Source organism: Chiloscyllium punctatum, chromosome 31, assembly GCF_047496795.1.
Source record: "Chiloscyllium punctatum isolate Juve2018m chromosome 31, sChiPun1.3, whole genome shotgun sequence".
NCBI lineage: Eukaryota > Metazoa > Chordata > Chondrichthyes > Orectolobiformes > Hemiscylliidae > Chiloscyllium > Chiloscyllium punctatum.
In genome coordinates, this window is record NC_092769.1 from 66,200,901 (window position 1) to 66,262,357 (window position 61,457).

Sequence of the window (61,457 nt, forward strand, 5' to 3'; positions counted from 1 at the left end):
ACAGGGACAAAATTGGTCCACAGGTTCAAGTTTTAAATTGGGACAAGGCGAATTTTGATGGAATCAGACAGGAGCTTGAAGGGGGTTGATTGGAGTAGGCCGTTTGCAGGCAAAGGGATCGCTGGCAAGTGGGGGGCCTTTAAAAGTGGGAGAGCTGGGGCCCAAGGTCTATATGTTCCTGTGAGGGTGAAGGGCAGGGTTGGCAGGAATAGGGAATCCTGGATGACAAGAGGTATTGAGGTTCTGACCGAAAAAAAAGGAGGCAGTGTGGCTTCAGTAGAGTCTGCTGGGAATCTGTGGAGGTATACAGGGATCCAGGAGCTTACCGAAGGAAGGAAATCAGGAGGGTGAAAAGGGGGAACGAGGTAGCCTTGGCTTGAGAAGATTAGGGTCAATCCAAAGAGGTCCTTTTGAGTATAGTAAAGGGAAAAGAATAAGTAGAGAGAGAATAGGACCCCTCAAGGACGTGAAGTGGATGTGTATGTGTGGAACCGCAAGAAATGGGCGAGGTCCTCAATGAATATTTCTCCACGTGTTTAACGTGCAGAAAGACATGAAAACTTGGGACCTTGGGGAAGCTAGTGGTCACATCTTGGGGACAGTCCGTATCACAGTGGAGGTGGTGTTGAATGTACTAGAATGTATGAAGGTGGATAAATCTCCTGGTCCTGACCAGATATATCCAAGGACATTGAAAAAGGCTAGAGAAAAAATTAGGTGGGGGGGGGCGCTGGAAGATAATTTTGCCTCGTCTTTAGCCACGGGTGAGGTCCCGGAAGACTGGAGGGTAGTGAATGTTGGGCCCTTACTCAAGAAGGGCTGCAAAGAGAAACCTGGGAATTATAGACCGGTCAGCTTAACATCGGTGGTGGGTAAGTTACTTGAGAAGGTTCTGAGGGATAAGATATACATGCGTTTGGAAAGACAGGTTTGATTAGGAACAGTCAGCGTGGCTTTGTGAGTGGGAGACCATGTGTCATAAATCTGTTCGAGTTCTTTGATGAAGTGACCAGGAAGGTTGACGAGGGGAGGGAGGTAGACGTAGTCTATATGGATCTCAGTAAGGCCTTTGATAAGGTTCCACATGGTCGGCTACTCCGTAAGGTTAGATCACGTGGAATCCAGGGGGAGCTGGCAAATTGGATACATGATTGGCTTGATGGTAGGAAGCAGAGGGTGATAGTAGAAGGATATTTGTTGGACTGGAGGCCTGTGACTAGTGGAGTGCCCCAGGGGTCGGTGCTGGGCCCATTGCTGTTTGTTATCGATATCAATGATTTGGATGAGAATGTACAAGGAATGATTAGTAAGTTTGCAGACGACACTAAAACAGGCGGGATCGTGGGCAGTGAGGAAGGTTCTCAGAAATTGCTGCAGGACCTTGATCAGCCGGGGAAGTGGGCCGAGAAACGGCAAATGGAGTTTAATATAGATAAATATGTGGTCTTGCATTTGGAAAGTCAAATCAAGGCAGGAGTTTCCTGGTGAACGGTAGGGCCTTAAGGAGTGTAGTGGGACAGAGGGACCTTGGAGTTCAGCTGCACTGTTCTCTGGAAGTGGAGTCCCAGGTAGACAGGGCAGTGAGGAAGGCTTTTGGTACACTGGCCTTCATCAGTCAGGGCCTTGAGGACTGAAGTTGGGAAGGTATGTTGCAGTTGGACAGGAGGTTGGTGAGGCCGCACTTGGAGTATTGTGTTCAGTTTTGGTCCCCGTGTGATAGGAAGGATGTTATTAAACTGGAAAGAGTGTGGAAGGAATTTACAAGGATGTTGGCAGGACCCGAGGGACTGAGTTATAGGGAGAGGTTGGACAAGCGAGGACTGTTTCCATCAGAGCGTAGGAGACTGAGGGGGGGGATCTTATAGAGGTGTATAAGATCATGAGAGGCATGGACAGGGTGAATACACTCAGTCTTTTCCCCAGGGTTGGGGAATCGAGGACTAGAGGGCATCAGTTTAAGGTGAGGGGGGGAAAGAATAAAAGGGAACCTGAGGGGCAACATTTTTACCCAGAGGGGGGTACGCAGATGGAATGAGCTGCCAGAGGAAGTGGTTGAGGCAGGTACATTAACTACATTGAAAAGGCATCGGGACAAATCCATGGATAGGAAAGGGTTAGAAGGATATGGGCCAAGTGCAGGGAAATGGGGTTAGAGTGGACGGCCATTTTGGTCAGCATGGACCAGTTTGGGCTGAAGGGCCTGTCTCTATGCTGCAGGACTCTATGACTCTTTGACACACACACACAGTGGGGAATGGGTGTACCAGTCTAACGCACACAGAGTGCCACACTGTCGGAGGGTCAGTACTGAGGGAGTGCCACACTGTCGGAGGGTCAGTACTGAGGGAGCGCCGCACTGTCGGAGGGTCAGTACTGAGGGAGCGCCGCACTGTCAGACGGTCAGTACTGAGGGAGCGCCGCACTGTCGGTGGGTCAGTACTGAGGGAGTGCCGCACTGTCGGAGGGTCAGTACTGAGGGAGTGCTGCACTGTCGGAGGGTCAGTACTGAGGGAGTGCCGCACTGTCAGAGGGTCAGTACTGAGGGAGTTCAGCACCATCGGAGGGTCAGTACTGAGGGAGTGCCGCACTGTCGGAGGGTCAGTACTGAGGGAGTGCCGCACTGTCGGAGGGTCAGTACTGAGGGAGTGCCGCACTGTCGGAGGGTCAATACTGAGGGAGTGCCGCACTGTCGGAGGGTCAGTACTGAGGGAGTGCCGCACTGTCGGAGGGTCAGTACTGAGGGAGTTCAGCACCGTCAGAGGGACAGTACTGTGGGAGTGCCGCACTGTCGGAGGGTCAGTGCTGAGGGAGTGCCGCACTGTCAGAGGGTCAGTACTGAGGAAGTTCAGCACCGTCAGAGGGTCAGTACTGAGGGGGTTCAGCACCGTTGGAGGGTCAGTACTGAGGGAGTGCCGCACTGTGGGAGGGTCAGTACTGAGGGAGTGCCGCACTGTCGGAGGGTCAGTACTGAGGGAGTGCCGCACTGTTGGAGGGTCAGTGCTGAGGGAGTGCCGCACTGTCAGAGGGTCAGTACTGAGGGAGTGCCGCACTGTCGGAGGGTCAGTACTGAGGGAGTGCCGCACTGTCGGAGGGTCAGTACTGAGGGAGTGCCGCACTGTCAGATGGTCAGTACTGAGGGAGCACCGCACTGTCAGAGGGTCAGTACTGAGGGAGTGCCGCACTGTCAGAGGGTCAGTGCTGAGGGAGTGCCGCACTGTCAGAGGGTCAGTACTGAGGGAGAGCCGCACTGTCGGAGGGTCAGTACTGAGGGAGTGCCGTACTGTCGGAGGGTCAGTACTGAGGGAGTGCCGCACTGTCAGAGGGTCAGTACTGAGGAAGTTCAGCACCGTCAGAGGGTCAGTACTGAGGGGGTTCAGCACCGTTGGAGGGTCAGTACTGAGGGGGTTCAGCACCGTTGGAGGGTCAGTACTGAGGGGGTTCAGCAGTGTTAGAGAGTCATGATCGGTATCTTTGGTCCTGTCACCGAGTTAATAATTTGGATGAATGTTGGAAACTGTTAGATTCCAAGCTCTGTATCTGAGGGTGTTAGTCCCCGATTCTTTTTGCTGTAGTTTGTCATCAATCCACATGGTGTCACACTTCTGCCACTGTGTGGGTCTGCTCAAACTGAGCAACATCGATTTTGGACATCTGATATCCTCCAAGTCAGGAACTATCCTGCAGAAGGGAAATATCTATGTCCCAGCATATTACAGAGAGACAGAGAGAGGGAAAGACGGAGAGAGAGATTGGTACACCTCGTTGTTTGTGCGTTTGTATGTGTGCGGTTAGCACTGCTGCCTCACCGCGCCAGGGACCTGAGTTCGATTCTAGCCTCAGGGAACGGTTAGGGTGGATTGGCCGTGCTAAATTGTCCCATAGTGCCCAGGGATGTGCAGGTTAGGGTGGATTGGCCGTGCTAAATTGTCCCATAGTGCCCGGGGGTGTGCAGGTTAGGGTGGATTGGCCGTGCTAAATTGTCCCATAGTGCCCAGGGATGTACAGGTTAGGGTGGATTGGCCGTGCTAAATTGTCCCATAGTGCCCAGGGACGTGCAGGTTAGGGTGGATTGGCCGTGCTAAATTGTCCCATAGTGCCCAGGGATGTGCAGGTTAGGGTGGATTGGCCGTGCTAAATTGTCCCATAGTGCCCAGGGATGTGCAGGTTAGGGTGGATTGGCCGTGCTAAATTGTCCCATAGTGCCCAGGGATGTGCAGGTTAGGGTGGATTGGCCGTGCTAAATTGTCCCATAGTGCCCAGGGATGTGCAGGTTAGGGTGGATTGGCCGTGCTAAATTGTCCCATAGTGCCCAGGGATGTGCAGGTTAGGGTGGATTGGCCGTGCTAAATTGTCCCATAGTGCCCAGGGATGTGCTACACCAATTATCAATTCTCGGTGTGTGTTAGACTGGAACATGCATTCCCCAATCTGTGTGCGTTAGGGAATAGGTGTACGAGTCTAATACACACACACTGAGGAATGCATGTTCCAGTCCAACACACACCGAGAATTGATAATTGGTGTAGCACATCCCTGGGCACTATGGGACAATTTAGCACGGCCAATCCACCCTAACCTGCACATCCCTGGGCACTATGGGACAATTTAGCACGGCCAATCCACCCTAACCTGCACATCCCTGGACACTATGGGACAATTTAGCACGGCCAATCCACCCTAACCGTTCCCTGAGGCTAGAATCGAACTCAGGTCCCTGGCGCGGTGAGGCAGCAGTGCTAACCGCACACATACAAACGCACAAACAACGAGGTGTACCAATCTCTCTCTCCGTCTTTCCCTCTCTCTGTCTCTCTGTAATATGCTGGGACATAGATATTTCCCTTCTGCAGGATAGTTCCTGACTTGGAGGATATCAGATGTCCAAAATCGATGTTGCTCAGTTTGAGCAGACCCACACAGTGGCAGAAGTGTGACACCATGTGGATTGATGACAAACTACAGCAAAAAGAATCGGGGACTAACACCCTCAGATACAGAGCTTGGAATCTAACAGTTTCCAACATTCATCCAAATTATTAACTCGGTGACAGGACCAAAGATACCGATCATGACTCTCTAACACTGCTGAACCCCCTCAGTACTGACCCTCCAACGGTGCTGAACCCCCTCAGTACTGACCCTCCAACGGTGCTGAACCCCCTCAGTACTGACCCTCTGACGGTGCTGAACTTCCTCAGTACTGACCCTCTGACAGTGCGGCGCTCCCTCAGTACTGACCCTCCGACAGTGCGGCACTCCCTCAGTACTGACCCTCCGACAGTGCGGCACTCCCTCAGTACTGACCCTCCATCAGTGCGGCACTCCCTCAGTACTGACCCTCCGACAGTGCGGCACGCCCTCAGCACTGACCCTCTGACAGTGCGGCACTCCCACAGTACTGACCCTCTGACAGTGCGGCACTCCCTCAGTACTGACCCTCTGACAGTGTGGCACTCCCTCAGTACTGACCCTCCGACAGTGCGGCACTCCCTCAGTACTGACCCTCTGACAGTGTGGCACTCCCTCAGTACTGATCCTCCGACAGTGTGGCACTCCCTCAGCACTGACCCCCCGACAGTGTGGCACTCCCTCAGTACTGACCCTCTGACAGTGTGGCACTCCCTCAGTACTGACCCTCCGACAGTGCGGCACTCCCTCAGCACTGACCCTCTGACAGTGCGACACTCCCTCAGCACTGACCCTCCCACACTGCGGCACTCCCTCAGTACTGATCCTCCGACAGTGCAGCACTTCCTCAGTACTGACCCTCCGACAGTGCGGCACTCCCTCAGTACTGACCCCCCGACAGTGCGGCTCTCCCTCAGTACTGACCCTCTGACAGTGCGGCACTCCCTCAGTACTGATCCTCCGACAGTGCAGCACTCCCTCAGTACTGACCCTCCAACAGTGCAGCACTCCCTCAGTACTGACCCTCTGACAGTGCAGCACTTCCTCAGTACTGACCCTCCAACAGTGCAGCACTCCCTCAGTACTGACCCTCTGACAGTGCAGCACTCCCTCAGTACTGACCCTCCAACAGTGCAGCACTCCCTCAGCACTAACCCTCCAACAGTGCGGTGTTCCCTCAGCACTGACCCTCTGTCAGTGCAGCACTCCCTCAGCACTGACCCTCCGACAGTGCGGCACTCCCTCAGTACTGACCCTCCACAGTGCGGTGCGCCCTCAGCACTGACCCTCTGTCAGTGCAGCACTCCCTCAGTACTGACCCTCCGACAGTGCGGCACTCCCTCAGCACTGACCCTCCGACAGTGCAGCACTCCTTCAGTACTGACCCTCCGATAGTGCGGCACTCCCTCAGTACTGACCCTCTGACAGTGCGGCGCTCCCTCAGCACTGACCCTCCGACAGTGCGGCACTCCCTCAGTACTGACCCTCCGACAGTGCGGCACTCCCTCAGTACTGACCCTCCCACAGTGCGGCACTCCCTCAGCACTGACCCTCCGTCAGTGCGGCACTCCCTCAGCACTGACCCTCCAACAGTGCGGCACTCCCTCAGTACTGACCCTCCGACAGTGCGGCACTCCCTCAGTACTGACCCTCTGACAGTGCGGCACTCCCTCAGCACTGACTATCTGACAGTGCGGCACTCCCTCAGCACTGACCCTCTGACAGTGCGGCACTCCCTCAGCACTGACCCTCTGACAGTGCGGCACTCACTCAGTACTGACCCTCTGACAGTGCAGCACTCCCTCAGCACTGACCCTCCGACAGTGCGGCACTCACTCAGTACTGACCCTCTGACAGTGCGGTGCTCCCTCAGTATTGACCCTTCGATAGTGCGGCACTCCCTCAGTACTGACCCTCCGACAGTGCGGCACTCTCTCAGTACTGACCCTCCGACAGCGCGGCACTCCCTCAGTACTGACCCTCCGACAGTGCGGCACTCCCTCAGTACTGACCCTCCGACAGTGCGGCACTCCCTCAGTACTGACCCTCCCACAGTGCGGGGCTCCCTCAGTACTGACCCTCCGTCAGTGCGGCACTCACTCAGTACTGACCCTCTGACAGTGCGGTGCTCCCTCAGTATTGACCCTTCGATAGTGCGGCACTCCCTCAGTACTGACCCTCCGACAGTGCGGCACTCTCTCAGTACTGACCCTCCGACAGCGCGGCACTCCCTCAGTACTGACCCTCCGACAGTACGGCACTCCCTCAGTACTGACCCTCTGACAGTGCGGCACTCCCTCAGTACTGACCCTCCGACAGTGCGGCACTCCCTCAGTACTGACCCTCCGACAGTGCGGCACTCCCTCAGTACTGACCCTCCCACAGTGCGGGGCTCCCTCAGTACTGACCCTCCGTCAGTGCGGCTCTCCCTCAGCACTGAACCTCCGACAGTGCGGCACTCCCTCAGTACTGACTGGGCGAGGATAGCTGATTTCCTCCCTCCCAGTTCATTGGGTAACAGACGGGCTGTTGCAATGTTTGGTCATAATTGATATCATCACCATCTCCAAGACCATTTTTCAATTCGGAGTTATCACTTGAAATTAAATTGACCGTGAAGTCAAAGTTGGATTTGAATCTGAATCCCCCAGTGCATCTGCTGAGGCCATTGTGCTATTCATCCCACACTAATCACCAAGGCCATCAGTGGGCCCGTTGATCCGATAGAGCCTGCTGCACCACTCAGTATTTTGTGGTTGATTGGCCACGGACTGAGCTCCACTTTCCTGTCTGACATCCATGTCTTCATTCCCTTGTCTTTCCAAAAAGCTCTCCAACTCAGCCTTGAATGAACAAGAAGACTCGCAATTTTTGAGAAGATTTGTAGCTCAGGTTGGTGATAAGTCTGTAAGCTCGCTCGCTGAGCTGGAAGGTTTGTTTTCAGACGTTTCGTCACCATGACTAGGTGACACCATCAGTGAGAGTCTCTGGTGAAGCGCTGGTGGTATGTCCCACCTCTCTGTTTATAGGGCTTGGTGTCTTAAGGTGGGTGATGTCATTTCCAGTTTTTATTCAAGGGAAGGTAGATGGGATCTAAATCGAGATGTTTATTGGTGGAGTTCTGGTTAGAATGCCATGCCTCGAAGGATACTCGTGTGTGTCTTTGTTTCGGCTGTCCTAGGATGTGTGTGTTGTCCCAGTCAAAGTGGTGTCCTTCCTTGTCTGTATGTATAGAAACTAGTGAGAGTAGGTCGTGTCTTTTGGTGGCCAGTTGGTGTTCACGTATCCTGGTGACAATTCCCTGCTAGTTTGTCCCCTGTCGTGATTTTTACAGTTCTTGCACAGTATCTCGAAAATGACGTTAGTTTTGCTGGTGGTATCTAATGGATCCTTTAGGCTCATTAGCTGCTGTTTTAGTGTGTTGGCAGGTTTGTGGGCTACCATGACGCCAAGGGGTCTGAGTAGTCTGGAAGCAATTTCTGATATTGTCTTTGATGTAAGGTGACGTGGCTATAGTTTTTGGTCGTGTTGTATCTGCGTGTTTGGGTTTGTTTCTGAGGAATTGATGGATTATGTTTATTGGGTACCCGTTTTTCTTGAAAACATTGTATGGATATTTTCCTCCTGCTTTTAGTAGTTCTTGGGTGCTGCAGTGTGATGTAGCTCACTGAAATAATGTCTTGATGTCGCTCCGTGTGTGAGTGTGGGGGTGATTGCTTCTGAAGTCAAGTATTTGGTCCGTGTTTGTTATTTTGCTGTAGGCGCTGGTTTGAAGCTCTCCGTCAACTGTCACATCGAGGAATGGGACTCTGATGTCTTTCGCCTCCTCTTTTGTGAATTCGATGCCTGTCAGGATATTGTTGATGGTGTTGTACGCTTCCTCTACCTTGTTCCGTTTTGCGATGACAAGGGTGTCATCTACATCGCGGACCCAAAGTTCGGGTTGGATAGATGAGAGGGCAGCTTGTTCAAGTCCCTGCATTACTGCTTCTGCTCCGAGCCCTGAGACTGGTGATCCCGTGGGCGTTCCGTTGACTCGTTTGTGGATATCGTTACTGAATGTTGTCTTTGCTGATGAGGTTGGTGCTGTCTGGTGTTTGTGGTCCGAGTTTTCCTCATGGTGATGCCAGTGTTTCGTTGGCCAGGTCGATGTTCATCAATGGGAAAACATCAAAGGAGACCATTATTTCATCCTCTTCTATCTTGGCGTCTTTGACGGTGCTCAGGAATTCTTGGGTGGAGTGAACGGAGTGGGGTCAATCTTCAATTCGGTGTCTTGGCTTTCGGTGAAGTTCTTTGGCTAATCTGTGGTGTACCAGGCAGGGAGACTATGGGTTTGGGTTGAGGGGGGGGGGGCACATTTTGGTAATCCATAGAAGCGTGGTGTGTTGGATCCATCTGTTTTCATGTTTTTGAAGTCTGTCCTGTTTAATTCTCCTGATTTGTTAAGTGCTGTGAGAAAGACTTTTTAAATACAGATACAGAGGCCTTAAACAGTTTCATTTACATAGCTGCAGGGTCTGGCCCTATCAATCGCCTCACTCTTCCATTCCTACCTTCTGTCCCCTTCCCGCCAATGTCTGACAATTGTTTCCCAAGTTGCCTTCCTGCTGTCCTTTCCCTTTTACTTCACTGTAGCTTCCCTCTCCACACAAACCCCTTCACGATTTTCATTCAAGCCCTCGCTATTGCACCTCGTTACACTGGTCCCAGAGTTGAAGTTCAAACTGTCCCACAACCTACAGCTCACAGTTAACACCACAGCCCCGGGAATCTTCCAGCCCTCTCCTTGAACGTGTATTCGATTTGCGGTCCTGGGATTATTAGCCGCCAAGGTACTGTTCGTCACCAGGATATTCCAGTTTCCGACATAACTCTGCACTCTCATTGTGAAGGGGTTCCCACAACACAGCCACTGCTTTGCTCTGTTCAGGCTGCAAACCCTTCAGATGTTTGGGGTGGCACGGTGGTTCAGTGGTTAGCACCATTGCCTCACGGTGCCCCCGGGTTCAATTCCAGCCTCGGGAATGTGTGGAGTTTGTACGTTCTTCCCCGAGTCTGCGTGGGTTTCCTCCGGGTGCTCCGGTTTCCCTCCCACAGTCCAAAGATGTGCGGGTTACGTGGGAAAACGCAGGGTTACTTGGGGTATGGTAAGAGGGGTAGGTCTTGGTGGGATGGCCTTTACAGGATCGGTGTGGACGTGATGGGCCGAATGGCCTGCTTCCACACAGTAGGGATTTGCTGAGGGGGCGAGACTCTTCTGGCTCCCAGGCCTTACCTTGCCTCACTTGCTCTACCCCTAATAAGCATGACTGCCTACTGGAATAAAATGGTGAACCAAACCCCTCCCACCCACTCCAACACATCACGGTGTCTGCAGCCTGGCCTTGAGCTTTTCTAGGGATAGACTGGCCACCTATATCCACTACAAACTCACCAACACCCCCCCCCCCCCAACACAATTACCTCGACATCTTCACACCCTGCTTGCTGGACTCTATTCCACTCTCCCAGTTCCAACGTTTCCCTCGCATCTGTTCAAATGATGCCAACTTCAAGCAGAGAACCCCCCCCCCCAAAATGTCCACCTTGTTCCCCAACCGAGGATTCCCCAGCACCGGAGTTGACAGGGCCCTCAGGCTGGGTCTGCCTCATTCCCTGCACCTCCCCCTGCCTCTCCTCCCTCCCAAATAGCGATAGGGTCCCCCTTGTCCTCACCTACCGTCCCACCAGCAACCACATCTAGAGGATCATGAAGCTGCTATTTCCGCCCCCTTCCAGCAAGAAGCCAGCACCAGACACATACAATCATACAGTAATACAGCACGGAAACAGGCCCTTCGGCCCAAACTGGTCCATGCTGACCATGGTACCCACTCAGCTTGTTCCAATTGCCCACATTTGATCCATATCCCTCTAAACCCTTCCCATCCTATCTAAATGTTTTTTACATGTTGCAATTGTACCTGTCTCGACCATTTTCCCTGGAAACCCATTCCCAATACGCACCACTCTCTGCGGGAAGCTGTAACCCCTTCTTAAAATCTTTCCCCTCCCACCTTAAACTCATGCCCTCTAGTCTTCAATTCCCCATCCCTGGGACCCATTCATCCCAGCTACGCCCCTCGTGATCTTACACCCCTCAGTTGCGAAGTTGGTTCATGAAAATGGTAAAATTGTAAAATGCTGGGAGAGGGGGGAGCATTAGTTGAAAAAAGTGGTGCTGGAAAAACGCAGCAGGTCAGGCAGCATCCGAGGGGCAGGAGAATCGACGTCTCGGGCATAAGCCCTTCTTCAGGAATGAGGCTGGTGTGCCAAGCGGGCTGAGATAAAGGGTAGGGGGGAGGGAATTTGGGGGAGGGGCATTGGGAACGCGATAGGTGGAAGGAGGTTAAGGTGAGGGTGATAGGCCAGAGAGGGTGTGGGGGCGGAGAGGTCAGGAAGAGGATTGCAGGTCAAGAGGGCGGTGCTGAATCCAGGGGTTGGGACTGAGACAAGGTGGGGGGGAGGGGAAATGAGGAAACTGGAGAAATCTGCGTTCATCCCTTGTGGTTGGAGGGTTCCTAGGCGGAAGATGAGGCGCTCTTCCTCCAACCGTCGTGTTGCTATGGTCTGGCGATGGGAGAGTCCAAGGATCTGCATGTCCTTGGTGGAGTCGGAGGGGGAGTTGAAGTGTTGAGCCACGGGGTGGTTGGGTTGGTTGGTCCAGCTGTCCCAGAGGTGTTCTCTGAAACGTTCTGCAAGTAGGCGGCCTGTCTCCCCAATATAGAGGAGGCCACATCGGGTGCAGCGGATGCAGTAAATGATGTGTGTGGAGGTGCAGGTGAATTTGTGGTGGATTGTGAGGGGGGGAAGCATTGTCCTGTCTCTTTAAAAGCCGGTGTTATTTTCAGATTTGAAAATGAATGTCTCTGGGGTAAGCAATGTGAAGGTGCTTGAACTGACATAATGTATGAAAAAGTCGATCAGTTAGCAGGCCCCCAGCAGCACCTTGACCCAGACAACTGTTTAAATTCAGCCAATTAATTTAAAAGGTACTTGAAGGCGACGGACCAATTCAATTTAAATCTGATGGTGCTGCCTCATTCCCTGCACCTCCCCCCGCCTCTCCTCCCTCCCAAACAGCGATAGGGTCCCCCTTGTCCTCACCTACCGTCCCACCGGCAACCACATACAGAGGATCATGAAGCTGCTATTTCCGCCCCCTTCCAGCAAGAAGCCAGCACCAGACACATAACAATCATACAGTAATACAGCACGGAAACAGGCCCTTCGGCCCAAACTGGTCCATGCTGACCAGGGCAGTTGAACAAATTAACATGTTCGCACGGACATAGAGAGAGGGGGCAACTGGACAGAGACAGGAGAGACAAGTGCCATCTAAAGACATAAGAAGTGACCAGCTCTCAGAAGAAAACTAACCCGTCTATTCGTAAACGTTACCAGCACTCTGAGGTAATCTTCCTGACACCAGAACTCAGCAGAGGGGGGCGTTCAGGACAGAAGAAATTACAGCGGAAACATCCCTGACATCAGGAGAAAGACTTGGGAGAGACAGCTGAGTGTTTCGGAAGACGCATTCTGTGTGAACTTTGAGAGGATCAGTTTTAATTTATTGCTTTGCTCCGTCAGTGTTTATGCAAACAGCATACTATTAGAACCACATTTTATTCCAGAATAGGTAGTTAGAGAGCGTTTGCTCAGTTTGTTAGTAATTCTGTTAATTTGTTCACAGCTGGAGTTAGATAAATAAATTGTTACTTGTTAATTATAGAGTGGGTGAAAGGATTCCATTTCATTTAACCACTCCTTTACAACAGATTGGGGGTAAGAGGTAGTTTGCTTATCAGATTACGAGGCGTGGTTATCTTCTCTGCGTGTTTCAGTTTTAATTATCAGAGGGGTGTCAACCTCTGCTCCATAACGCCTCGATAAGGTCGCCCCTCGTTCTCCTACGTTCCAAGGAATGAAGTCCTATCTTGGCCAATCTCTCCCTCTAACTCAGGCCAACTGGCAACATCCTCGTAAATCTTCTCTGGGCTCTTTCCAGTTTAACTAAGCCTTTCCTGTAACAGTATGACCAAAAACATACACAGTACTCCAAGTGCAGCCTCACCAACCTCTTGTATGACTGTAACATAGCATCCCAACTCCTATACTCAGTGCCTTGATCGATGAAGGCCCGTGTGCTAAATGCCACCTTCATCACCCTGTCTACCTGTGACGCTGCTTTCAATGAACTATGTACTTGTACCCCTCGGTCCCTCTGTTCCACATTCCCATTTACTGTATAAGTCCTACCTTGGATTGACTTTCCAAAGTGTAACACCTCACACTGATCTGTATTGAATTGCATTTGCCAATCCTCAGCCCACTTCCCCACCTGATCAAGATCCCTCTGTAATTTTTGATAACCTTCCTTGCTATCAACAATACCACCAAATTTTGTATCATCCGCAAACTTATTAATCACGCCTCATACATTTACGTAAATAACAGATATCAAAGGTCCCAGCACTGACCCCTGCGGCACACCACTAGTCACAGGCCTCCAGCCTGAGAAACAACCTTCACCCATCATCCTCTGCTTCCTACCAACGAGCTAATTTCGAATCCAACTAGCTCGCTCTCCCTGGATCCCATGTGACTTAACCTTCATGACCAGCCTGCTGTGTGGGGCCTTGTCAAAGACCTGACTAATGTCCATAGAGACAACATCCACCGCCCTACCCTCATCTATCCTCTTGGTTACCTCTTCAAAAAGCTCAAAGATTTGTCAGACAAGACTTCCTGTGCACAATTCCACACTATCCCTAATCAGACCTTAACTATCCAAATGTTGGTTAATCCTGATCCTCTTCAACAACTTGCCTACCTCTGATGTCAGGCTCACAGGCCTGGCGTTCCCCAGCTTGTCTTAAACAACTTTAGCCACCCTCCAGTCTTCCAGAACGTCACCAGTGACTAAAGATGAAGGAAACATTTCTGCAAGGGACTCTAAAATCTCTTCCCGAGTCTCCCACAACATCTGAGGACAGTCTTGATCAGGCCCCGGGGGATTTATCCATCTTAATGTGCTTTAAAGTTGCAAACACTTCCTCTCTGGTAATAGGCATGTGGTCCAAAACACCCCCACCTGTTTCCCTCATTTTCTTAGCATCAACGAATCTGTCCTCAGTAAAGACTGAGGAGAAATATTCATTAAAAAATCTGCCCCCTCTCCTGTGGCTCCACACATGGACGGCCAGGCTGACCTTCAAGGGGACCTATTCTCTCCCTGGTCACCCTTTTAAGATAGCAACAGAAGCTCTTGGGATTCTACTTAACCTTGTCTTACGGGCTGAGGGACGCGCTGAAGCTTGGGGCAGCTGCCGCCAAGGCGCGGTGGGGAAAGACCACCGTGTAACATCTGCCTGTCTAAGAAGAACAGGGGGCCCGCGCAGTCTTTTGGGCTCCACTGACACCTCAGCAGAAGTGCTGGATAGTAAATGCACAGACTTGTATATAGGAAAAATAAATTTCGATATCTGTACTTAAAGCAATGCAATGTGTGCACAAGAATGGTATGACCAATCGTAAGGAGACCCAAATAATTTTATGAATAAAGTTTATTTTTGAATTTTAAAAAATCTCATACCCTCTTTCTGGTTTCTCTCTTACACTTTTTATCGTCAGCTCGAGACCGATGGCTTAACTCCAATGGATACCTTCTTTTTCCCGACCAGAGCCTCAATATTCCTCATCAGCCAGGCATCCCCAAACCTGTCAGCTTTTCCCTTCACCCCAGCAGGGACAGACTGGCTCTGGACTCTTGCTCCCATACGTTTACGTATGCCCTTCCCCGGCCTTGTCAGCTTTCTGTAAGGGACTGTTCCCTCCGTGACACCCTGGGCCACTCCTCCTCCACTCCAGGCAGGCCCCCCCCCACCCCCCACAGCCCGACGACACCTTCCCCCTGCCATCGCCGTAAGGTGCAACACCAGCCCATTTCCCTCCTCAGTATCCAAGGTCCCAGCTACACCTTCTTCACCTGCACTTCTGACCATCTTGCCTACCGCGTTCTCTGCTCACAATGCGGTCCCCTCTACATTGAGGAGGCCAAGTGCAGACTGGGTGACTGCTTCACGGAACACCTACGTTCCTCCTACAAAAAAAAAAGACCCTGAGATTCCAGTCGCCTGCCACCTTGACACCACCCCCACCCCCGTTCCCTTGGCCAACATCTGTGCCTCAGGCTTGCTGCAGTGCACCAGCAGTTTCTCCCATGTCCTTGGCCCAACACTCCCCCCGCACCAGGCCTTGTCATCACACGGTCTGCTATCACACACAACCCGACGTCAGCCACTCACAGTCTCCATTCCTTGGCCCCAGGCTGACCTTTACCTGCTCCTTGGGTCAACCCAACTGTTTTTGTCTCTACCCGGGCTCCCCCTCCGGCCTAACCCATGTCCTCACCTTCTTCTAGCTACAGTCGGTTCTGAAGAAGGGTCGTTGGACCCGAAATGTTAACTCTGCTTTCTCCCCCGCAGATCCTGCCCGAGTTTCTCCAGCCAATTTCTGATTTCGTTTCAGACAGTGCGGCGGGTGACGTGTTCGGGGTTTGGTGAGCAAGAAGGTTAAGCTGAAGGGCTAACCCTCTTTAAAATTAAACACTTCATCCGAGACACTTGGAAGTGTCTTCCAGACTCAGACAGGGATGAGGAAGCCCAGTGGCTGCAGGTCAAAGCAGCTCGTTAAAGAGACAGTTGGCAGTCGGCTATCCAAGACCAAACCCACTTCTGAGGCATCTTTTCACATCACCATAGAAGGCCGCACTGCACAGAGAGTGACACACGGGATTTGGTGAGTGAGGGAGGTCTGAGCAGAGGGGAAAGGAGGAGCCCACTTCCTTTCTCGAACATGGCCAGGCTGCAGGAGTGAAGGGGTGGAGAAGCTGCACAGGAGGAGGCAGAGAGACACTCGACGGGAATGAAATAGGTAAGTGATCGTCTGGTGAGTATTTTGCTCTCACCTTTTAAAACCCAGGAAATCAATTAGTAATTGGAAAGATCTGTTCACTAGCCATAATGTTGGTGGCCAAACTGGCCATAAACAGGTCCAGGCAGCGGGCCGTGGAGGGGGTCGTTAGGGCCGACTGCCTGCCCCTCTTCCGCGGTTACGTTAGAGCCCGGGTGTCCTTGGAGAAGGAGCACGCGGTGTCCACCAACACCCTGGAGTTGTTCAGGGAGAGGTGGGCGCCGCAGGGAGTGGAGTGTATTATTTCCCCATCCAACTCTATTTTGATTTAGTCCCTACCCTCCCCTTCACTGTTTTGATCACACAGCATTGCCCTTTGATGTGAAGGGCAGTGCTTGTCACTAGCCACTCGGGTGTTTTTCCTATCTTCCTGGTGGTGGCAATTGAATAAAGATTCGTGCACTCTGTGTCTTTCACTGTGTCTCACACCTGCACACACACACACCATGGGTGCTGGGGAATAAAATAAGCACTACCGCACTTAGACGGTAGTGTGGGAAAAAAAAAATAAACAGGAGTGTGAGCACTACCGCAGTTAGGCGGTAGTGTGGGGGGGAAAAAAAAAGTCATCTGACTACGTTAGAGCCCAGGTAAAAGAAAAAATAACCAGGACGTTCGCCCTCCAACTCTATATTGATTGAGCCCCTACCCTCCCCTTCACTGTTTTGATCACACAGCATTGCCCTGTGGTTTGAAGGGCAGTGCTTGTCACTGGCCACTCGGGTGTTTCTCCCCATTGTGTGGAGATATCAGATCAGTATAGGACTGTGACTCTCTGTGTGTGCGCACACATGCAAGGACTCTCCCCTGGTGCTGCTTGGGGCCTGCCTCACTGCTGCTGCCTGGGGCTTGCCTTGGGGCCCCTCCCCAGGACCTCCACCGAAAAAAAAATAAAGTCATGTTGGTGGCCAAATTGACCATAAACAGGCCCAGGCAGCGGGCCGTGGAAGGGGTCGTTAGGGCCGACTGCCTGCCCCTCTTCCGGGGTTACGTTAGAGCCCGGGTGTCCTTGGAGAAGGAGCACGCGGTGTCCACCAACACCCTGGAGTTGTTCAGGGAGAGGTGGGCGCCGCAGGGAGTGGAGTGTATTATTTCCCCGTCCAACTCTATTTTGATTTAGTCCCTACCCTCCCCTCCACTGTTTTGCTCACACAGCATTGCCCTTTGATGTGAAGGGCAGTGCTTGTCTCTGGCCACTTGGGTGTTTTTCATATCTTCCTTGTGGTGGCAATTGAATAAAGATTTGTGTACTTTGTGTCTTTCACTGTGTCTCACACCTGCACACACACACCATGGGTGCTGGGGAAAAATAAGCACTACCGCCTAACTATGGGGGTAGAAAAAAAAGAAAAGAAAAAAAAGAAAAAAATATATAAAACAGGAGATCTGCAAAGAAATAAAATGGGGGAGTTTTTCCACCAACATCCTGGAGTTGTGACTGGCCACAAAAAAAAAATAGACTGCTGCTGCACACCGTCCACCTCTTCTCCCTCATCCACCACCCGGACACGCCTTGGCGTGCCCATTTGCCACCGGGCGGTGGGGATCCCCAGTGGAGGGCTCTCCACGTGGGAGTCCTCCCCCTTTCTCTCGGGGATCTGGGGTGGAGGGTGCTGCACGCAGCAGTCCCCTGCAACCGCAGATTGCGGTGGTTCACGGACTCCCAGCCCAACTGCTTGTTCTGTGGCGCTGTGGAGTCCGTGGACCATGTATATATTGGGTGTGGGTGTTTGCACTCCCTTTAAAAAAAAATATAAAGTCATGTTGGTGGCCAAACTGGCCATCAACAGGTCCAGGCAGCGGGCCGTGGAGGGGGTCGTTAGGGCCGACTGTCTGCCCCTCTTCCGGGGTTACGTTAGGGCCCGGGTGTCCTTGGAGAAGGAGCACGCGGTGTCCACCAACACCCTGGAGTCGTTCAGGGAGAGGTGGGCGCCGCAGGGAGTGGAGTGCATCATTTCTCCCTCCAACTCTATTTTGATTTAGTCCCTACCCTCCCCTTCACTGTTTTGCTCACACAGCATTGCCCTTTGATGTGAAGGGCAGTGCTTGTCACTGGCCACTTGGGTGTTTTTCATATCTTCCTGGTGGTGGAAATTGAATAAAAGATTCGTGCACCTTGTGTCTCTCACCTGCACACACACACCATGGGTGCTGGGGAAAAGAAAAAATATATAACCGGGAGATTAAAATCTCCTCAGTTCAGATGCCAGACTCTGAGCTGGCTAGCTGCAGCCAGTGTACTGTGAGGAGGAAGAAAGAGAGCTCTCTGAGTTCGGAGACATTTGACTTCCCGCTTTTTTTTCTTGTTTTGTGTTTAAAAAAAATAAATGAAGTCACATTGGCTGGGCTGCCTTTGAGTGGCCGGAGGTTGGGAGGGAAGGGTGGTTTGCTGGGATGTCTGTGTTACATGCACTGTTTTAATGGTCGGTTTGTACGTGAGTTATTGGAGGACATCCCTACTTCTGATCTTATGATGGAGGGATGGGTCATCGATGAAGCAGCTGAAGGTGGTTGGGCCTAGGACATTACCCTGACGATCTCCTGTCGCAATGTCCTGTTGCTGAGATGACTGACCTCCAACGTGCACATCTTCCAATGTGCCAGGTATGCCTCCAACCAGTAGAGAGTTTCCTCCCCCTGATTCCCAATTAATTTCCAGCTTTGCTGGGGCTCCACTTGGATCAATGTAGCACTGGCGTCATGGGCTGCTGCTCTCACCCAACCTTCACTGGAAATCGATCATGGTTCCTTCACAATTGCTGGGTCAAAGTCCTGGAAATGCCTCCCTCAGGGGCATTGTGTGCCAACCTCCTGCACTTAAACTAGACTAGATCAAGAAGGCAGCACACCACCATTTTCTCACGGACAACAATAACGCTGACCCAGCCAGCAACATCCACATCCCACCAGGGAACGCAAATAAAACGCATTCTCGTTCTTAGGTGCTCTGGGATGGAGACATCTTTTCAGATATATCTTACATTACCTTCAAAAAGTCGCTCACCCGTACACTTTCAGGAAGCACGTCAACATTTTGATAATGGTGAAGCAGCGTGGGAATTTAACACCAGATGGTTTAGTGCTTGGCACTGTGCTGTTCTATCTAAACCCAGGACTTTTCTGGAGAGATCATTCGGATATCACAGTGGTTAGCACTGCTGCCTCACAGCAATAGGGTCCCAGGTTCAATTCCAGCCTTGGATGACTGTGCAAACGCCACACAGACATTCTCCCTGTGTCTGCGTGGGTTTCCTCAGGGTGCTCTAGTTTCCTCCCACATTCCGAAAGATGTGCAGGTGAGGGTGGATTGGCTATGCTAAGTTAGGTGCAATAGTCAGAGGAGGGTGGGTTACTCTTCGGAGGGTCAGTGTGGACTAGTTGGGCCAAAGGGCCTGTTTCCACACTGTAGGGGAATCTAATCTAAACTTAAGCTCAGAATAAATTTACAAGGATGTTGCCAGGAGTGGAGGGTTTGAGTTTTGAGATGGGGGGGCTGGGTCTTTTTGAGTAGAATGTAGCAGGTTGAGAGGTGACCTGATAGAGTCTTAACAGATGCTTAAATGGGATTGACAAGGTAGACTGAGGGAGGATGTTTTCTCATGTGGGAACAATCTAGAACAGGAGTTCATCGTTTCAGGATAAGGGGGCCACGCAGATGAGGAACAATGACTTCTCTCAAAGGGGGAAGGAGTCAAATCTGTGGAATTCACTCCCACCCACCAGTGTGGTGTGTGTGGGGGTGGGGGGTGGGGTGGTGTGGTGTGGGGGGGTGGTGTGGTGGGGGGTGGTGTGGTGGGGGGTGGGGGGTGGGGGAGGAGGAGTGGTGCTGAAGGGGCCTATTCCTTTGTCGTACGGATTCCAGACCAAAGTCTTGTTGATGTTTATAAGCAATATTTATTGTCAGACATGTTGTGACACAGCTCTGGACCCGGGGGAGGGCAGGGATCGTCCCTTCTGGCCCAGAGGTGGGAACGCTACAACCCCCCCCACCCTTCACATCCTTGGCGCGTCCCAAGTCAGGGTTTGGAACCGGGCAGGGGCGCAGCCTGAAGTCGGCAGCACAGGCCGGTTACTCAGACACCCCAGCCACCTTTCCCCCCCACCCCAGCTCAGACGACAGCCCGGGGGTCCCAGCAGTAGTGGCTGTCAGAGTGCAGGCCGGTCAGCAGCTCGGCGTCCTCCGGGGCCAGGCAGAAGTCGAAGAGCCGGGCGTTGGCGGCAACGCGCTCGGCATTGGCCGACTTGGGGATGACCCCGACGCCCTGCTGCACGGCCCAGCGCAGCAGCACCTGGGCGGGGCTGCGGCCGTAGGCAGAGGCCAGGGCCTGTACCTGAGGCTCCTCCAGCAGGCACCCTGTGCCCAGGGAGGAGTAGGCCTGCAGGTGGAGGCCGTGCTCGGCGCAGAAGGCCAACAGGCCGCTCTGCACCAGGTGCGGGTGATACTCCACCTGCAGCACGGCTGGCGGCACCCGGCAATGGGCCAGCAGTTCCCGGAGGTGGCCCTCTGTGTAGTTGGACACTCCGAGGGCCCGGAAGAGGCCTCTCTTGTAGAGGCCCTCCAGCGCCTCCCAGCTGCGGCGCCTGCAGCCCGGGTTACGGGGGTCCTCGCTCTTCCAGCCCTGACGGCCGGGCCAGTGGATGAGATAGAGGTCCAGGTAGCTGCAGCCCAAGGTCTCCACGCTCCGTAAGGCGCCCTCTTCGGCCCGCTCCCCCTGATCCGCTGGCGAGAGCTTGCTGGTGATGAAGACATCGGCCCGGGAGAGGCCGTGCCTGGGCAGCAGCTCTGCCAGCGCCCTGCCGATGTCCGCCTCGTTGCCGTACACGCTGGCCGTGTCGACCGAGCGGTAACCGTGCCCGAGCGCGGCATCCAGCGCCCGGTACACGGCCTCATACCCTCGCAACCTGTGGGTGCCGAGGCCTAGCAGAGGCATCTCCACCCCATTGTTGAGCTGCACACTGTCCATCCTCCCTGTTCGGACCGCTGGGAAACGGAGGACACAATGGGGAAGCAACAAGGACCCTGGGCGCTGGGGATCTGAAACAACAAAAACAAAACACACACACAGCTGGAGAAACTCAGCAGGTCTGGGGCGAGACAGAAAGCACAAGTTAACATTCCTAGTTCGGTGACTCTTCACCAGAATAACCAAACGGACTAGGGAGATATAATGAGTCTTACAGACACTTTAGTTTAGGTTATCTGGTTGGGAGAGACCAATCTAGTCTCGATTTGGAGATGCCGGTGTTGGACTGGGGTGGACAAAAATCACACAGCACCAGGTTAGAGTCCAACAGGTTTATTTGGAAGCACTAGCTTTCGGAGCGACGCTCCTTCATCAGGTGGGTGTCCGAAAGTTAGTGCTTCCAACCAAAACGTGTCGGACTATACCCTGGTTTTGTGTGATTTTTAACTTAATCTAGTCCCACTTGCCAGCACTTGGCCCATATCCCTCTAAACCCTTCCCATTCATAGAGTCATACAACACAGAAACATACCCTTTGGTCCAACTCGTCCATGCCAACCAAACTAAACTAGTCCCATTTGCCAGCATTTGGCCCGTCTCCCTCCGAACCCTTCCTATTCATGTACCCATCCAGAAGCCTTTTAAATGTTGTCATTCTACCAGCCTCTCTCAATACACTTCAAAGATATCCAGGTTTCAGTGGACGGGCTGTGGTAAATTACCGTACAGTGTCCAGGGATGTGCAGGCGAGTTGGGCTAGCCATGGGAAGGCAGGGTTGGGGGATAGGGTGGGATGCTGTTCAGAGAGCCAGTGCAAATTCAATGGGCCGAATGGCCTCTTTCGGTACTGTAGGGATTCTATGATATGAACAACTTGGATGAGGAAAGTGAATATATTATCCCCGAATCTCTGGACAGTATAAACGTACATGGAAAGGCAAGTGGTAAGGATGACTCTCGGAATTTGCTTAGGGATACAGGCAGGTTAAATGAGTGTATTCCATCTGCCAAATCTTTGCACAATGTGGGGAAATGTGAACAGAGCCAAAGATTCTTTAAAAAGAATGCTATGGAATAGAAGGAGTTGGGAGCTCTCATCCATGAATCGCAAAAAGCTAGCACCCAACTGATCATAGAATCCCTCCAGTGTGGAAACAGGCCCGTCAGCCCAACAAGTCCACACTGACCCTTCAAAGAGTAACCCACCCAGTACGTTTACCCCTGACTAATGCACCGAACCTGCAAATCCCTATCGACAATTTAACATGGCCAATCCACCCTAACCTGCACATCCCTGGGCACTATGGGGCAATTTAGCACAGCCAATCCACCCTAACCTGCACACCCCTGGGCACTATGGGGCAATTTAGCACAGCCAATCCACCCTAACCTGCACACCCCTGGGCACTATGGGGCAATTTAGCACGGCCAATCCACCCTAACCTGCACATCCCTGGGCACTATGGGACAATTTAGCACAGCCAATCCACCCTAACCTGCACACCCCTGGGCACTATGGGCAATTTAGCACGGCCAATCCACCCTAACCTGCACACCCCTGGGCACTATGGGACAATTTAGCACGGCCAATCCACCCTAACCTGCACATCCCTGGACACAATGGGCAATTTAGCACGGCCAATCCACCCTAACCTGCACACCCCTGGGCACTATGGGACAATTTAGCACGGCCAATCCACCCTAACCTGCACACCCCTGGGCACTATGGGACAATTTAGCACGGCCAATCCACCCTAACCTGCACACCCCCGGGCACTATGGGACAATTTAGCACAGCCAATCCACCCTAACCTGCACACCCCTGGGCACTATGGGACAATTTAGCTCGGCCAACCCACCCTAACCTGCACATCCCTGGGCACTATGGGACAATTTAGCTCGGCCAACCCACCCTAACCTGCACATCCCTGGGACACTATGGGACAATTTAGCACGGCCAATCCACCCTAACCTGCACATCCCTGGATACTATGGGACAATTTAGCACGGCCAATCCACCCTAACCTGCACACCCCCGGGCACTATGGGACAATTTAACATGGCCAATCCACCCTAACCTGCACATCCCTGGGCACTATGGGACAATTTAGCACGGCCAATCCACCCTAACCTGCACATCCCTGGGCACTATGGGACAATTTAGCACGGCCAATCCACCCTAACCTGCACATCCCTGGGCACTATGGGACAATTTAGCACGGCCAATCCACCCTAACCTGCACATCCCTGGGCACTATGGGACAATTTAGCATGGCCAATCCACCCTAACCTGCACATCCCTGAACATCATGGGGCAATTTAGCACGGCCAATCCACCCTAACCTGCACATCCCTGAACATCATGGGGCAATTTAGCACGGCCAATCCTGCACATCTCTGGAATTATGGGAGGAAACCCACGCAGACACGGGGAGAACATGCAAACTCCACACGGACAGTCGCCCGAGGCTGGAATCGAACCTGGCGTTGTGTAGGCAGCAGTGCTAACCACTGAGCCACTGTGCTGCCCCGCACAGTGGTTAGTATGGAAGGTAAATGTAATATTGGCCTAAATTGCAAAGGGAACAGTTCTGGGTCCCTTACCTAAAGGAAGTTATATTGGCATCGGAGGGAGTCCAGAGAAGGTCCACTGGGCTGCACTAGGTCTGCAGGGATCCTCTTATGAGGAGAGGTGGAGTAGATTGGGCCAGTACTCATTGGAATTTTGAGCCATAAGAGGCGACCTCCTCGAAGCATATAAACGTCTTCCAGAGTCGATGCAGAGAGGCAGTCTCCCCTTGCGGCAGAGTCTCAGACCGGAGGCCATAATCTCAGAGTAAGGGGGTCACATGATTAAGACTGAGATGATTTGCAATTTCTTCTCTCAGAGGGGAGTGAATCTGTGGAATTCTTCACCACAGAGGGCTGCCGAGGCTGGGTCAGTAAGTATATTGAAGGCTGAGATAGGTAGAGTTCTAAACCAGGGAGGGAGTCAAAGATTATGGGGAATAGGCAGGAGAGTAGAGTTGACGATGACCAGATCAACCATGATCCAAAAGAGTCATAGAGATGTACAACACAGAAACAGACCCTTCGGTCCAACCCGTCCATGCCGACCAGATATCCCAACCCAATCTAGTCCCACCTGCCAGTGCCTGGCCCATATCCCTCCATGTTGCAGGAGGAGCAGGTTTGATGGGCTGAGTGGCCTATTTCTGCTGCTACTACTTCTGCTCAGGCCTCACCTGGTCCCGTGGAGCTTTACAGAAGCATTCAGTTCAGAACTTGGCCATTCAGCCCAGGCAGCCTGTGCCAGCCCAATGATAAGAGTTATCCAATTGAAAGCTGGTGTGGTTGAAAAGGCAGCAATGCTGCCTCAGACGCTCACCTCCCACAACAGGCAGAAAAATGACAATTTAAGAATTAGTTGGAAACATACAGGCGAGCCCATAACGGGATTTGATGAGATGAGATTCCCTACAGTGTGGAAACAGGCCCTTCGGCCCAACAAGTCCACACCGACCCTCCGAAGAGCAACCCGCCCATTCTCCTACATTTACCCCTTCACCTAACACTACAGGCAATTTAGCATGGCCAATTCACCTGACCCGCACATCTTTGGACTGTGGGAGGAAACCGGAGCACCCGGAGGAAACCGGAGCACCCGGAGGAATCCCACTCAGACACGGGGAGAATGTGCAAACTCCACACAGACAGTCGCCTGAGGCGGGAATTGAACCCAAATCCCTGGCGCTGTGAGGCAGCAGTGCTAACCACCATGTCACCCCGTGCTGCGGATGACTTAACGCTCGTTTGAAGCAACATATGCACAGACACATCCTTTGCAAACAAAAGGAATATGCTCAAGCGTTTGGGAGATTACCAGGGAGCTTGAGATACCTGGTGCTTTCTCCACGGCAACCAACCAGAGTCACCAATCAATCCTTCCTCCTGTGGAAAAATTGTGGTGACCATTTGAGATCGGGTATTCTTGCATTTTGCCCTGGAGAATGCAGGACGCACAATGTTGGCAGAATGCCTCTCTTTCCAGCCATGACCCACGTTATCCGATTAATCCCAACCCTTCCCCAGCGCTCTGGTAAATTTGCAAGAGTTCTGAGGACTTAAGGCAAAGATATTTTGACCGCTGCGGTCGAAATTATTTGCTGCACCTTTCGAGAGACCACATAAGAACTCACTGCACAAACATCGCATCAAACATGTCGTATCTCGTACCTGGCTACTCCCTGTTGACTCACGTTGGTAGAATTTCAGCTATCTTAACCCCCACCCTACATCGACCACACCCCGTTTCCTACTTGCTGTCTCTGTCAAGACTGCACTCGCTGTCCAAATGCTACCCAAAAACATAGGAAGACCTGCATTTCTGTAGCGCCAGTCACGTACTCAGGAAGCCCGAGCATTTTACTGACAGTGACAAGCCTTCAGCTTGGAGCTAACTTGCTCAGGGCTGGGTCCCACTCCCAGCGATGGGGTTAATGAGCAGATCATGTTTCAGTGAGGGTGGGGACGACTTAAATGTTGGTCAATGCCCCAATGAGGCCACCCATTTGCCTCGCCCTTTCTCAACAGCAGTCACGGGATCCTTTAGCTTCACTCAAGGGGCAGCTGGGACATCGACTAAAACAGAAACTCCACCAATGTGGCACTCTCCCATAGGACTATCCTTCTAGGGGCAGAGATTGACATGGATGATTCCGGGGATGAGGAACGTTAGCTCTCAAGACTCGGGAAGTTGGGAATGTCAGTGAAGAGAAAGCTGGCAAGAAATCCAACAGGAGGTGTCCAAACTTCTGAGGGGCTTGGACAGAAAATGGGGAGGAACCATTCACGCAGGGTTGAGAACAGGAGGGTACTGAAAACAAGTAAAAAGGATTTCAGGGAAAATTTCACACAGCGAGGGGTTAGGGTCTAGAATGTACTGTCTGACAGTGTGGGGGAGGGGGAGGTTCACTCGAGGAGTTAGGGTCTGGATTGTACTGTCTCACAGTGGAGGGGGGGAGAGGAGGTTGACTCAAGGGGTTAGGGTCTGGAGTGTACTGTCTCACAGTGGGGGGGGGGGGGGGGGGGAGGTTGACTCAAGGGGTTAGGGTCTGGAATGTATTGTCTGACAGTGTGGGAAAGGGGGGAGGTTCGCTCAAGGGGTTAGGGTCTGAAACATACTGTCTGAGTGTGTGTGGGGGTGAGGGGGAGGTTCACTCGAGGGGTTAGGGTCTGAAACATACTGAGTGTGTGGGGGTGAGGGGGAAGATCGCTCGAGGGGTTAGGGTCTGGAATGTAGTACCTGAGAGTGTGGGGGAAGGGGGAGGTTTGCTTGAGGGTTTCGGGTCTGGAATGTGCTGTCTCGTGGTCTTGCGGGGAGACAGGTTCAATCCAGGCCTTTAACAGGGAATCAGGATTATTATCCGAACAGGGAGAATGGGCAGGAGTGCAGGAGAGTGTTGCTGGGGGAAAGCACTCCCTGGGAAAGCCCAGCCTGAATGCGACAGGCCGAATGGCTCTGTCTGCACCAAAAAAGACTTTTTATTGAGGGTGTTCCAAATGCCCGGAAGTCAGTAATCCCAATACTTTCTGGTCAACTCTAGTACAAGCAGCAAGTTCAGTTCTACGTTATACTGGTTTCCAACAGGTTTCTTTTATCCCTCATTTTCCTGGGAACACGATAAGATTTGGCACATTGGAACCCAAAGATAAAGAATGTCAGTGATATTTGGAAACGAACGGACTCATATCAGATCAGCCATGATCCTATTGATTGGTGGAGGAGGCTGCAAGGATCTAGTGTTCCTCGGTCAAATGTTTGCCACAGTATGGTCACATTTCAAGGAGCTCAATTTTGAATGATACGTGATACGTCATCATAGTAATTGTTCAGATGCAAGCTTTAGAATTTCTTTCTTTTGAATTCACTTCTCTTTAGGTACATCTGGCATCTGACAAAATGGAGGGAAAGATCTGGCTGTAGAATGCGGGATTATTACAGTCATAGAATGAATCATAGAACCCCTACAGTGTGGAAACAGGCCTCTCGGCCCAACAAGTCCACACCGACCTTCCGAAGGGTAACCCACCCAGACCCATTCCCCTACATTTAACCCCTGACTAATGCACCCAACCTACACCCCCTTGAACACTGTGGGCAGCAAGGAGGCTCAGTGGTTAACACAGCCGCCTCACATTAGCAGGGACCCAGGTTTGATTCCACCCTTGAGCCAATCCAGTGAAGGATGGATGCAATCACCTACCCTCACTAGAATCATAAAATCCCTGCTGTGTGGAAGCAGGCCATTCAACCCATCAAGTCAAAACCAAAACATCCAAAGACCCACCCGCCACCCTATCCCTGTAACCCTGCATTCCCCATGGCCAATCCACCCTAACCTGCACATCCCTGGGCACTATGGGACAATTTAGCACGGCCAATCCACCCTAACCTGCACATCCCTGGGCACTATGGGACAATTTAGCACGGCCAATCCACCCTAACCTGCACATCCCTGGACACTATGGGACAATTTAGCACGGCCAATCCACCCTAACCTGCACATCCCTGGACACTATGGGACAATTTAGCACGGCCAATCCACCCTAACCTGCACATCCCTGGGCACTATGGGACAATTTAGCACGGCCAATCCACCCTAACCTGCACATCTTTGGACTGTGGAAGGAAACCGGAGCAGCCGGAGGAAACCCCAGGCAGACATAAGCAGAATGTGCAAAGTCCACACAGTCGCCTGAGGGTGTGATCGAACCCGGGTCCCTGGCACTGTGAGGCAGCAGTGCTAACCAATGGGCCACCGTGCTGCCGTAAGTGGCTAACATCTTTTTATATTTCACTTACACAAAAATCACATTTTTGTTTTTTTTACACAAAATTGATGTGGTGCAGTATGAGGCCATTCGGCCCACTGTGATGCACTGACTCAGTCATCTCATCTGGCACTACTCCCCAGTGCCAGTCTCTTGCCTTATCCCTGCGCACCATTAACATCCAAACCAAAATAATTTCTTTACAGGCAAGAAAAATAAAACAAAGTTATCGATTCTCCCCTGGATTTTTATTCCAATGGACGGAGACTGGGTTACCTGAGATTGAGATAAAGAGGTGATCGTCGAGGGACATGGCTCTGACCCCCGGTGGCCATGAAATTAGATCCCACATCGCGTGTCATTTATTTTTACACTTTTGATGTACTGGGTACCTGAGTGTGCACCCCCATGATGCTGAGAAGCAACGGTGGTGGTGGTGGTGGTGATGTGGGGGTGAGGGTGGGGGTGGGGGTGGGGGTGGGGGTGGGGTGGGCAGGGAGGAACAGGGGAAGTATTTGACTTTTTAATGGTGGGGAATCAGGCATCCCAATGTGGGAGTGGGGGTCAGTTCAGCTCTGTCAGCCAGAAGATTGGTTGGCGGCACATTGTGGCACCACGTTCGAAACCCAGCACCGACTGAGGTTACCACGAAGTGATCTCCTCAGTCTCAGTCTCTCTTCTCTCCCCCCCCCACCCCCTCGCCTGGAATACCCTCAGTCGGTCAGTCCCTCTCTCAATCAATCGAAACCAGCGTCCCCGTTCGAAGTGATTAAAGACTCTCATGGGTTTGTTCAATACATGGCATGAGATGTACCACATTTTGATCTTTTACTTATAAATCCCATGCCCTGTGCATCCTGCGCCACTAACTACCCAACAAAGGAGCAGAGGAATGTACTTTCAAATAGACCTGTTGGACTATAACCTGGTGTATTGTGGTTTGTTAAAGACTTTGCCCACCCTCCAGTCCAACACCAGCACCTCCCACATGGTCACTGTGCAAAGGGACAGCAGATCTGGTAAAAACTATTAATAGCATCAGTATGAATGCAGAATTCGTGTAGCCTCTGCATTACCTGCAAAGGCCACAGTGTTAAAGGCAGGATCTGTAGCTGGTAGGTTACCTGTCTGCTGCTTGCTGCTCACCTGTCCCCCCTCACACAGCCCGGCCATGAGACTCTGCAGCCCCACTTCCGCCCCTCCGCGTGATTGACGGCCCCCGCTCTCCAATCGGCCCCCAGCGCCGGCTCACGCGAGCCAATCGGCGTGCGGTTGCCGCGGAGCGTGCGCCCCGCCCCGCCCCGGGGGGCCGCTGGGAGTTGTAGTCCTTTCGCCCACACACCATTGTCCCGCCCCCTTCAGCGGCCTAGTCGGTGCCCCAGAGCCTGAGTGGAAGTATCATGGCAACAGGGAATTTCTCCCCCCTCTGCAATCCACTTCCTTCCCTTTAAAATAAAACCAAAGACTCCAGACCATAAAAAAGCAGGAACAGGCCATTCAGCCCCATTCAATAAGATCATGGCTAGGTCCGAAACCAATACCTTCCTTGTTTTGGGGGGCGGGGGCTCCAAGCCTTTGGCCACGCTCCTGTGAATTAAATTAAACTGAATTAAATTGGAAGGTGCCTAATCAACATAAAAGGTGTTGTTGCAGCTGCTGTTAAAACATGGAGTTGACTTGAGCCCAGCAAGATCCCCAGAGAGCAGAAAAGTAGCAATTTTCAGCTTTCTATGAAAACCATCGATGGACACATATTGACCAGAACTGCAGGTCTCTCCTCAGCTTATGCATGGACGCACCTAGTCAGTTACAAGAGTTGCCTCTTGGACCCATTCCCTGTGTAAATTAGCTTTCCAAATGACGCGCAGTTTGGCAGAGTTCAAGAAATGGGAAGCTGTTTCTACTGAAAGGAGGGTGGATGACGACAAGGGCACCGACTAGACAAAAGAACTAGAGGGGATGATGAGAATTTCTTTTTTAAGTTTAGTTGTGGTGATATGGAACTCTGCCTGAAAGGATGGTCGAAGCAGCTCAGAGGCTGGGAATTCTGCCAGTAATTCACCTCTTGACTTCCTAAAGCCTGTCCACCACCTACAAGGCACGAGTCAGGGGTGTGATGGAATACTCCCCCACTTGCCCCTGGATGGGTGCACCTCCAACAACACTCGAGGCTTGGTACCAACTGGGACAGAGCAGCTGATCAATTGGCGCCGCATCCACTCCCTCCACCACTGACATTCAGTAGAAGGACAAAGTGAGGGCTGTAGATGCTCGAGAGTCAGAGTCGAAAGGTGTGGCTGGAGAAGCACAGCACGTAGGCAGCAGCCGAGGAGCAGGAGAGTCAACGTTACAGGCATGAGCCCTTTATCAGGAATGTGGAGGGTGGGAAGGGGGCCAAGAGATAAATAGGAGGGTGGGGGTGAGGTAGCTGGGAAGGTGATAGGTAGATGCAGGTTAGGGGGTGATGGTGATAGGTCGGAGGGGGTGGGTGGAGTGGATAGATGGAAAGGGAGATGGACAGGTGAGACAGCTCACGAGGGCGGTGCTGAGTTGGAGGGTTGGATCTTAGATGAGGATGGGGGAGGGGAGATGAGCAAACTAGTGAAGTTGATATTGATACCATGTGGTTGGATGTTCTCACGATGGAAAATGTTCAGTAGCAGCAGTATGTACCATCTAAAAGATGCGCTGCAGCAAGTCACCAAAGATCCTGAGATAGCACCTTCCAAATCCTTGAACCCACCACTGAGAAGGAGGAGGGCAGCATATAAATGAGGACACGATTCCGAACCTCCCACAGGGCAGTTAGGGATGGACAATAAAGGGGTGGCACGGTAGCTCAGTGGGTTAGCCCCGCTGCCTCATGGTGCCAGGGACTTGGGTTCGATTCCGCCCTTGGATGACTGTCTGTGTGGAGTTTACACGTTTGTTTCCTCTGGGTGCTCCAGTTCCCTCTCATAGTCTGAAGATGTGCAGGTTAGGGTGGATTGGCCATGCTAAATTGTCCCATAGTGTCCGGGGATGTGCAGGTTAGGGTGGATTGGCCGTGCTAAATTGTCCCATAGTGCCCAGGGATGTGCAGGTTAGGGCGGATTGGCCATGCTAAATTGTCCCATAGTGCCCAGGGATGTGCAGGTTAGCGTGGATTGGCCGTGCTAAATTGTCCCATAGTGCCCAGGGATGTGCAGGTTAGGGTGGATTGGCTCTGCTAAATTGTCCCATAGTGCCCAGGGATGTGCAGGTTAGGGTGGATTGGCCGTGCTAAATTGTCCCATAGTGCCCAGGGATGTGCAGGTTAGGGTGGATTGGCCGTGCTAAATTGTCCCATAGTGCCCAGGGATGTGTAGGCTAAGTTGATTAGCCACAGGAAATGCAGGGTTAGGGTGTGGGCCTGGGTGGGATGCTGTTTGGATTCGATGAGCTGAATGGCCTGCTTCCACAATGTAGGGATTCTATGAATAAATGGTGGCACAGCCAGTGATGCCCACAGGCTGTGAAAGAATAGCAAGAAATTTAATTCAGGGGACATGATGGCTGTATGGAGGGTCTCAGCCTGGCAAGAGAATGGGAGTAGACTGAGGGGCTGTGGACGAGAGTATGGGGGTGCATGGCGAGCACAAAGATCCATGGGAGGTGGGTAGAGAGGCACCCCTTGACGTGGGTGTGGGTGGCATACGCTGACTGCAGTTGCCAGCACCCCCGAGAGGCCAGGCATGACTGACCAACCCTTCAAAGGGCTGGCCTGACCCATTCTAACCTTGTTGGGAGGGGTGCGGCAGAGGTGACTGTGGGCCCCTCCAGTCTCCATGGTGGAGCCGAGGACTGGCTGCGAGAACTGTCTGTAGGTGCGTGAGCCAAACTAGACCCCACCCACCTTCATCATTACCCCCCCGCCACCTTTAAAAAGGCAACTCCCAGAAACTGGAAAGGCTGTGAGAAATCCGAGCATCAGCAGCTGTTCCCACCACCCTGACCCCCCCCCCCCTCATAGCTGGTGATCAATTTCTTGATTGTCTTGAGGATTCCCACCCCTCTGCCCCTTTTAGCCAGTGAGTTCCAGATACCCACTACCATCTGGTTGAAAATAATCCTGAAACCTTCTCTACAAATCCTACCCCTTACCGTAAAACTGTCCCCAGTTATTGACCTTTGACTAAGGGGTTAGAGTTCTCCCTATCTATCTTGTCTAAGCCCCTTATAATCTCATACACCTCGGTCAGATTTCCCCCCTCCCCCAGCCTCTCTCCTTGATGGAAAATGCCCCTAGTCTGACCAATTTCTGCTGGTATCTGAATTGCTCCAGACCAGGAAAAATCCTGGAGGTTACCATTTATCCAGAAATGGAACTGGACTCACCATTTTAATACAGCGGCAGGTCAGAAGCTGGGAATATTGTAGTGAGGAACTCACCTTCTGACTCCCTTGGGTCACTGTCTGTGTGGAGTGTGCACGTCCTTCCCTTGTCCGCAAGGGTTTCCTCTGGGTGCTCCAGTTCCCTCCCACAGTCCGAAGACTGTTAGGGTGGATTGGCCGTGCTAAATTGCCCGCAGCGTCTACCTATTAGGTACAAGTCAGGGGTGTGAGGGAATACTCCCCACTCGCCCTGGATGGGGGCAGCTCCAACAACACTCAAGAAGCTCGACACCATCCAGGACAAAGCAGCCTCATTTGATTGGCCCCGCATCCACTCCCTCCACCACTGATGCTCAGTAGCAGCAAGTGCGTCCCATCTACCAAGTGCACTGCAGAAAACCGGCCTGCTCAGCCGCACTGAGAAACCTCGGCAGAAACCCAACTCCGAGGGCAGAATGGCCAACGGCGGCCGGGTAAGAAAAGAAAATGGCTGCCAGGCTTCCTGTGGCGGGAGGATGGGCGCCACAGAAATACCTTCTCATTCTCACAAGGAGAGTACAAAGTAAGCCTCGGTAATGACTTGGCAATGAGTGTATTGGTGATACCAGAAGCTGTACAGAATCACTGTGGCATAGAAGGAAGTCATTCAGCCCATTGTGACTACACCAGTTCTATCCCCTTGTGCCTGCCGTAGAGTCATAAAGGTATGCAACATGGAAATAGATGTCCTGGTCCAACTTGTCCAGGCCAACCAGATATCCTAACCTAATCTAATCTCGTCCCATTTGCCAGCATCTGTCCCAGAACCCTCTAACCCCTTCCTATTCATATACCCATCCAAATGCCTCTTAAATGTTGTCATTGTACCAGCCTCCACCACTTCCACTGGCAGCTCATTCCATACACAGACCACCCCCTGTGTGAAAAAGTTGCTCCCTGGGTCCCTTTCACATCTTTCCCCTCTCACCTTAAACCTATGCCCCTCTAGTTTTGGACTCCCCTACCCTGGGAAAAAGGCTTTAGCTATTCACCCTATCCATGCCTCTCATGATTTTATAAACCTTTGTTAGGTCAACCGTCAACCTCCGACAGTCCAGGGAAAACAGCCCCAGCCTCCGTTTAGCCTCTCCCTGTAGCTCAAATCCTCCAACCCCATCAACATCCTTGTAAATCTCTTCTGCACCTTTTCGAGTTTAACAACGTCTGTCCTACAGCAGGGAGACCAGAACGCAGTATTCCAAAAGTGGCCGAACCAATGTCCTATACAGGCACAAGCTGACCTCCCAACTCCTACAATCGATGCACTGACCAATAAAGGCGAGTGTACCAAATGCCTTCTTTAGTATCCTGTCTACCTGTGACTCCACCCTCCAGGAACTATGAACCTGCAACGCAAGGTCTCTTTGTTGGGCCACTCTCCCCAGGACCCCTGCCTTTTTGCCCTATCACTGCCCATCATTTCTACCCAATCATCCAAGCCCCCTCTTGAATGCCCCAGTTTAGACTAGATTAGATTACTTACAGTGTGGAAACAGGCCCTTCGGCCCAACAAGTCCACACCGCCCCGCCGATGCGCAACCCACCCATACCCCTACATTTACCCCTTCACCTAACACTACAGGCAATTTAGCACGGCCAATTCACCCTAACCTGCACATATTTGGACTGTGGGAGGAAACTGGAGCACCATTTCTTCTGCAAACAACATAAATGGAAAATTGTTTTGAAAATTTCAACAGGAAATCCTGAGAATTTAGAACACAGGTCCAGAAGTAGGGTCCTCAAGCCTGCTCAGTCAGTCACGGCCAATTTGCGGCCAACTCCAGACACTTGATTTCGCCCCTGCTTAATATTTAACAATTTCAAATTTAAAAATCGATAATTAACCCAGCATCAGCTACAATGGGCGAGACACTTCCAAGCTTCAAACACCCTTTTGGAGTAGAACTGTTTTCAAACACTACTGAAGTTGGACCTCCTTCCATTCCACACCCTAACTTTTCACTGAGTGAAAACGTTCCTTCTCACATCACCCTTGCTCTATTTGCCCGTCTCTTTTCAACTCTATACCCCTGTCATTGTTAACATAGAACATTACAGCGCAGAACAGGCCCTTCGGCCCTTGATGTTGCACCGACCTTTTATGAGCAGGAACAGCTTCTCTCTATCTCCTCCATCCAGCACCCCCCCCCTTCAGGAAACCTCCGTCAGATCAAAACAAGACAAAGAGGAGCAGTGTGCCCGCACGTCATAAATGTCGATTGCTTGTACCTTCTCAGGGGGTTTCTGGGCTTCGTGTTTACAAGACAGGCATTTTAAACATTTAAGCCACAGCGCCCTCATTCCTGATGAAGGGCTTATGCCCGAAACTTCGACTCTCCTGCTCCTCGGATGCTGCCTGACCAGCATCACCAATCTCGACTCTGATCTCCAGCGTCCGCAGTCCTCACTTTCTCCTTACTGGTGGCTCAGTGGTTAACACTGCTGCCTCACAGCGCCAGGGACCCAGGTTCGATTCCAGTCTCGGTTGGCCTGTCTGCGTGGAATTTGCACATTCTCCCCCCGTGTCTGTGTGGGTTTCCTCTGGGTGCTCCGGTTTCCTCCCACAGTCCAAAGGTGTGCAGGTTAGGTGAATTGGCCAGGCTAAATTGCCCGTAGTGTTAGGTGCATTAGTCAGAGGGAAATGGGTGGGTTACTCTTTTGGAGGGTCGGTGTGGACTAGTTGGGCTGAAGGGCCTGTTTCCACACTTCCATTCCCAAGTTGTGTATTCCACACCCTAACTTCTCACTGAGTGAAAACGTTCCTTCTCACATCACCCTTGCTCTATTTGCCCGTCTCTTTTAAACTCTCTACCCCTGTCATTGTTAACATAGAACATTACAGCGCAGAACAGGCCCTTCGGCCCTCGATGTTGCGCCGACCTTTTACGAGCAGGAACAGCTTCTCTCTATCTCCTCCATCCAGCTCCCCCCCTCCCCCAGGATGTTCGAAACCTCCATCCTTCGAAACCTCTGTAGGGGAATCTAATTAATACCAAGTATTAGGGGTGGTTGTCCTTCAATGCTCCCCCCTCCAGGTCTGGGGAGGTAAAAGTGTGTGTTTCCATGTGTTTGAGATGTATAAAATTATGAGGAATGTACATCAGCCAAACCGTTTCCCCTTGATGTAAGGATCAAGGACTAGAGGACAGAGATTTAAGATGGGGCAGAATTTCGAGGGGATGTGAGGTAAAACCTTTTCACCTGGGGGTGGTGGGAATCCGGAGGGTGGTGGGAATCGGGGAGGGGGGGGTGGGAATCTGGAGGGTGGTGGGAATCGGGGAGATGGGGGGGGGTGGGAATCTAGAGCTCACTGCTTGCCAGGACAGGAGAGGCACAGACCCTCATACACTCACAGAGTCCTACAGCACGGAGACAGGCCCTTCGGCCCAATCTGGTCCATGCTGACCAAAATATCCATCCACGCTCAGCCCATTTCCCTGCACTTGGCCCATATCCTTCTAACCCTTTCCTATCCATGGATTTGTCCCGATGCCTTTTCAATGTTGTTAATGTACCCGCCTCAACCACTTCCTCTGGCAGCTCATTCCATCTGCGTACCCCCCTCTGGGTAAAAAGGTTGCCCCTCAGGTTCCCTTTTATTCTTTCCCCTTTCACCTCAAACTGATGCCCTCTAGTCCTCAGTTCCCCAACCCTGGGAAAAAGACTGAGTGCATTCACCCTGTCCATGACTCTCATGATCTTATACACCTCTGTAAGATCGCTCCTCAGTCTCCTACACTCTTAACAAAAAAAGTCCTTGCTTGTCCAACTTCTCCCTATCACTCAGGCCCTTCAGTCCTGGCAACATCCTTGTAAATTTCTTCTGAACTCTTTCCAGTTGAAGAACATTCTTCCTATAGCACAGTGACCAAAACTGAACTCTAAGTGTGGCCTCATCCATGCAACATAACTTCCTAACTTATGTACTCAGTGCCCTGACTGCTGAAGGCCAGTGTGCCAAAAGCCTTCTGGCTCTGTCTACCTGGGACTCCACTTTCATAGAACCGTGTACCTGAGCTCCAAGGTGCCTCTGTTTTCACTACACTCCTTAGAGCCCTACCATTCACCATGAAATGCTACCTTCATTTGACTTTTCAAAATGCAACACCTCACACTTAATCACTTTGAAGAAGTATTTAGATGTGCAACTGTGATGCCAAGGTTAAATATCACACAACACCAGGTTATAGTCCAACAGATTTATTTGAAAGTACAAGCTTTCAGAGTGCTGCTCCTTCCTCAGGTCCGCCCCAGTCCAACACCGGCATCTCCACATCTAGGTGTACAAGGCTATGGGCCAAGTGCTGAAAAATGGGAATCAGTCATTGTTTTTGACCCAATGGGCCGAAGGACAATTTTTGGTGCTGTAAACCTCCATGAGTCTAATGCGTGTGTATGTTTCAATTGTGTGTTTGAACATGTATATGTTTTAATGTGTATGTTTTAAGGTATATAGGTCTTAATGTGTATATGTGAGTTAAGGTGAATATGCTTAATGCGTGTACCGGTTTTAATGCTTTGTGTGTTTAAAGGTATACATGTTTTTAAGTATGTGTTAGGGTGTGTATAATTTTGTGTGTGTTTGAACATATATATGTTTTATAAGGTATATAGGTCTTAATGTGTGTATGGGTTAAGGTGCATATGTTTAATGCATGTACCTGTTTTAATGCTGTGTGTTTAAAGGCATACATACTTTTAAGTATTTATTAAGGTGTATATGTTTTCATGTGTGTTTTAACATGTATATGTTTTAATGTTGTATATGTTTTAAGGTATATAGGTTTTAATGTATATATGTGTGATAAGGTGTATATGTTTTAATGCATGTACCTTTTTAATGCTTTGTGTGTTTAAAGGTATACATATTTTTAAGTATTTATTAAGGTGCATATGTTTTCATGTATGTTTTAAGGTATATAGATTTTAATGTGTATATGCGTGATAAGGTGTATGTGTTTAATGCGTGTACCTGTTTAAATGCTTTGTGTGTTTAAAGGTATACATGTTTTAAGTATGTGTTCAGGTGTATATCTTTTCATGTGTGTTTGAACATGTATATGGTTTATAAGGTATATAGGTGTTAATGTGTATGTGTGATAAGGTGTACATGTTTTAACGCATGTACATGTTTAGTACTTTGTGTGTTTAAAGGTATACATATTTTTAAGTATTTATCAAGGTGCATATGTTTTCATGAATGTTTTAACATGTATATGTTTTAATGTTGTATATGTTTTAAGGTATATAGGTTTTAATGTATGTGCGTTTTAAGATGTTTCTGCTTTAATGTATGCGTGTTATAACGTATGTGTGTTTTAAGGTGTGTGCAGACAAACAGAGGCCCCTTAACTCCTCCCCTCCTTACCTTCAAGGACCCAGTGCGAGCAGCTGGCTGGGGTTTGGGAACTACACCTCCCAGCAGGCGCCGCGGCGCCCCACCCCCGCTGCGGCTGCGCACCGGCGGCCGATGAGATCATCCGAGTGCAGTGACGCAGGAGCCGGATATAGCGGGCCAATGGGAGGGCGGGGAGACGTGTCACGTGGCGTGGGCGGGGTGGTGGTGGTGGGGGGGGAGAGGTTACATTGTGTCAGCGCGCGGCTGCAGTGCTACATTGTATCGAGGAGGGACAGGGCAGGGGCCTGGAGAGGTTCCCCCCAATCCCTGTACTGGGCAATAGATACAGTGAGGGTGCACTGTGTTACATTGTATCCCGCAGGGGCCTGGAGAGATCCCCCCCACCCCCATCCCTGTCACCGTCAACAGATAGGTATACCGAGGACTCACTGGGCTGCATTGCATTGAGGAGACACCAGAGGAAGATAGGGGCCTGGAGACATCATCACCCCCCCCCCCCCCTCCATCCCCCCCCTCCACACACACACCCATCTTCCCTGGCCCTGGAATACAGGCACCAAACTGGGAATGTGGCCTGCAACCTGCCAGCACTGAGACCCAGGAACACCCAACCTGCACCGGAGCAGGAGTGCTGGGAATACTGAGACCTGTACCCCAGGAGGTCAGGGAATACTGAGGCCCGGCTGCTGCTGCTGGAGGACCAGGAATACCGAGCCCGGCTGCTGGAGGAGCTCTGGGACTACTGACCCCAACACCAGGACGACTGGGAATACTGAGCCTCACATCCCAGAACTGGAAGTACTGAACCCAGCTGCTGGAGGAGGGCTGGGATATCTGGTTGCTGGAAAACTGGGAATAGTGAACCTGACTGCTGTACGAAGATTGGGAATACTGAACGCCACCACCACCCTCCCCCAAAGAGGACAAGAAATACTAAGACTGGCTGGAGGACTTGGAATACCGAGTCCTGTTTTCCTCATCCAGGATTGGGAATATTGTGCCCATTTCCCGCAACTGCAGGATTGGGATACCAAGCCCCATTCCTACCATTGGCTACCGACAGCTAAAGATTGGGAGTATTGAACTAAGAGAGGGAAGATTTAGTTAATCCCAGACTACAGGGGTGAGACAACTGTGTTCACGTCAACAACCGGTCTGGGAATACCAAGCTAATTCTAACTGCCAGACTGGGAATGCCAAGTTAGGACTGGGAATACTGAGCTCATTGCTGGAGTGGAACTTGAATGTTAATCTTGACTATGGGTCTGAGGAGATTGAGCTAGTCCCAACTGTAAGGACTGAGAATACCGAGCCAGTATACTGTCAAGATCTGTGGAAGGACTGACACCAGGCAAATTATCCCAGCTCTCCGTGCTGGTGATCCCAGGGACAGCATCCGGGAATCGTGAAGATCTGGAATCCTCCTGGTTGCCAGACAGTGAGAATTGCAGGAGGGCACACTGCCTGCAGTGTGGAACAGGCCAGAAGTGAGGAACTAGGGCGAGGGAATTCTCTTGGAATAGGTGACTAAGTTAATGTACAACCAGGAAGAACCTCTGGTTGCAGCTGGGCCATCTTTTCTAGAATCATTCCCAAACTGGCAGTAAATCCCAGTGTGGGAAGAGGAAAAGCAGGTGAGGGAGATTGCAGGATGAGGACTGAACTGTAAAAACCTTTGCAGAATTTCGAACCGCCAGGAAATTGGGAGTGCCAAAATCTCCTGGAATTTCGAGTCGCCCAGAAGTTGGGAACCTCCAGTTTGGAATTCTGAAATCGCCCGGAAGTCGGGAAAGTTGAAACCCCTATTTGGAAATTTCGAACCGCCAGGGAATTGGGAGCGCTGGAATCTTTTCCTTTTCCCCTCTGGAATTTCAAATTGGCAAGGGAGTTGGGAACGCCGGAGAGAATAGGAGGTCGCCGCCGATTTACCGTGGGAGATAGCAGCTGAGAAGGCCGGCTTTGCGGAATTTCCCGCCTTGCCCTCCCAGTTTGGAATACATCCCTGTGTCTCCGCGCAACCCCCCCCCCCCTCCCCACCCCGGAAGCTGGGAATGGGATCGGTCGGGGAGTGAGCGGTGGGCCCCCAAAGACCGTCTCTTCCCAGTGAGTGAGGGTGGGGAGGGAGGGGAGGGGAAGCTGTTGTCCATCCTCCTCCGTGCGACTCCCTCAATTTTCGGGTTTTGTTTCATTTGTTTTGGACGTTTCCGATGGAGCCAAAAGTGACCTCGCCGGTGACTGCGGCGGAGAAGGTGGACGGTTTCAGCCGGAAATCCGTGCGCCGGGCCCGGCAGCGCCGGTCACATGGTTCATCCCAGTTCCGGTACCAGAGCAGCCAGGTGGAGCTGACCCCACTGCCGCTCCTGAAAGGTGAGTGTCTTGTCGAGTCATAGAGACGTACAGCATGGAAACAGGCCCTTCAGTCCAACCCGTCTGTGCCGACCAGATATCCGAAATTAATCCAGTCCCATTTGCCTGCACTGGGCCCGTATCCCTCCAAACCCTTCCTATTCATATCCCCATCCAGATGCCTCTTAAATGTTCAATTGTACCAGCCTCCACCACTTCCTCTGGCAGCTCATTCCATACACGTACCACCCTCTGCATGAAAAAGTTACCCCTTTTGCCTTAACCCTCTGCCCTGGATTTCCCCCTCCACCCCAGGGGAAAGACCTTGTCTATCTATCCTGATCCACGTCCCTCGTGATTTTATAAACCTCTGTAGGGTCACCCGATGCCAGTGTTTCTGCCCACTCCCCATTCCTGGAGAAGGGGTACCCGAGCTCTGGGATAATTTGGAGCGTCTCAAAAAGGAGGGTTGGGGGGGGGTGAGGCAGGAAGGGTGTTGGAGGGAGAAGTCGGGAAGCAATGTGGTGAGGATCGGGCACGAATGGCGAGCAGACTCGATGGGCTGAACGGCCTCTTTTCTGCTCCTGGGTCATCGATGTTTCCTGTGGCACCCCTATCAGGTTGGCATAACGGGTGAGGGGGTGGTGTTTGGGCTGGGGATGTGTGGGCAGAGCATTAAGTGTCACACTGGTTCCTTGGCATTCACGGGGGATTGGTCACTCGGGGGATTGTGGGGTGAGTGGAGGTGCAGGCGATTGGTCAGTCTTGCTCGTCACTCGCTGCTATCCCCAATCCTTTGGGAAGGCTAGGAATTCGAGACAGTCTGTGGGCCCCCAGCTACACTACACCGCCTGTGGTCTGGGTGGGTCAAGATGCGCCATCATCCCCCAACACCTCTTTCCCCCCCCCCCCACCACCATGAGGAGATCTTGAAGGGGAGGGGTCCCAATCTGGTGGAGGTGTCAGTTCAACTCCAGAGGCTCCTGTTTCTACCTAAGAGTGGTCGGGGGTCACTCTTGCGCTCCGGGAATAGCAGGGAGTGCTATGTGTCGGGTACTGGCTATTCAACCTGTCGGGCAGCGCTGTGAGGAGGGTAAGGTGGGTGAGGAGTGAGGTTAAGTGCTGGAGCGGGGGGGGATTGAACCTGGTGCCCCTAGGCCAGAGGCTGTCTGTGCCTCAGGAGCTGCTCAGGGTTGGATGGATTGCCCTGCCCAGGGTTAGGGGGAAAGCGGGGTTGGGGGTGAGGGCAGCAGTGCTGTTTCCTGCTGGGTTGTATGGATGGGATTCCCGGTGTGGAGATCTGGGCCCTCGATGTGTCTGTACCTGTGAGGAGCTGCCTGATTCGGTGAGTCAGCCTTGCACTCATTAACCACGGCTGTCGCTCTGCAACTGCGTGGGAAGGATTCCGATTTCTTAAAAAAAAACACGCCCAGCTTTTCCTTCAGTTTAAACTCCTCGTGCCACCTTCCCTCCTGCTCTCTTCCAGTCCTTTCCCCCTACTCCCTTGCCTCTCGCTCCTCCCTCATTCCTTCCCCTGTCTCTCCCCGTCTGTGTCTCTCTCTCTCTCTCTCTCTCTACCCCCACCCCGGTCTGTCTGTCTCTCTCTTCCCGCCCACCCCCATCTGTGTGTCTCTCTCTCTCTCACTTTCCCCCCGTCCCCCATCTGTGTGTCTCTCTCTCTTCCCCCCCCCCCCCGTTCCCCCATCTGTGTCTCTCTCTCTCTCTCTCTCTCTCTCTCTCTTCTCCCCCCCACCGTCTGTGTCTCTCGCTCTCCCTCTTTCCCCCCCCCCCCCCCGTCCCGCGCATCCCTCCCCGTCTGTCTCTCTTCTCCCCCTCCCCCCCCGTCTGTGTCTCTTCTCTCCCCACCCTCACCTTCTGTCTCTCTTCTCTCCCCTCCCCGTCTATCTCTCTTCTCTCCCCCCACCCATCTGTGTCTCTCTCTCTCTCCCACCCCCCACCCACCCCCTCCCCCGTCTCTCTCTCTCTCTCTCTCTCCCACCCCCCACCCACCCCCTCCCCCGTCTCTCTCTCTCTCTCTCTCTCTCTCTCCCACCCCCCACCCACCCCCTCCCCCGTCTCTCTCTCTCTCTCCCACCCCCTCCCCCGTCTCTCTCTCTCTCCCACACCCCACCCACCCCCTCCCCCGTCTCTCTCTCTCTCTCTTCCCCCCCCCCCCCCTCCCCCCCGGTCGGTCTCTCTTTCTCCCTCCCCCCACCATCTCACTCTCTTTCCCCCCATCTCTCTCTCTTCCCCCACCCCCTCTCTCTCTCTCTTCTCTTCTCTCCCCCCTCCCCCGTCTGTCTCCCTTCTCTTCCCCTCCCCCGTCTGTCTCTCTTCTCTTCCCCCCCCCCGTCTGTCTCTCTCTCTTACCCACCCCTGTCTGTCTCTCTCTTTGCCCCCCCCGCCCCCGTCTGTCTCTCTCCCTCACCTGTCTGCATGTCTCTCTCTCTCTCTCTCCGTTCCTGTCTATCTCTCTCTTCTTCCCCCCCCCAACCCCCGTCTGTCTCTCTCTCTCTCTCTTTCCCCCCCCTCCGTCTGTCTGTCCCTTCCCCCCCCACCCCGTCTGTCTGTCTCTCTCTCTCCCTCACACGTCTGTTTGTCTCTCTCTCTCCCCCCCGTCTGTGTCTCTGTCTGTCTCTCTCTCTCTCTCTCTCTCTCTCTGTCTCTCTCTCTCTGTCTGTCCCCATCTATCTCTTTCACTCTTCCCACCCCCCCCCGTCTGTCTCTCTCTCTCTCTCTCTCTCTCTCTCTCTCTCTCTCTCTCTCTCTCTCTGCCCCTCCTGTCTGTCTCTGACTCTGCCCCCCCCGTCTGTCTCTCTCTCCCTGCCCCCGTCTATTTCTCTCTCTCTCTCTTTTTACCCCCCCTTCCCCCCCGACTCTTCTCTCTCCCTCCCTCCTTTAAGGTATTACTTCATACCAATCTCCGTGCACTCAGCCCGGGAGTATGCTTTCCTAAGATTGCCGGGGCCTCCTTTAACTCCCTGAGTATAAAATCTGGGTTTACAACGAACCTGCCCTTTGCGCCGACTCGCACAAAGGTAGGGGCTGGACGGTTGGCACTTGGCCGTCTCGCTCTGTGTGCGCGCTCACGCATCGGTGGGTCACTTCTCCACTACATGAATGCGCCGAGTTGGTTATCGCTGGGCTATTGAGGCCAGCCAGCTCAGCGTAACGGCAAGGCGTGGAAAAACTATAACCAAGTTAGTCTGCAGATGCAGCAAGTGAACGGAAAGGATTGGCCTTGGCTAAATGTCGTGTTGCAGCTGTACAGGACATGGGTTAGGCCACTTTTGGGGTCTTGTGAGCAATTCTGACCTCCCTCCTATCCGAAGGATGTTGTGAAAGGGTTCAGAAAAGATTTACCGGGATGTTGCCAGGCTCAGAGGGTTTGAGCTACAGGGAGAGGCTGAACAGGCTGGAGCTGTTTTCCCTGGAGCGTCGGAGGCTGAGGGGTGACATTATAGAGGTTTACAAAATTGAGGCAGGTGGGTAGGGTGAATAACATTCCGTGAAATGTTTTTTTCCTTTATTTATTCATGGGGGGGGGGCATCCCTGGCTAGGGCAGCATTTATTGCCTAGCTCTAATTGCCCAGAGGGCAGTAAAACGTCAACCACGTTGCTGAGGGTCTGGAGTCACGTGTAGGCCCTGACAGGATACAGATGGCAGTTTCTTTCCCTGAAGATCATCAGTGAACCAGAGGAAGGCTTTTCCCGCCAATAGATTAGTGGTTCAGGAAGGCAGCTCACCCCCACCCCACCATATTGAGGGGCAACTAGGAACGGTTAGCAGGGGCAGGCTCAGCTAGCGGCTCCCACCTCCGAACGAATCATTTCAAAGGTTCCTCTTGGAGGCTGCTGTTTCTCTTTGTAGGGTCGTAGAATTCCTGCAGTGCGGAAACAGGCCATTCAGTCCACACTGGATCTGAAGAGCATTCCCCTCCCACCCCCAAAATCCCTGTCACCCTAAATTTCCCACGGCCAATCCACCCTAACCTGCACATCCCTGGGCACTATGGGACAATTTAACACGGCCAATCCACCCTAACCTGCACATCCCTGGGCACTATGGGACAATTTAGCACGGCCAATCCACCCTAACCTGCACATCCCTGGGCACTATGGGACAATTTAGCACGGCCAATCCACCCTAACCTGCACACCCCTGGGCACTATGGGACAATTTAGCACGGCCAATCCACACCTAACCTGCACATCCCTGGGCACTATGGGACAATTTAACACGGCCAATCCACCCTAACCTGCACATCCCTGGGCACTATGGGACAATTTAGCACGGCCAATCCACCCTAACCTGCACATCCCTGGGCACTATGGGACAATTTAGCATGGCCAATCCACACCTAACCTGCACATCCCTGGGCACTATGGGACAATTTAACACGGCCAATCCACCCTAACCTGCACATCCCTGGGCACTATGGGACAATTTAGCACGGCCAATCCACCCTAACCTGCACATCCCTGGGCACTATGGGACAATTTAGCACGGCCAATCCACACCTAACCTGCACATCCCTGGGCACTATGGGACAATTTAGCACGGCCAATCCACCCTAACCTGCACATCCCTGGGCACTATGGGACAATTTAGCACAGCCAATCCACCCTAACCTGCACATCTCTGGGCACTATGGGACAATTTAGCACAGCCAATCCACCCTAACCTGCACATCCCTGGGCACTATGGGACAATTTAGCACGGCCAATCCACCCTAACCTGCACATCCCTGGGCACTATGGGACAATTTAGCACAGCCAATCCACCCTAACCTGCACATCCCTGGACACTATGGGGCACGGCCAATCCACCCTAACCTGCACATCCCTGGGCACTATGGGACAATTTAGCACGGCCAATCCACCCTAAGCTGCACATCCCTGGACACTATGGGACAATTTAGCACGGCCAATCCACCCTAACCTGCACATCCCTGGGCACTATGGGACAATTTAGCACAGCCAATCCACCCTAACCTGCACATCCCTGGACACTATGGGGCACGGCCAATCCACCCTAACCTGCACATCCCTGGGCACTATGGGACAATTTAGCACGGCCAATCCACCCTAACCTGCACATCCCTGGGCACTATGGAACAATTTAGCACGGCCAATCCACCCTAACCTGCACATACCTGGGCACTGGGGGAGGAAACCAGAGCACCCAGAGGAAACCCCACACAGACACGAGGGAGAATGTGCTAACTCCACACAGACAGTCTCCCGAGGGTGGAATCGAACCTGGATCCCTGGTGCTGTGAGATAGCAGTGCTAACCACTGAGGCACCATGCTGCTCAGTTCAGGCCGCTGTTCCAGAACCAATCCCCATCCCTACCTCAAAAACAACTGCCCCTGTACCTCTGTCACGTCGGTAGACGGTGCTATTCTGACCAAAGTCCACCACTGAATGGCACAACCCACCCTCCACCAATTGGGAGGTTTCTTTTCCACAATCGACTCAGCCCTCCCAGAAACCCACATCCTGTTGAAGAAGGATTGAGATGTGCACTTGCAATGTCAAAACTACGGGCCAAGTGCTGAGAAATGGGGTCAGAACAGTTCGGAACATTTGAAATGGTACAGATTCAATGGGCTGAAGGTCCTTGTCTCCGTGCTGTAGACTTCTCTCTGTGTTACATCTCCTGACAATAATCCCACTGAAGCCTTCATCCGTAACTTGGATCTTCAGCCCCAACCTCCCACGTCCTCCCTTCTGGAGGTATTCAGAGGTTTACTGCCCCCACGGCCCTGCTCCTGCCACATCCCAGGTTCGTCCGAGCCATTGTGTTCACTGTCCTGTGAAGCAAGTCCTGTTCTCAAAGCTCTCAACCTCGTTTTCAAATGACTCTGGCAACCACAGCCCTGCCCGCAACATGTACTACTACTGTTCTTCGGATTGGGAACCAAAGCTCTGGAATCCCCTTCCCAACTCACTTCTCCGAGCTTTTGAGGTGCTCCCTTGAGCCAAGCTCTTGGAGCGCGCACTCTCTGCCTTTGTGTGTCACTTGTTGACTTTAGTCAGACACTGTTGTGAAAGGTGCGATTCAAGGTCATGCTATTGCATGCGACCTGGCTTGGATAGTTAGCGCAGTGGGGACAGTATACACTCCCGACAGTAGGGAAGAGCATTAAAGGTATATAAAGTGAGGGTTCAGCGGAACAGTATGAGGATTAATAGTTTGAGGATAGATAGGGGCTGTGTGGGGAGCGAGAGGACCAGTGGGATTAGGTTAGGGTTATTTTGGTCCATGGGGAGAGAGTGGGGCCGTGGGATTAGTTTGGGGATTGATACAGGGCTATGGGGAGAGAGCGGGGCAGTGGGATTAGTTTGGGGATTGATGCAGGGCTATGGGGAGAGAGCAGGGCAGTGGGATTAGTTTGGGGATTGATACAGGGCTATGGGGAGTGTGAGGCAGTGGGATTAGTTTGGGGATTGCTGCCGGGCTTTGAGAAGGAATTAGGACTAGTTTGGGGATCCTTTGGCAGTCAGACTGGTTGCTGTGTGATATGTTGCCCTTCCTGTCACAGTGCAGTCAGCTGCCATTGAGACGCAGGTGACTGAATGTAGCTGACCCACATTTTGCTGATGGTTTACAGAGTACTGTCTTAGATGTTTTTCAGTGATCTGTTCAGAGATGTTACTGCACACCTGTGGAGCAAGTGGGTTTGGAATCCAGGCTCAGAGGTTTAGACACTACCATTCCAGTATGAATCATTGATTCCAGTGCAGCTGATGGTCACTTGCAAATGTTAAGCTCTAAATCTTTCTGGGGGTGGTCACAGAGAGTGAAGGAAGCGGTGAGACCTGACTGTAGGACACCAATGTGTCTTATGTCTCAAATACGTTCTGAAACACTCAGAACCCTGCACTTGATAGATGTTACTTTACACTGTCCCCCGTTATACAGCACGGGGTTAGATACAGAGTAAAGTTCCTTCCACACTGTCCCCCATCAACCACTCTCCAGGACAGGGACAGCACGGGGTTAGATACAGAGTAAAGCTCCCTCTACACTGTCCCCCATCAAACACTCCCCAGGACAGGGACAGCACAGGGGGTTAGATACAGAGTAAAGCTCCCTCTACACTGTCCCCCATCAAACACTCCCCAGGACAGGGACAGGACGGGGTCAGATACAGAGTAAAGCTCCCTCGACTCTTTTATTCTGAAAGTAAGCGCCCTCTGACCTTGTTCCCCTCAAGCCGTCCCCAGCCTCGAGCAGGGCCCCCTGCATCATCTACCTGCATGTGGATGTCAATGTGAGGGCTGGCTTTCTGATCTCACTTGGGCCGATGGTAGTTTCCTGTCTCGCCGACGGAAGTGTGTGGGGAGATGGGTGGTATTTTCGGAAGCTGCCGATGACGCTCCATCTGTCAGTTGTCCCGTTGCGGTTTGGTGTTATCCTGGAATCCTGCTCACAGCGGGAAACTCCTGTTCTTTGTGCCGGTCTGCCCTGGTGAGGGGGAAGAGATGTCTTCACCCAGAGAGTGGGGGGGGGGGGGTGGGGAACCTGTGGGATTCTCTGGCCCAGAAGAGAAATACCGAATGGTTTTGGGAAGGATTTGGGGGCTAAAGAGATCAGAGGGTGTGGGGAGAAACCCAGGAACGGGTGACTGAATGGGGCTATCAGCTATGGTTGTATTGATGTGAAGGGCTGAGTGGCCCACTCCAATGTTACCATGTTTCTGTAATAACATTGCGAGATGTGGGGCAGGTGCTGGTGTGAGAAACTTGGAAATGGACTGGGTCGTGGTTTGAAAATAAGAAAGTCGACCCAGTTCTTTCACTTCTAGGGTGTTGTAGAGTCATAGAGCTGTACAGCACCAAAACAGACACTTTGGTCTATGCTGACCAGATATACCAAATTAATCTCGTCCCATTTGCCAGCATTTGGTCCATACTAAAGCCCTTAAACCCTTCCTATTCATATACCCAACCAGATGCCTTGTAAATGCTGTAATTGTACCAGCCTCCATCACTTGGATCAGATTCCCTACAGTTCCCATTCGGCCCAACAAATCCACACCAACCCTGCAAGGAGTAACCCACCCAGAACCATTCCCCTACGCTATAGTTACCCCTGACTAATGCATCTAGTACTATGGGACAATTTAGCAAGGCCAATCCACCCTAACCTGCACATCCCTGGGCACTATGGGACAATTTAGAAACGGCCAATCCACCCTAACCTGCACATCCCTGGGCACTATGGGACAATTTAACACGGCCAATCCACCCTAACCTGCACATCCCTGGGCACTATGGGACAATTTAGAAACGGCCAATCCACCCTAACCTGCACATCCCTGGACACTATGGGACAATTTAGCACGGCCAATCCACCCTAACCTGCACATCCCTGGGCACTACGGGACAATTTAGCACGGCCAATCCACCCTAACCTGCACATCTTTGGATTGTGGGAGAAAACTGGCAGCTGGAGGGAGCCCACACAGATAGTCCTCTGATGCGGGAATTGAACCTGGGTCCCTGGCGCTGAGGCAGCGATGCTAACCACTGAGCCACCATGCTGCCCTCTTCTGGCAGCTCATTCCATACACGTACCACCCTCCGTGTGAAAAAGTTGCCCCTTCAGTCCCCCACCCCAGGAAAAGACTTTGTCTATTTACCCTATTCATGACCTTCATGATTTTCTCAACCTCTATAAGGTCACCCCTCAGCCTCCGACGCTCCAGGGAAAGCTGCCCCAGCCTGTTCAGCCTCTCCCTGTAGCTCAGATCCTCCAACCCTGGCAACACCCTTGTAAATCTTTTCTGAACCCTTTCAAGTCCTACAACATCCTTCCTATAGCAGGGGAGACCAGAATCGAGTGCAGCTTTCCAAAAGTAATCTTCCAGGGATTTCAGGTCCTGGAGAGGTCCCAGAAAATTGGAAGTCTGTCACGTCATGATGCAATGGGGCATCTGAAGGATGATCTAACTTCCTGTTCGACTGCTCCTCGAAGGAAGTGCAACAGGGGGAAACACCAAATGGAATGCAGTGAGCTGGAGTGAGTGTACAATTCCAAAGGTTGGGTTTCCCAGGAAGTGGTGGATGCAGCTACAGTTACAACGTTTAAAAGACCTAAGAAAATGAATAGGAAAAAATTTGGAGTGACGTGGGCCAGAAGCAGGCAGGTGGGAGGAGTTTAGTTTGGGATTATGGATGGCACGGTCTGGTTGGGCCGTAGGGTTAGTGCTGTGTGGCTCTAAGACGTCTGGGCAAGCCAGGCCCAATCTGTATCTTGACCACACACACCCAACCATCAGAGCTGCAAATTCCAAGGTCTGGGGGGGAATCATGAGGAGCGTTGATAGGTTAAGTAGACAGGGTCCTTTTCCCTGGGGTAGGGGGGAGTCCATATATCTAGACAGCATAGGATTAAGGCGTGGGGGGGAAAGATTTAAAGAGACCTGAGGGGTGATGTTTTCACCCAGAGGGTGGGGCGTGTATGGAATGAGCTGCCAGAGGAAGTGGTGGAGGCTGGTACGGGTATACGAATAGGGAAGGGTTTGGAGGGATGTGGGCCAAATGCTGGCAAATGGGATGAGATGAGTTAGGGTATCTGGTCAGCGTGGGCAAGTGGACGGGGAGGGGTCTGTATGAGTGCTGTACATCTCTATGACCAGTGCTTCCATTGTGTGTCTCTGTTCTGAGCAGAGAGGAAAAAAAATTGCCAGGAAGGAAATAAAAAGGGAGAGAGATGCAGATGCTCACAGATCTGTCTGGTTAAGGATGTTGTGTGTGGGTTTCCACTCGGTTCGCATATACACCGAGTTTTGTTTTAGAGCTCCTCTTTAAAAACAAATAATTGTCCGCAGTGTTGCACGGCCCACATCCACTCTGGTCCCATATCCTACTCAGGATTCCGTTCTGATGAAGGCTCACAGGACGCGAAACATTGCCTCTCTCTCTCTCTCTGTCTCCGGCAGTTTTGTTTTCTATTTGATCAAGGCGATAGATTCCGGGGACGCCCTCAAAGAAGGTAGAAGAGAGAGGGGGGGCAAAAATAGAGGCAATGAGGCAGGAAATTCCAGATCCCAAAGGACCACCCTGCTGAATGTGCAATCACCAGCAGGGGAGCGATTTTAAAAAGCCAAGGAATACTCCAGGCCGGAATTGGAGGAGCACAGATATCCTGGGGGTGGTCTCGTATTCACTCAGGGGCCGTGGGTCAGTGTTTACTGCACATCCTGAACTGCCTCTTGACAAGATGGTGGTGAGCAGCCATCTTGAACCGCTGCAGCCTGTGTGCTGTGGGTTCTCCCACAATGCCCTCTTGGATAGGTTTCCAAGTCAGGATTTTGGAAAGGCGATATAATTCCAAGCGAGCAGCTGGGAGGGGCTCAGCTACCCTTTTCCTTCGCGATGGCAGAGGGTGTGGAAGGTTCTGCCTTGGGGGCATCTCTGCAGTGCCTCGTGTAGATGGTACACACTGCTGCTATTGAGTGCTGGTGGTGGTGGAGAGAGCGCACGAGTGTTGGAAGGGATGAACGAGGTGTCGAGTAAGGAGGAGAAAATCAAAACTGAGCCATTGAGTGATGGGTGAATATGATTGTGTTTGGGGAGGGTGGGGTCAAAGTTTAAAAGTCACACTGGAGCAAGGGGCACCGGCATTGGCCAGACTGAATTCAATCTCTTCTGTAGGAGAGAGACCGGAAAGTTGGTTATCTAATTCAGGCAGAACACCGCAGGGAATTGTGGCTTGAAATAGCACCAGAGTGTGTTCCTCCTGCAGTCTGTTTCAACAATTTTGTGTGTGGCAACTTTAGGGGGCCCAGGACTAACTCTGAGGGCTGTGTTCTCTCTGGATTCCAGCTGCTCTCTGGTCTGTAGGCATCCAAACTGGTTTATTCTGTAGGGATGTGTGACAACGCTGTGGTGAGCGCACACTTTGCTGCTTCAGTCAGAGACACCGCAACAAACCAATCGCCGGAGCTTGGATAATTTTAGATAAAATTCATAGAATCAATACCAAGGGAGCGCCGCGCTGTCGGAGGGTCGGTGCCGAGGGAGCGCCGCGCTGTCGGAGGGTCGGTGCCGAGGGATATCTTTTCAGATGAGATAATAAATTGCCATCTAACCTCTTGGTTGAACATGAAGGACCCCACATCAGGAATTGGGAGAGGGACTGGAGCAAGTTTCTCCTGGATTCCCATTTGTCCGAGGATAAGACCCTATTTATCCCTAAGTGTAAGAAATTGTCGGGTAATTGGCATGTTGGCGGGTATATAGATGAATGTGAGACAGACAGAGTGTGTGCGTTCCCTATATTACAACAGGAACGAGACCTCAAAGCTGTTGTCATGTCCTGAACTGGCAAAAGGTGAGACACAATTGCAAGTCTATCCTTAATTTCATTAAAACACCCAACTGGTTGTGAAACGCAATCAAGCCCACAGGTTAACTGATGTCCTGCTCGTGAAGATGTCCCTAGGCAGCAGTGATCATAATATTGTGGAAGTTTACACTGAGCTCGGGGGTGAGACAGGTGGGTCCAAGACTTGTATTGTAAATTTTAAAGGCAATTATGAGGACAAGGAAGGGCTCACTGATGTGGGAGAAAATTAGGTGGGGGAATGGGTTTTGAGAGATGTGGTATCTGACCTGTAAGGGGATATTTTACAATATTTTCAGCACCGATACATTGCAACAAGAAAGGGAAATTCCAAGAGGCACGAGGTTAAATAATAAATTGGAGATAATGTTGAGCTTAAAGATAGAATGCCCGACAGATTGCTAAAAGCTTGAAGGAATAAGTGTTGGTCTCCGGGAAAGTGAGTGTGGTGAGGTTATAATGGAGCATAAAGAGACAGCAGATAATTGAACAGGCATCTCTCACGGCCTTGCGACATGAGGGATAAGTAACATCCCAGAAATAGATCAAAGTCAGGAAATACAAAGGAGCAACTCTTGAGAATTACAGTCACCAGGGACGTGATGCTGAGCAAGTGTCAGAGCTTAACGCTGACGATTCCCTCTCTCCTGAAGGAATTCATCTGAAAATAAGTGGCCAGTGAGATCGTTGACGCATCGGTTTTAAGTTTGCAAACTTCCCGAGATGCGGGGAAAGTTGCTTTAAACTGAAAAGTTGTAAACCTAACTCCTTTAATCAAAAGCCAAGAGGGACAGCAGAAAAATACAGGACCTCACTCCCTCAGTGCTGACCCCACCTCCGTCAGTGCGGTGCTCCCTCAGCGCTGACCCTCCGTCAGTGCGGCGCTCCCTCGGCGCTGACCTTCCGTCAGTGCGGCGCTCCCTCGGCGCTGACCCCCCTCCGTCAGTGCGGCGCTCCCTCGGCGCTGACCCCCCTCCGTCAGTGCAGCTCTGACTCCGGTGACTGTCTTGGAGGAGAGCGAGTGTGTCTGTTTGGGTTCGATATCCGAGGCCCAGTCTTTGGGGTCTGTGATGGAGACCCGCCCTCCTCCACTTAAACCCCCTCACCCACCCCCCCCAGGCTCAAGTGTGAGCCCTGGGGCCTAGTCTGTGATGTCACAGAAGCTGGGAGTGGGCCCTCTCAGAGTGAGTGGGGAGGGTGGAGGGGGTGTTAGAGGGTGGGGCCGGGGTGCTGTTGTGAGGCAGGCAGAGCCGAGCCGTGGGAGGGTGGGGCGGGGGGGGGTATATCGGTGGGCGAGGTTGGTGGGGAGTGCCCAGGGGTTTGTTTGCTGGGGAGGGGGTGGGGTGAGTCTGGGAGGTGGGAGTGGATGTGGCTGGGACCAGGGGAATGTGGAAGAGGCCAGCGAGGAGATGGAAGCGTGGAGGGAGTGAGGGGTTAGGCGAGGCTGCCTTCCTTCTGAGTTGGCCACCTTGCCCACCCCTCCCCCCATGAGGGAAGGACTCGGGAAGATACCCCTCCAAGATGGATGTCCCAGCGACTGTAGTGCGCCCTCGCTCTAAGATGCGTGAGTACGTGCTCATGGATTGTACGGACCAGTCCCCACCATCACACTGTCCCCAGGGGCTACTGTGGGGGGGGCAGTGCTCTTGCCTCAGAGCCAGGAGTCCCAGCAGTTCACCCTGCCCCCCCTGGTGGTGTACCACCACTGGTCCACATTCTTCCCCCTACTCCCTGCCCAAACCAGTGTGCACCAACCCTGCCCCCTCCCCTCCCTCCCCCAACTGTCCGGACCAGATTAGTTCGCGTTCCCACCTGGGATAGGGCAGCCCGGTGGCATTCTCCCGCCCTTGGGCATATCGGGTGAGGACCCGTCCCCTCACCCAGAGGGGGCTGCGTCTCTGGAAACCTCTACCCTGGGAGAGGGGGAGAGAGAAGTGTCTCTGACCCACTGTGGAAATGGCAGAGGGAGCGTTGGATCTTTCTGTGCTCCCAGAGGGTTGAGGCAGTGGACAGGAACGGAGGGGTGAGGGGGGAATTGAAGGCAAGGGAGGCTTGCTGAATGGGGCCGCAGACTCAAGCGGCCGGGTGGCCATGGTTTAGTTGTATTCTGTGGTGCTGGATTATAGTGGTCTGAAACCTCACCCACTCTCACCAAGCCTGCCCCTTGATCCCCCTCTCTCTGACTCTGTCTCCGTGTCTATGTCTCTCTGTGTCCATTTTTCTCTCTGCATTTCCATCTCACATTGTGACTGTCCCCATGGCTTATCTCTCGGTCACTCCCTCTCCCCCTCCATCTTGCTGTCGGTCTCTCTCTGTGTCACTTTCCCCACCCCTCTCTCACCGTTTCTGTATCTGTCTCTCCCTGCCCCCCACCCCCACCCCCCACCCCCTCTGTGTGTCTCTTTCTCTCTCCCACCCGCCTCTGTCCCTGAATCCCCTCTCTCTCTCTCCCTCTCTCTCTCTCCCTCTCTCTCTCTCCTCTCTCTCTCTCTCCTCTCTCTCTCTCTCTCTCTCTCTCTCTCTCTCTCTCTCTCTCTCTCTCTCTCTCACCCACCCCCTCTCTCTATCCCTGTCTCACTGTCTCTCTCTGTGTCTCTTTCTCTCACCTCCATCTATGTCTCTCACTGTCTCTCTCTCTCTCTCACACTCACCCACCCCCTCTCTCTATCCCTGTCTCACTGACTCTCGTGTGTGTGTGTGTCTCTCTCTCTCTCTCTCTCTCTCTCTCTCACACTCACCCACCCCCTCTCTCTATCCCTGTCTCACTGTCTCTCTCTCTCTCTCCCCCCAGATGCCGCGGTGTCGGATTTACATGACCTGTTCTGTAAGAAGCTGCAGCAGTGTTGTATTGTCTTTGACTTCATGGACTGTGTTGCTGACCTGAAGGGGAAGGAGATCAAACGAGCGGCCCTCAACGAGCTGGTGGAGAGCATTGCTACAGGTCGCGGCTTACTCATTGAACCCATCTACCCCGAGGTTATGAAGATGGTGAGTGTGTGGGAGGCCTGCTGTGGACCGGTCACCCCTGAAACCTGCTGCTAGAGAAACCGACCCCTCGCCACTCCCCCTATCCCCTCCCTCCCTGTTGGGGCAGTGGAGTGAGGGGTAGGTAGGTAATGAAGCAACGAATGGGACAGAGGGTAATGGGGGAGCCTTCTGCTTCGCCCCTCCCCCACCCCCCCGAGGCTTTGGGGCCCAGTAATCCCAGTCTCCCAGCCTGAAGGCCTTGGGGGTAAACGAGGCGAGACCACACAGGAAAGCAGCTATCTCCCGCGGCGACCAGGGGCCTGGTGTGGGCGAGGTTCAGAGAAGGTTCGACAAGAACCACTCTGGAACTGAGGAGATTTTGTTTTTGGGGACTTGTGGGTTACGGGGGGGGGGGAAGGGCAGGATGTGATGTGGGTCGACTAGGCTGGGATCCTATCAGACAAAGGAGCAGCCTCGGGGACGGCTCCCAATCCTATTTCTGACTTTCTTACGGCAACAACGGATCCTTTTACAGTGGCCTAAGGGCATTTGTTTCCATCAGAAGTGAGATGACCACCTTGTACACAGTAAGATTCCGCAGAGCAGCAGTGATCTGAATGGTTCATTGTTCAAGGCGTCAGTTGAGGGACGCATTTGTTGGTGGGATTGACATTCCATATGGCCCCTTGAGAAGGTGTAGAGCTGCCATCTCGAACCGCTGCACTCCATGGGGTGGAGGTCGGAGCACCGGGGTACCCCAGGCATCTGTTGCCCATATCCTTGGCGCTCTGGAATTTGGGAGGTTCTCTCAAAGGAGTCCCAGATCATCAGGGAGAACACTGTTCCAGCTCCTCCTACCAATGGTGACACCCGTGACGGCAGGCTGGGGTCTCAATATCTGAAAGGTGGTACCTCCGACAGTGCGGCGCTCCCTCGGCGCCGTCCCCCTCTGCCAGTGCGGCGCTCCCTCAGCACCAACCCCGGATCTGTGTTATGGGAATGTGTCAGGTGTCCTCACCTCGATGTACCTCTCAGACAGAGATTGGAAAGAGTCAAAAGACTGTACAGGATATTGGTTAGGCCACTTTTGGAATATTGTGTGCAATTTTGGTCTCCTTCCTATCGGAAAGATGTTGTGAAACTTGAAAAGGTTCAGAAAAGATTTACAAGGATGTTGCCAGGGTTGGAGGGTTTGAGCTACAGGGAGAGGCTGAACAGGCTGGGGCTGTTTTCCCTGGAGCGTCGGAGGCTGAGGGGTGACCTTATAGAGGTTTATAAAATCATGAGGGACATGGATAGGATAAATAGACAAAGTCTTTTCCCTGGGGTCGGGGAGTCCAGAACTAGAGGGGCATAGGTTTAGGGTGAGAGGGGAATGATATAAAAGGGACCTAAGGGGCAAGTTTTTCACACAGAGGGTGGTACGGGTATGGAATGAGCTGCCAGAGGATGTGGTGGAGGCTGGTACAATTGCAACATTTAAAAGGCATTTGGATGGATATATGAATAGGAAGGGTTTGGGGGGATATGGGCCGGGTGCTGGCAGGTGGGACTAGATTGGGTTGGGATAACTGGTCGGCATGAACAGGTTGGACCGCAGGGTCTGTTTCCGTGCTGTATATCTCTGACATTCATTTATATAGCACCATGGTAATGTAGGGAGACGTGGCAGCAAGATTCCACAAATAGCCATACGATAACAACCAACAGGTCTGTGTGTCGCTGATGTTTGTCGAACGTTAAATGACGGCCCAGGGCCATCCCTCCAGATGAACCTGCCCCCACTCTCTGTGTGGCTGCGGGGCTGTGGGATCCCAGTCTAACAGCTGCTGGCATCACAGTCACATCCCAAAGGTGAACAGTGAAGCATTCCCTCGGCGCTGCGCTCGAGGGATCAGCCGAGATTTCCTCTCGGCACCGAGCATCGGAGGGGGAACTGAACCTGCAGCAGCTGCATCTGAGAGTGGGGGAGATGGGGGAAGGGAGACCCACTGAATATCAGCTCCTGCCCTGAATTTGAGTAGGAAGGTAATCTGCTGCAGGGGTAGTGAACCATTCACCTGATGGCAAAAAATCTCTGCCTCCTCGAAACTTGTCACTGACAATGGGCAAATCGTTCTGAGCTGGTTTAATAGAGCATACACACATTCTGAGCTGTGGTCATTGTGAAATGTGTGTTAGTTACTGGGAGAACAATGAGCATCCTGGTTGGTATCGGGTGTGTCCGACTCATAAACCACACCCTTGCAAGACGCTGAAAGAGGGTTTTAATTGAGCCATGGAGTATGACAGTGAGCCCTTCTCTCTGTCTCACTCATGCTCGCTTTCTCTCTCTCCCCCTGTCTCCTCACCCCCCCCACCCCCTCACCCCGTCTTCTTACTCCCTCCCCCCCCCCCACTCGCCCCGTCTCCTCACCCCCCCCCACCCCCTCGCCCCGTCTTCTTACTCCCTCCCCCCCCCACTCGCCCCGTCTCCTCACTTCCCCCCACCCCCTCGCCCCGTCTTCTTGCTCCCCCCCACCCCCTCGCCCCGTCTTCTTGCTCCCCCCCACCCCCTCGCCCCGTCTCCTCACCCCCCCCACCCCCTCGCCCCGTCTCCTCACCCCCCCCACCCCCTCGCCCCGTCTCCTCACCCCCCCCACCCCGTCGCCCCGTCTCCTCACCCCCCCCACCCCCTCGCCCCGTCTCCTCACCCCCCGATCCCCTCGCCCCGTCTCCTCACCCCCCCACCCCCTCGCTCCGTCTCCTCACCCCCCCCCACCCCCTCGCCCCGTCTCCTCACCCCCCCCACCCCCTCGCTCCGTCTCCTCACTCCACCCCCCCACCCCCTCGCTCCGTCTCCTCACTCCACCCCCCCACCCCCTCGCTCCGTCTCCTCACCCCCCCGATCCCCTCGCTCCGTCTCCTCACTCCACCCCCTCGCTCCGTCTCCTCACTCCCCACCCCCTCGCTCCGTCTCCTCACTCCCCCCACCCCCTCGCCCCGTCTTCTTACTCCCTCCCCCCCCCCCCCACTCGCCCCGTCTCCTCACTTCCCCCCACCCCCTCGCCCCGTCTTCTTGCTCCCCCCCCACCCCCTCGCCCCGTCTTCTTGCTCCCCCCACCCCCTCGCCCCGTCTCCTCACACCCCCCCCACCCCCTCGCCCGGTCTCCTCACCCCCCCCCACCCTCTCGCCCCGTCTCCTCTCACCCCCCCCACCCCCTCGCCCCGTCTTCTTACTCCCTCCCCCCCCACTCGCCCCGTCTCCTCACTTCCCCCCACCCCCTCGCCCCGTCTTCTTGCTCCCCCCCCACCCCCTCGCCCCATCTCCTCACTCCCTTACCCACCCCCTCGCCCCGTCTCCTCACTCCCCCCACCCCCCACCCCACCCCCTTGCCCCATCTCCTCACTCTCCCCCGCCCCACCCCCTCGCCCCATCTCCTCACTCCCTTACCCACCCCCTCGCCCCGTCTCCTCACCCCCCCCACCCCCTCGCCCCGTCTCCTCACCCCCCCCCCACCCCCTCGCCCCGTCTCCTCACCCCCCCCCACCCCCTCGCCCCGTCTCCTCACCCCCCCCCCACCCCCTCGCCCCGTCTCCTCACCCCCCCCCACCCCCTCGCCCCGTCTCCTCACCCCCCCCCCACCCCCTCGCCCCGTCTCCTCACCCCCCCCACCCCCTCGCCCCGTCTCCTCACCCCCCCCACCCCCTCGCCCCGTCTCCTCACTCCCTTACCCACCCCCTCGCCCCGTCTCCTCACCCCCCCCCACCCCCTCGCCCCGTCTCCTCACCCCCCCCCCACCCCCTCGCCCCGTCTCCTCACCCCCCCCCCACCCCCTCGCCCCGTCTCCTCACTCCACCCCCCGATCCCCTCGCCCCGTCTCCTCACCCCCCCACCCCCTCGCTCCGTCACCTCACCCCCCCGATCCCCTCGCTCTGTCTCCTCACTCCACCCCCCCACCCCCTCGCTCCGTCTCCTCACTCCACCCCCCCACCCCCTCGCTCCGTCTCCTCACTCCACCCCCTCGCTCCGTCTCCTCACTCCCCACCCCCTCGCTCCGTCTCCTCACTCCCCCCACCCCCTCGCCCGTCTTCTTACTCCCTCCCCCCCCCACTCGCCCCGTCTCCTCACTTCCCCCCACCCCCTCGCCCCGTCTTCTTGCTCCCCCCCCACCCCCTCGCCCCGTCTTCTTGCTCCCCCCCACCCCCTCGCCCCGTCTCCTCACACCCCCCCCACCCCCTCGCCCGGTCTCCTCACCCCCCCCACCCTCTCGCCCCGTCTCCTCTCACCCCCCCCACCCCCTCGCCCCGTCTTCTTACTCCCTCCCCCCCCCTCACTCGCCCCGTCTCCTCACTTCCCCCCACCCCCTCACCCCGTCTTCTTGCTCCCCCCCCACCCCCTCGCCCCATCTCCTCACTCCCTTACCCACCCCCTCGCCCATCTCCTCACTCCCTTACCCACCCCCTCGCCCCGTCTCCTCACTCCCCCACCCCCCACCCCAACCCCTTGCCCCATCCCCTCACTCTCCCCCGCCCCACCCTCTCGCCCCGTCTCCTCACCACCCCGCCCCCTCGCCCAATTCTCCTCCCCCCCAGTCTCCCTCAAAACCTGTTACCCCAAAGTACTGGGACAGTGAGTAAATTTAAGGAGAGGTTAGATGTATTTTTCATTGGGTAATGGGTTGAAGGGTTACAGAGGGAAGGCTGGAAAATGGGGATGTGGAGCCCTGATCGAATGGCAGAGCAGACTGGATGGGCCAAATGACCTCATTCTGGTCCGAGATCTTGGGAACATCTGAGCACGTGCTGTGTTCACTGCATGAGACAGGGCGCAATTGGGTTGGCGTCTGTTTACAGGGAGGGTTCGCTCGGCTGCTCCCCGGGTTAAATACAAGGGGGTCTTGATCAGGTTGTAGTTTTTGGGCGTTTAGCAGAGTGAGGGTTTGATCTTTACTGAAACATCGATCTGTATCACAGTGGGGACTTGCTCACTGAGCCTCCGAGACCATGGAGACTTTATTCAAGGCTGAAGGTGGGGGAGTTGGGGAAGCCTGTTGGAGCGAAGTGTGTGGGTTCATTTCCCATTCCTGCTGAGCTTTTACTGTGAAGGACTCTCCTTCTCAGCCTCACACCTCGACTGAGGCAGGGTGAATCTCAGGTTAGATGCAATTCCCACCCCAGCCCCACCCCCACCCCCACCCCCACCCCCATCCCCTCCCCTCCCCCACCTGCACATCCCTGGGCACTATGGGACAATTTAGCACGGCCAATCCCCCCTAACCTGCACATCCCTGGGCACTATGGGACAATTTAGCACGGCCAATCCACCCTAACCTGCACATCCCTGGGCACTATGGGACAATTTAGCACGGCCAATCCACCCTAACCTGCACATCCCTGGGCACTATGGGACAATTTAGCACGGCCAATCCCCCCTAACCTGCACGTCTTTGGACTGTGGGAGGGAACTGGGGGAAACCCACGCAGACGCTGGGAGGATGTGCAAATTCTGCACAGACAGTCGCCCGAGGGTGGGATTGAACCCAAGCGACCTGTAACCTAGCTGGCTGCAATTCTTATTGTACAACAACAACAACCTGCGCGCACGCAGCGCCTCCTGGGCAGCAGAACGTGCTGAGAATTTTCACAGTTGGCTGACTGGCCGGGCCAAAACCGGGTTGGAAGGGGGCGTCTCCGTCTAAAGGAGGCGGAAGGGGATTTCAGGATGGGAACGGGGTGGTGCGGGAGGCTGGCTTCGGAGGATCCCCGCGATGGTTGGGACAACGTGGGAAACCAGCAGCAGGATGTGAGGCTGTTTCAGTCCCTGCTCTGCCGTTCAACAGGACTGTGGCTGATCGAGTGACTCAGTTGCCAGTTCCCCCACACCCTGATCCCCAGTGCCCGAGGAGCTACGCGAACTGTTTATATGGGGCCGCAGGGATGAGGGGTTAGGAGGCTTTGAGGCCATTCTTCTGGATTCGGTGAGAATGACAAAGTGGAAGCTTTGTCGAACCGTTGATGCACTGAAGTCAGTGAGCAATCAGGGGAAGGGTTTAGGGCCTGACTGTGGGCCAGGTCAGGACACAAGGCAGCAGAGTAAGAATCTCACTGATGTTGGTCAGCTTTGGTGCTGGAGGGGAGCAAACTGTGGGAATTCAAAACAAGCAGGATATCATTGTTCAGGAACAGGCTTTGTGATGTCTGAGGGTGTTCATATCTCTCATGATATACTCCCTGTCATCCCATATGTATGTGTGTGTGTGTATCTCTTTCTCTCTCCGTCTGGCGCACGCGTGCGCTCTCTCTGGCATGTGCACTCGTTCTCTGTCTGGCACGCGCGCTCTATCTCTCTGTCGCGCGGTCTCTCTCTCCCTCTCTGTCGCGCGTTCTCTCTCTCTCTCCCTCTCTGTCGCGCGTTCTCTCTCTCTCTCCCTCTCTGTCGCGCGTTCTCTCTCTCTCTCTCCCTCTCTGTCGCGCGTTCTCTCTCTCTCTCCCTCTCTGTCGCGCGTTCTCTCTCTCTCTCCCTCTCTGTCGCGCGTTCTCTCTCTCTCTGTCGCGTTCTCTCTCTCTCTCTGTCGCGCGTTCTCTCTCTCTCTCCCTCTCTGTCGCGCGTTCTCTCTCTCTCTCCCTCTCTGTCGCGCGTTCTCTCTCTCTCTCCCTCTCTGTCGCGCGTTCTCTCTCTCTCTCCCTCTCTGTCGCGCGTTCTCTCTCTCTCTCCCTCTCTGTCGCGCGTTCTCTCTCTCTCTCCCTCTCTGTCGCGCGTTCTCTCTCTCTCTCCCTCTCTGTCGCGCGTTCTCTCTCTCTCTCCCTCTCTGTCGCGCGTTCTCTCTCTCTCCCTCTCTGTCGCGCGTTCTCTCTCTCTCCCTCTCTGTCGCGCGTTCTCTCTCTCTCTGCGCGTTCTCTCTCTCTCTGTCGCGCGTTCTCTCTCTCTCCCTCTCTGTCGCGCGTTCTCTCTCTCTCCCTCTCTGTCGCGCGTTCTCTCTCTCTCCCTCTCTGTCGCGCGTTCTCTCTCTCTCCCTCTCTGTCGCGCGTTCTCTCTCTCTCCCTCTCTGTCGCGCGTTCTCTCTCTCTCCCTCTCTGTCGCGCGTTCTCTCTCTCTCCTCTCTGTCGCGCGTTCTCTCTCTCTCCCTCTCTGTCGCGCGTTCTCTCTCTCTCCCTCTCTGTCGCGCGTTCTCTCTCTCTCCCTCTCTGTCGCGCGTTCTCTCTCTCTCCCTCTCTGTCGCGCGTTCTCTCTCTCTCTCCCTCTCTGTCGCGCGTTCTCTCTATCTCTCCCTCTCTGTCGCGCGTTCTCTCTCTCTCCCTCTCTGTCGCGCGTTCTCTCTCTCTC

At 53.3% G+C, this 61,457-nt stretch overlaps 2 protein-coding genes across 4 annotated transcripts; one reads left to right on the forward strand and one right to left on the reverse strand.

The window, feature by feature from the left end:
• Window positions 1–19,795: 19,795 nt before the first annotated feature.
• LOC140457005 (uncharacterized oxidoreductase YtbE) lies at window positions 19,796–28,922 on the reverse strand. 3 transcript variants are annotated; one of them, XM_072550904.1, is made up of 2 exons: window positions 28,869–28,922; window positions 19,796–20,959 (listed from the first exon to the last, which is right to left on the reverse strand). In XM_072550904.1, exon 2 carries the CDS (start codon window positions 20,886–20,888, stop codon window positions 20,034–20,036), a length of 855 nt encoding a protein of 284 aa, XP_072407005.1. In that variant the 5' UTR covers window positions 20,889–20,959; window positions 28,869–28,922; the 3' UTR covers window positions 19,796–20,033. The 3 variants fall into 3 exon arrangements, with proteins under 3 accessions (XP_072407005.1, XP_072407003.1, XP_072407004.1); XM_072550902.1 differs by having other exon boundaries at window positions 28,847–28,916; XM_072550903.1 differs by having other exon boundaries at window positions 28,799–28,887.
• An 8,762-nt stretch (window positions 28,923–37,684) lies between these two features.
• Window positions 37,685–54,241, forward strand: ppp2r5b (protein phosphatase 2, regulatory subunit B', beta). Its single transcript, XM_072550905.1, has 2 exons — window positions 37,685–39,843; window positions 53,976–54,241. The coding sequence occupies exons 1-2, from the start codon at window positions 39,684–39,686 to the stop codon at window positions 54,224–54,226; spliced, it is 411 nt and encodes a 136-aa protein (XP_072407006.1). The 5' UTR covers window positions 37,685–39,683; the 3' UTR covers window positions 54,227–54,241.
• Window positions 54,242–61,457: the final 7,216 nt, after the last annotated feature.

Bases quoted from the DNA above. Each gene is read 5' to 3' on its own strand.
- LOC140457005 (XM_072550902.1), bottom strand. From the start codon at position 28,895: ATGGCCGGGCTGTGTGAGGGGGGACAGGTGAGCAGCAAGCAGCAGACA. The intron at 20,960-28,846 runs GTAACCTACCAG...TTGTTGTTTCAG, and splicing joins GAGCAGCAAGCAGCAGACAG to ATCCCCAGCGCCCAGGGTCC.
- ppp2r5b (XM_072550905.1), top strand. From the start codon at position 39,684: ATGGAGCCAAAAGTGACCTCGCCGGTGACTGCGGCGGAGAAGGTGGAC. The intron at 39,844-53,975 runs GTGAGTGTCTTG...CTCTCCCCCCAG, and splicing joins CCCACTGCCGCTCCTGAAAG to ATGCCGCGGTGTCGGATTTA.